General features: G+C 41.4%; 1 long non-coding RNA gene across 1 annotated transcript; it reads left to right on the top strand.

Moving 5' to 3' along the window:
• Window positions 1-12,325: 12,325 nt before the first annotated feature.
• LOC140086374 (uncharacterized) lies at window positions 12,326-58,198 on the top strand. Its single transcript, XR_011849962.1, has 4 exons — window positions 12,326-12,389; window positions 36,081-36,161; window positions 36,689-36,755; window positions 57,793-58,198. It is a non-coding gene; the product is annotated as an uncharacterized lncRNA (long non-coding RNA).
• The last annotated feature ends 13,891 nt before the right edge of the window (window positions 58,199-72,089 follow it).

The raw sequence follows: 72,089 nt of genomic DNA, 5'->3' as shown, positions 1-72,089 counted from the left end.
AAGCAAATAAAGTCAGTGAAGTAAGTATGTACATCATCAGAGACACTTGCCAAGTTATTAAAATGAGAGCACTGGGTAGGGCAAACTTATTATATTTGCTTTCATATCTTGGCAGTGAATCCTAATTTGCCTTCCTCGAGATTGTCTTCTAAAAGATGCATTCTGAGCAGTTTTCTTATGTAAACTACCGTCAGGAAAGTGTTTGGCTACAGGCAAAAGACATCATTTCTAATTTTTGCATTAGTAAACAACATGTAAACTAACACATCCACAAGACATTTAAACTTTTTACACTTTCATCCTGTCTCATTTGAGTTTTTTGAATATTTATTATGAACTGGGAGCAAAATGAAATTAAACTCACTTTAAAGAGAAGATTTTTTTCTTGTTAAATCTTAATAAGTAGCTGTGATCTGCGCTAATGGCCTGTTGCATTCAGAATGTCTAACTTCATATTTTGTGTGTTCTTACTTCTCACATCAGAATAGTGTTGTCATATACCTTCAAAGCCTCAGAGGTGACTGTGTTCTGGGATGTTGGCTCATGAGTTTAATTTTCATATGAAATGTAAGTTAAATGCTGAAATAAATTAACTACATGTTCAATATCTTAGTTGACATTCAGTCACAAACTAAATCTATGCTTTACATAGACCATACAGTGACAATTTACACACAGGTTTGTAGAAGCCCAACATAAATGGTATGAGTACATTTTACAACCTGATACATTTTCTAAATGTTCATATTGATTGAATATTTTTAGGGTTAGTGTTGGCATATTTCTGTCCTGCCCTAAGTATTAACTGTGCAGGCTTGATTGAATTTAATATGGCCAAAAGTTTGGATAAACCCCCTCGAAAAAGAATGGAAGAAATAAGCAAATAAATTGTAGGACGTTGCTATTCAATAGGTGTAAGAAAGCATGTGTTTTTTCTCTTGATGGTAATGGCTTTGAAGAATGAACAGTTAAATGTCCATAAACAGGATAAGAGAAGTGATATTTTGCAGTCTCCATATGCCAGTTAATAGAAGTAGTAATATGCAGCAGGGGTGTAGCTAAAAGATTATTGGCCCTGGGGTCAACCTGATTCAGTTTGGCCACCCACTCTTTTTCCACGGATTCTCCTACTATATTGCATCCGTTAAAATCAACAGTGAAATTTCAAAAAGTAAATACTAACATGCAATTCATAGAAGGTCATTGTTGATCCTATATAGCAGTGATGGCGAACCTTTTAGCGGCCGAGTGCCCAAAAAGACACCCAAAACCACCCTTATTTATTGCGAGGTGCCAACCAAAAATTAAAGCAGTAACTTACTGCTCTCTGTTCCTCAACAATCATATTGGCCTCCTGAGGACAGCAACACACAGTATAAAGATGGAAAATTTGCATCATTTTAGCTTCTTGCAAGTGTCCATCTGTACACAGAGAATCATGGGGCCAGCAGAAGGTCCTCCAAAGATAATTTGGCCCTGTCTACTGATTTTCCCTCTTCCTACAGTCCCAAATATCGAAGTAAGTATCAAAATATGACTGAAAGCAATATCTTTTAAGTTGCTTGGAACTGCAGGAAGATTCTTCAAGTACTGTCTAATGTGCTGGGGCAATGGCCTGGGTGCCAACAGAAAGGTCTCTGAGTGCCGCCTCTGGCACCCGTGCCATGGGTTCGCCACCACTGCTATATAGTAACCACCAAGGACATCTCATTTAACAGTATGTCAACCTATATAAATCCTTTGCAAAATAATTACAATGGTAATATGCATATGTGGGTACCACTGATTAGTATCCACAGACTATGATCCAAACTACGTAATTGTGGGGTCAGAGCCATGCATCGCGATGGAAGTATGTTTTCACAGCTCCTCACAGATCATATAGCCCATGAACACTGCCAGAGACAATGAAAAATGGTCACGTACAGTGGGAGCAGATCCCAACAGGGTCAATCACTCTGGAAAAGCCAAACTGACCTGCTTAAAAAATAAGCTGTGCACATTGCCTGGAGATGGATACAAGATGGTGAAGGCCTGATGCAAAAAATAGCTCCAGTGTACAGGAACTTTATTTAATTCAATGACATTCTTAGTTCCCAGGTGGCGTAACTTATCTTCCCAATCTAGGTACCAGAAGAGACAAAAATGAAAAACAGCTTTCATGCAAATCTTAACTTACCTGTTCTTACAGAGGAGGAGCAGGCTGCACTATAGCAGCTGTTCATACCCTAAGAATTGGAAACAGTGCTTAAGACTTTCCCTACAGGTACATGTCCAGGCCTGGATGGAACTACTATTATACATTACAAGAAGCTCAAAAAGCTACTTCTCCCCCACTTCACTGATGTTTGCAACTCCCATATCAATGGATCCCTTGAGGTGCATATTTCAATCATTCATAATGAGAGGAAAGATCCTACTCTTTGTGGAAGTTACAGGATATGGACATGAAGTGCTGGACAAAAGCTATGGCTAAAAGATTAAGTAGATGTTATCTAAACTGATATGTTTAGAATAGGTATAGAAGGGGGTATTACCTTTTCCTCTACTACCAAGCACTCAAAAGATGGATTGAACTATCCTACACCATCCATAGTAATTTGTATTTAATGATAGAGAGATGACTACTATTGATGAGTGGACCTGAACTGCATTTAGCGAAAATTCAGATAAACCCATTGAACCCATATTTTCAACCAACCCCCTCATCTGTAATCAGTACTGATGGTTATTAACAAACTTCTATTGTTAGGTATCAATAGCATATACTCAAACAAAGGTCCCCAAACCATTCTTCTGTTAGTCCACTCTCTCTTCATGAACAAAGTGTTGCTTTCGACCAGGGCCGCCATCATGAGCTCGCCCATTTCCTATTAAAAGGGCTCACAGTTCCCACTAAACCCCTCATGCCCGGGCCCTATACGAGGAAAAAAAAATTTACTCACCTTCCAGCTTCTTCTCTACGGCCACGCGGCTCCGTCTTCTGCTCTTCCGGCCTGGGCACATCAGTATGACATGATGGCGTATTGTATGGGCCACTATGACGTCTGCTGCCGCGACACTGTCGCATCTTAGTGATGGGCCCGAGCCGCAAGAGCAGAAGACAGAGCCGCAAGGAGAAGATGGAAGCGCAGGGAGAAGAAGCTGAAAGGCCTCTGGCAGGACAGTTCACTAAAGGGGGCGCCTGGCAGGAAATTTCAATAAAGGGGGCATCTGGCTGGACATTTCACTAAAGGGGCATCTGGCAGGACATTTCATTAAAGGGGTGCATCTGGGGTTGACATTTCATTAAAGGGGGCATATGGGGTGGACATTTAATTCAAGGGGAGCATCTGCTGTGAACTGGGGGGGCTGATTGTGGACTGGTAGGGCTATCTATATACTGGGGGGATGTGCAGGGGCTATCTATATACTGAGTGGGGACGTGCAGGGGCTATCTATATACTGAGTGGACACATACAAGGGCTATCTGTATAATGAGTGGGCACGTGCAGGGACTATCTATATACTGAGTGGGCACATGCAGGGGCTATCCATATACTGAGTGGGCACATGCAGGGGCTATCTATATACTGAGTGGGCACATACAAGGGCTATCTGTATAATGAGTGGGCACGTGCAGGGACTATCTATATACTGAGTGGGCATATCCAGTAGAGTAGGGTCCTGTCTAGCTTGTCATGACTCAAAAATTCCTAATGGTAAAAAAAATGTTGTATAATGTTGTGTATCAATGTGGGAAAGGACATCGGTGGGGGGGGGGGGCACAAAAATCTTCCAGTCAAGGACCCCAAAATTCCTAGTGGCAGCCCTGCTTTTGATCCCTACACATTGAAGCCTGAAAACACCAGTAAGCCTTTAATAGAAAAAATAATTAAAAAAAAAGTTGAAAACAAACTATTTTATTGCAACCCCAATTATGCTGTAATAAATGGGGGTACTGAGAGTAGCCCTTGCCCAAATCAGCTAGGACAAGTACTTAAAATAATAACATAACATAAAAAAATAAATAAACAAAGAAATAATAATAATAATTAAAAAATAGAATGCTAGTAATGTCAATGCACTAGAAGACGATATGGGTAATGATGAGTAGGCCCAATCAGCACTGTTCATGGGAGAGAGAGCAATTAGAATAACATTGAAGGGCGGTTGGAATTTTTTAATAATTGCCCTTTTCAGGGAAGTGTCTATTCAAAGCAGTGTGAAGTCCCAGAATGGAGAGGCCATACAAGATTAAGGCACTGGTCAATTATACTTGAAAGAGTGCCTCAAGTTCCATCAGATTGTTTTAAACTCACTCCAACTCTTTTGTGTAAAGATGTCTCAACCACAGGTCATGAAGCAGTCACTAAGGCTCTATGATAAATTTCCTAGCTATGATTCAACGGGCCATCCACCTGCCTCTGCTACAGTTGCAGGCGATGTCCAAGGCTCAACATGGCTCAAAAGCAATGATAGTTTGGAGGAAGAAGTGGGGGTCACAAAGCCTCAGATAGCCATAAAAAGATGTGAAAGGGTGCAAATGCACATCAGGAGGCCTGGTATTTTTTCAAGCAATTTTCAGAGGACAAAACCATCTGACCAGGCGCCTGGCAAACAAAACATGAGCTGTGGTGGATAAAACACCAAAAAAAAAACACCTGGGGATCCCTCTTCTGCTTTGGTTATCTAAGCCTTTACAACCACTTCCTGAGTGACAAGGCCACCAGTGTCGCACAAATGAAGCATTTGACACCACCATTACAGCCATCACCAAGCCTGTATACACCATCCCAGGGAAGAGTTCAGCTTTCAATCACCCAAAAAATGGAAGATAAGTTGAAGTTTGTACCATCTCATGAGTCCTGATCCTGACTGGGACAGCAGGCCTTTGAAAAGCTAACACTCTGGAATTTTTAAAGATCTTATGGCTGCAAAAGTTACACAATATGTAATTTCTCACCACCACTACGTTTTTGGGGTAGACCATCAGCCCCTGCACAGCTTGTGAAGAAAATAGGGTGTGCACTTTGTGATGCCTTTAGTTGCCAGGTGCACATCACAATTTATACATGGACATATAAGCAAGAGCAGTGATTTGTCATCTCTATAACTGCCCATGGTTGCCTCCTTTGTATCCAATTCTCTTGCTTTCTCACCCACTCAGTGTTTGGCTGGCACCACCAGTTGCAGCACAGCCTTGCTGAAACTCTTTTGTCTGGACAAAAGAGCATACACCTCCCAAAGTTAGGGATAATTTCCTCCTGACCCCTAGGGTAACTACCTGGATAAATTGAAACTATTTACAAAAGCATAAACTTTAAAAAAAACTAATGAAACTATTTACACAACATAACTATTTACGAAAAGTTTGTTTTCATGCAACTGGCATGTGAACATCCCAAGTCAGGTGGCACACATCATTTGCCTTGTCCATGCGCTGAACTTATTGGTCAAAGGTTCATGGCCCATTACTCAGACCTGCTGGAGCCGCTACAGTGAGTGTGTGGCATGTGTGCGCATTTCCGGTTTACAATATGCCACCAACATGGTCAGCACTGATAACGCCAGCGCTACCATCCCATCTTTTGCCTGCTAGAAAAGGCTTTTTAGGCCATGACAGAGGATGTAATGATGGCACAGGAGAAAGAAGAGGAGGAACATATGTCAGGCCCTCAAACACATGGCTTGGAGGTTGGATTGCTGGTCCGACAGCATCTAGGTACTCTAATTTCCATCAAGAAAACAGTTTTGGAGGAGAAAGAGGAGTTTTCCTCAAAGCAGGATAAAACCTAGTGAAGCTCACAGGTGTAACTGAAGCTTGGCTGGAGGGATGAGAAGGGAGAAGAGGCACCACCCAACAAGGATAGCTCAAACTTGCAAATTGGCAGTTAGAGGAAGATTTTCCCACCAGTGTCAATTACTGGGTGGCCACCCCACTCTATATAGATTATATAATTTACTTGATTACACCACTGAAGCTTATGATACTAAAATAGAGAGATAATGCATGAGTCCAAGGAGCAGGAAGTCACAAATACATCAGGCACACCAGCGGAACCTTGAAGAACAATCAGACATAGGAACCAAGACTGCAGTTTTAATTGACTTTGAAGTTAAAATGTCAAATCATCTTTTGTCAATTGAAAAAAATATATAATTTAGTTTCTCAAAGAAGTCCTTTGTATTAACACTATTCCCTTATTAACCCCTGGGGAAAATCTCTCCAAGAGATGAAGGCGCTCTGGTACAACTGTAAAGAAAAGCTGATTGAGAGACTTGACCCTCGTCTACACTGTAAGGGTGTCTTCTATCTCCTGAAATACATAGACCAAAGAGCACTATTAGTACAGCTATGAAGGATGTTGTAGGGAAGTGTATAAATTATTTTTTAACCAGTATGGATTAAAATGAATGGCGGAATCTTCTTTTAACCCCTTAACTTCCATTTTTCACTCATCACCTTCAAAAATCTATAACATTTTTATTTTTCCACATAAAGAGCTCTGTGATGGCTTATTTTCTGCGTAGCAAATTTCACTTCATATTGACGGTATTTAATATTCCATGCAATGTACTGGGAAGCAGAAAACAATTCCAAATGCAGTGAAAATGATGAAAAAACGCATTTGCGACGTTTTCTTGTGGGCTTGGATTTTACAGCTTTCACTGTTCGCCACAAATGACATGTCGACTTTATTCTTTGGGTCGGTATGATTACATGGATACCAAATTTTTATAGGTTTTATAATGTTTTCATACATTTACAAAAATTAAAATCTCCTGTACAAAAATATTTTTTTTGATTTTGCCATCTTCTGGCACCAATAACTTTTTCATACTTTGGTGTATGGAACTAAGGGTGGTGTCATTTTTTGCGACTTTTGATGGCGTTTTCATTGCTGTCATTTTTAGGACTATGCAACCTTTTAATCAGTTTTTATTGATTTTTTTATATTTTTCAAAATGGCAAAAAAATGGCATTTACGGCTTTGGGCGCTATTTTCCGTTACAGGGGTTAAACGCAGTGAAAAAACTTTATTATATTTTGATAGATCAGGCATTTTCAGACCTAATGTGTTTATGATTTTTACTGTTTATTAATATTTATATCAGTTCTAGGGAAAGGGGGGTGATTTGCATTTTTAATTTTTTTTATTATAGTTTTTCACTTTTTTTTATTTTTACTTACTATTTTTCAGACTACCTAGGGTACTTTAATCCTAGGTTGTCTGATCGATCCTATCATATACTTCCATACTACAGTATGGCAGTATATGGGGATTTCCCTCCTCATTCATTACAATTCGTTGATAGCTGATTGAAGATTGGAAATAAGATAAGACATGGATAGTTTACACCAAGAAGGAAGTTTATTTACAAAAACTTGTTCAGAAGTGGTTTAATGGTTCAATGACACAGGATTTATCAAGGTTTGTTCTGGCCTGGAAACCTTGATAGAATTGCAAATCTTGGAGCACGGCCAGGAAATGTGACTATACGTATTCTGGGCCAGAGCCTCTTACTATATCTGTGGACCAGGGGTAACATCAAGGTCTGGCACATGATGGGAGGCATTTATTTTCGATTTGCGACAGATTTTTTTTGCGGCCACATATTTATTATATATTGGCACCACAATTTAGCTTCTTTTTTGACACTCACCACTTTTTTTGCCAATTGTCAAATTGGGCACAGCTCCCAACACTTTTCCTGTACTTCTGGTTTCCCAAAGCTTTTTGCTGCAAAAAGCTTGTTTAGTGCAAAATTAGATAATCAAAAAGCAAGTCTACCAACTTGTAACCTTCTTCATGAATGTGGTTTGACATTTGTGATGCTCATTTATTCTCCTTACAGTGCACCAAATACATTAAGGTTGGGCCACAATATAATATCACAGTGCAAAACACTGCTAAAATTGGGTGTCAAAACACAACACCTAGCGCCAAAAACAATCAGTGCACCAAAGATATCTGTGGTGGAAGGGGACCAAGCATGAGAAAAACTGACTTTCCCAAGCATTAATATTGGCAGGGGAAAGATTCATGATTTGTGGTGCCCATTCTTCATGAATCTGGCACCCCCTGCATTGCTCCGACAGAGTTCACCAACTTTTCTTTGGTGCATCTTTAACAAGGGGCATGTGACACACTTCTGTCAGACTCTGCATGTTAAATGTGGCACAAGCCCCCTTCAGTGACAAAATTTCTGTCAAGTGTATCTTCTACTTCTTTCTTGGCATATATCTACATTTGTTGAACAAATTTATACCTCATAAGGTATATGCAATTTTCACTTTTATATTTATAATATTGTTACATTGTTACAGCCAAAAGTAAATTATTAATTTGTGCACGCCATGTGACTATCGTAGCACTTTTTAGTACTGCATTTACTGTAGAGAACTATGGATATCTCTCCTAAAAGGAGACTGGTCTCCTAGCAACCAAGGCAAGGAACAAAATAAAAGAAATATGGCAACTACTTCCACAATGGATTCCCAGAGGAAACTGAATGTTTATACATCAGCATATCTGTACAAAGAATGACAGCTCTTGTCAGTCAAATTAAAAAAAGGTGAATGTCAGTCCTAACCTTTGCATTTTTAAATCAGCAACTTATTTTTCCATCTCAGGATGAACAGCACATGGAAGAGATGCTTATTTACACTTACAGATTGCATGTATTGTTAGAAGAGCACAATGCACTGTAGGTAGGATTCTAGCTGAACACTCGCCTGCATCCCGGATTTATGCTTAAAAGTGTCTCCAAGCCATGCTTCTGTATATTTATAAATACAAACTGAAATATTCTGGACTGACAGGATCCTTAAGAAACAACAGTATTCTATTATCTTCCAATGGGAAAGTTATGTCCCCATGAAAAACTGGAAAAAGTTCTGTACTTTACGATAAATTAACTACTAATCAGGGGCTAGGATGGTAAAAGATCCCGGGCCCCAATGCATATGTATCGACTTCCAGTAATGCCCACTCCTGTACATAACCCCACTTACATTTGGTTGTGCCAATAACTTTATTGACGGTAAATACAGCTACAGAAACGCAGAAATCCCTACTTGTTACATCCAGGCATCACCATGCCTCCTCTTCAGCCACATGTCCTTCCTTCATTGTACCTACATCTTGGTTCTCTTTAGGGTGCGTTCACACGTTGCAGTTTTAGGTGAACTTTTGTTCAGTCCCCAGCAATGTATCCTCAGAGCCCCCAAAAATGTTTCCAAACAGCCCCCAGCAATTTTTCCGCACAGCCCCACAGTAGTGTCCCTCACACATCACCCCAGTAATGTCCCCCACACAGCCCCCCAGTAATGTTCTCACACACCACCCCAGTAATGTCCTCACACAGATCCCCCCAGGAATTTCCACCACACAGCCCCCCCAGTAATGGTCCCACACATCCCCCAGTGATGTTCCTCACACAGCCCCCCAGTAATGTTCCTCACACAGCCACCCAGTAATGTTCTCACACATCCCCCCAGTAATGTTCTTACACAACTCCCCAGTAATGTTCTCACACAGCCCCCACTAAAGTGCCCCCACACCACCACAGTAATGTCCTCACACAGATCCCCTTAGTAATTTCCCCCACACAGCCCCCCAGTAATGTTCCCACACAACCCCCATTAATGTCCCACACACATCCCTCCAGTAATGTCTCTCACACAGCCCCCCAGTAATGTTCTTACACAGCCCCTTAATAATGTGCCCCCACACAACCTAAGTAATATCCTCACACAAATCGCAGTGTTGTCCCCCACACATCCCCCTAGTAATTTCTCACAAACAGCCCCCCAGTAATGTTCCCACTCAACCCCAAAGTAATGTCTCACACAGTCCCCCAATAATGTGCCCCAAACATCCCCCCAGTAATGTCTCCCACACAGCCCCCAGTAATGTTCTCACACAAACTCCCAGTAATGTTCTCACACAGATCCCCCTAGTGATTTCTCACACACAGCCCCCAGTAATGTTCCATCACCCCCCAGTAATGTCCCCCACACAGTCCTTCAGTAATGTGCGCCCACACCATCCCAGTATTGTCCTCACACAGATCCTATTGTTCCCACACAACCACCCAGTAATGCCCCCCAAACAGCCCCTTAGTAATGTTCTCACACAGCCCCCTGTAATGTCCATGAAAGATCCCCCCAGCATTGTTCTAACACAAGCCCCCCAGTAATGTTCCCCACACAGCCTCCCAGTAATGTTCTCACACAACCCCGCAGTAATGTTCCCCATACAACCCCCCACTATCTCCCAGTAATGTCTCCCACACATTCCCATAGCATTGTTCTCCCACAACCCCCCAGTAATGTCCACCACACAGCCCCCCAGTAATATCCCCCACACAGATCCTCAGTAATGACCCACACACAGCCCCCAGTAATGTGCTCACACAGCCCCCCAGTAATGTCCCCACACAGCCCTGCAGTAAGGTACCCACTGTCCCTGCAGGGGAAAGCTGTGTGTTTAACGCATACTTTCTCATCACGACAACACAGATCGTGATGAGAGAGGGGAGGAATGCCCGGGCAGCGGGACATTTGTCCCGCTGACCTGGGGAGATCCGGGGCTCTGGCCAAAAGATCTGTGGCATGGGCCCTGGATCTTTTGACCTAGTGAAGCCCCTGCTCCCAACTTTTCCTTCATGATAGTCTCAGTGAACAAATTAAGGAAAACTTCACATCCTAAATGAGCCAGAACACAGTGCAGCTGCAAATAGCTGAATACAGTCCTTCCATGTTATACCTGTAGTCAGGTCGACAGGAATTATTGCAATTGTATCTAGGCAGAAGTGGCTGCTAGTTAGAGTAGAACTAAGAATCGTTTAAAATTCAAATGTCAGTTTATCAATTTTTCTCATGGAGCCATGATTTCTTTTTTTAATATGTTGAAATAAAGTGTGTTTTTAATTTCTATGGATTTGGCTATGTGCTGGTGTTTCTTTGGACCGTTTGCTGGAATTTTCCCACTTTTTCTATGCTAATTAAAGGGGGCCCATCAGCAAAAATTGACCAAATAAAGCACTACCAGTATGTTATCAAGAAGCTAAACACCTTCTGGATCATGTTTCTTTCATGACCCAGTGTACAGGCATCATCCAGAAAATCTACTTTGAAGCGAGATGCAAGTTGATCAAGATCATAAAGTCAAGGAGGCAGAGATTTTATCACTCAAAGCAAGCTCTCTCTTGCTCAGAAAGCCTCCATCACTGCAATTGTTGGTCTGCATTCAGAGACATCCCTAACCAGATCTCTTGAAGGGCTGTGAATGGAGCAGCGGAACCCCCGGTATGCGAACCCCCCGGTCAAATGCCCCTTGCATGCTGCAGTCTTCGCGACCGTGTAAGGGGTTAACACCCGCGATCGGAGAAATCTCCGATCGCGGGTGTTAGAGGCGGGTGTCGGCTATAATCTATAGCCGACACCCGCAGCTTGTGGCGCCGGCTCCTGAACGGAAGAAGAAGTTTGATGTAATAGTACTGCAAATTGCGGGAACCCACCTCCCGCGATGCAGTACTATTACGTCAAATGTCGGTAAGGGGTTAAAAAAAAAAATATTCAAATAGTTATATTTGGTGCCAGGAGCCACTCGGGCTCATTTGCATAGTTTTTATTCTTAGAAACAGGGGATGAGAAACTTAAGGAAGAGCAGTTCCTGCCAGAGGGGGCACACAACAGTATGTCAGTGTGCTTGGTTTATAATCCTTTATTCTGGTGGGAGATGTCCTTTAAATTAAAAAATGTCTGGTACTTTTTCCTTTTTCAGTATGTTCTAAGTTTACTGCCTATTTGTCACTGGAGGCAGTATTTAAAGGGAATTATGTGACAGCTTTTAATATTTTGTAGTTTGTAAAATGTGTATCTCACTTACTTTACAACTATAAATCATAACACTAGCTCTAGTAATATAAAGATGAGCTCCACACTCCCCTTGGAAGTCGTTGCACATAGAAGGTCAGAAACAGTCAATCAACAATGTAATGAAGTCTACAGTACAGCAATCAATGCAACATATTTTATTAAAGAGAACCTGTGATCACAGATTGCTCTAATAAACCACTACCAGTATGTTGTCAAGCAGCTGAACACCTTCTAGATCAGGGGTGCAAAACCTGCCGCCCTCATGAAATTGTAGCCAGCACCCTGCTGCACCCAGATCCCTTTGCGGCAGATAGTAAGTATGAATAACTGTCTGGTTGCAGGACACAGGACTGAGGTCTATTATAGCCCTAGCCATGTATTCACAATTATTACCTGCCTCACAGGTTCCTCTGGGAAGCTGCTCGGCTGCAGTGAGAGGGACTACCACCCCCTCCCCCTTGTGAAATGCTTGCAGAGACTCGAAAAGCAGGAGAGAGCAGCCAGGCCTCTGTCCCCCAAGGTATGTCTCCATATGACCCTGGCTGCTTTATTGTTTTCTGTGCTGATCTCCCTTCCTCTATCCACCTTTATTATGGTTTCCCATGTTAAAGAAAGCCATGGGAAGGGGTCTCTTGTATAGTCAGCTCTGGGGACGGAATATCCGGTGTAGTCAGACTCAGCTCTGAGGTTGTCTCCTATAAAGTCAGCTTTGGGGGAGTCTCCTGTATAGTCTGCTCCGTGGGGGTGCCTCCTGTATTATACATCTGCTCCGGAGTTCTCCAGCATTATAATCTGCTCTGGGGGTCTCCAGTATTATTTGCCTTCTCTGGGGTCTCTATTATTATAGCTTGCTTTGGGGGTCTCCTTTATTATAGTTCTGCTCTAGCAATTTCCAGTATTATTTGCATGCTCTGTGGGTCTCCATTATTATTTGCTTCAGACGATTTCCATTATCATTATAATTCCCAGGTTTGTGCACTGTATTTGTAGTCTGCTCTGGGCTCTATCAGTTATTGCACAAATTCAGTTTTTGGTTTCTAGGGTCTCAATTTGTGCTGTAATTTGGTTTTTGGTGCATTTACTAGTGCGGCCACCTGAAGTTGAGGGGTATGAAAAAATATAATTGGGGCCCTCGGACTCGTAAAGGTTGTGCATCCTTTCTCTATATCATGTTTCAGTGATCATGTTTAGATCATGGCCCAGTGTGAGGCTCCATTCACAGGTCTCCATACACAAGCCGGATGGAGGGGGGAGGGGTGAGTGCTCCTCACCACTCTTTGCACCATGTCCATGTATAATGCACATCCATAGTGGCCATAAACTAGCTGCCTTTTTTGCCTCTAGATTACAGCTGCTATATTCGGACGTATGCATGCTGCCTGATACCTTGGGGTCTCCTGTAAAGTCAGCTCTAGGGGATGATCCTTAACAGTCAGCTCTGGGGGAAATCATGTATAGTTTGCTCTGAGGGGAAGTCTCCTATATTAAAATCTTCTCTGGGGGGGGGGTGTCCTGTATTATACATCTATCTGCTTTGGCGGTCTCCAGTGTATTATAGCCTGCTCTCTGTGATCTCCAGTATTATAGCCTGCTCTCAGGGTCTCCAGTATAGGTGCTGATGTCATATGATGGGATGACATGACCACGACACTCGCCAGGAAGCTGCCGATATCCAGCCTAGCTACATGCGTCTGATAGTCAGCAATTGATTTATTTATAACAGATGGGTGGAAACATGCCCTATTTGCTGCCATTCCTTTTTAAACTTGTTTCCTGCCTGGATGACGCCACCTCCAGACGTCAGTCATCTGGGTTGACGCTGGCTTCCCTATAAAAAGGTATAATGTTCCACATGCTGCTTCTAATATTATCACAACAAGATTCCCATTCCAAAAGAAAAGTGACCCTATTTATTGTGTGGCACATGGTAGATGGGGGATCTAATAAAACATATAGAGAACCAGTAGGTAAGTAAATGGCTAAAAAATAACCTTTTTTGTGTTTACATTAAACCAATTTAATGAGATTTTTAAGAACACAAACAGACAGTTACTGGAGATGTTGATTCATAAATCTGGTAAGTGTTATACAATCCGACAATTCTTCAACTGTTCAGGGATAGTCTATGTAGCCAGCAAGCCAGAAATAGGGAGGACACACCAATTTCTTTCCATGTCAGGCAGGAAAATGGTGGCAGCCTGGAGTGCATAAAATTTTGGGGCCTGCAACAGGTGAAATTGGGTCTACGTAAAGGGAATTTATACAAAAAACAATTGAGAAGCTAAATGGATCTACTAGTTGGAAAGTCTCAATCCAGGGGGACTCAATGAAGGTTTCTCGTTCTCACAATTCCTGTAAACTTGAATGATTAATATTTGATGGACAATCCATGGTGTGCTATGAATGACATACTATATGTTATAAACTGTCCTGCCTCATAATAAATAATACATACCTTGTATTTGTGCACTACACATGTTGTTATATGAAGTAGATGTTAGCGCTCCAAGGATATGCAGTAAAAAATTCTAATAGTTTATTTCCAAATAAAGTAAAATTCACAAAAGGCAAGTAAACATACGTGTGGTGGCCCAGGTGTAGTGACCGACGCGTTTCGCCCTATCTCAGGGCTTAGTCATGGTCTCAGTAGCTCTAAAAATCTACAAATACTGACAATTTAAAGATCCCGCTCCGGTAATGGCGGGTGACGTCACGGTCACGTGACAGTGGTCACATGATCGGGCTGAGACCCGCCCACCTCTATACAGCGGGATGATGTGTCATAAGAACTACAAAAGGTTTAAAAACAAACACATTAGAGGGTAAGGTAAGTATTGAAGAGACACTGATTGTCTGGCTCAATATGGTACAATACAAAGAGGATAATAAGATTACACAAATGTACGAGAACCCAAAATACGAATATCACACCTGGAAGTTCTAGTCACATTACCATAAGACAAACATGGATGTGATATAATAGTGAACGCTAAAGACCCAGGTACAATCGAGTGCATTGATGATAAAGACTAAAAGACGACTCTCTTTGCATACATAAGCCTGGGCATAGCTTATAAAATATCTATTCACAACATGGGGGAAAAAAATGAATGCCTAAAGATTATATGCATAAATTGGCACAGCCAGAGTAATATATAGCGAAGTGAACAAGGAGAAGCCGGGGTAAAGAACGGTGAGGCAGAAAAGGCGGAGAAAAAGGGGGGAGGGGAAAAGGGGGGAAGAAGAAGAAAAAAGGTAAAGAAAAAGAAAAAAGGAAAAAGGGGAGGAAGAAAGAAGGAGACCCATATAGAAAGGAGAAAATGTACATATAAAAAAAAAAAAAAACACCAGCCTAACAAATATGTCAGCAGCGTCAAAACATTTTCGGGATGTTCATAATGGGAACAGTGTTAGTTTTAGATGGCAGGGTATAGAAAAGGTTAAGAGACCAAAAAGGGGAGGAGACCACAAGAAAAAACTCATGAACAGGGAGACATATTGGATGTTTGTATTGAAAACCACCCAGCCTCAAGGTATGAATCTCAGACAGGACTTGATACTATGTTACCACTAGGTATTGCCTTGGTCATTCATCATGATTCACCCCCTTTTTTTTTTTTTTTTTTTTTTTTTTATATGTACATTTTCTCCTTTCTATATGGGTTTCCTTCTTTCTTCCTCCCCTTTTTCCTTTTTTCTTTTTCTTTACCTTTTTTCTTCTTCTTCCCCCCTTTTCCCCTCCCCCCTTTTTCTCCGCCTTTTCTGCCTCACCGTTCTTTACCCCGGCTTCTCCTTGTTCACTTCGCTATATATTACTCTGGCTGTGCCAATTTATGCATATAATCTTTAGGCATTCATTTTTTTCCCCCATGTTGTGAATAGATATTTTATAAGCTATGCCCAGGCTTATGTATGCAAAGAGAGTCGTCTTTTAGTCTTTATCATCAATGCACTCGATTGTACCTGGGTCTTTAGCGTTCACTATTATATCACATCCATGTTTGTCTTATGGTAATGTGACTAGAACTTCCAGGTGTGATATTCGTATTTTGGGTTCTCGTACATTTGTGTAATCTTATTATCCTCTTTGTATTGTACCATATTGAGCCAGACAATCAGTGTCTCTTCAATACTTACCTTACCCTCTAATGTGTTTGTTTTTAAACCTTTTGTAGTTCTTATGACACATCATCCCGCTGTATAGAGGTGGGCGGGTCTCAGCCCGATCATGTGACCACTGTCACGTGACCGTGACGTCACCCGCCATTACCGGAGCGGAATCTTTAAATTGTCAGTATTTGTAGATTTTTAGAGCTACTGAGACCATGACTAAGCCCTGAGATAGGGCGAAACGCGTCGGTCACTACACCTGGGCCACCACACGTATGTTTACTTGCCTTTTGTGAATTTTACTTTATTTGGAAATAAACTATTTGAATTTTTTACTGCATATCCTTGGAGCGCTAACATCTACTCCCTCTTCTTGGAATACGTGCCTTTGGTCCGTGGGGCTTTTTTGGATGTACCTTGCGCTGGTCAGCAGTCAAGTTGGAAGGTGAGCAGGAACTGTTGTTTCTACTTGTACATGTTGTTATATGCATAAAGATAAATTATAAGAACTATGAGCACTAACTATTTAGCCATACCTCTATGAATAGTACTGTCACCTTCCTTTTTTTCGAATATAGATTTAATATAGACTTAATAGAACACTTCCTTCATCTATGCATACTGGATATGTTTACTATATCGGTTTTGCCTTTTACAACACTATAATATGTTATGTAGTCAATATGTGTGCAATACTTTTATGCAGCCCCTCGTAAATATCTCCCATTAATGTTTAAGAATTTATTTAGATACCAAATTGATTATTAATCCTTATTCAATCTCCATGGATGGTTAATTTCACCCTTTCCACAAAGGAGACACTTTGAGATACTCACCTCAACACATGTGCTCTCCTTTCTATGTGGTATCCAATTAAGGATAGATCTCGTACAGCGCATACACAGCTAGACCTACAATGCGCATGCACCAACTCTTATCCAACCTTTACCCTCGATTCATTAGATAAAATTTATATAATTTTTAGTCTGAAGTCTGGCTTTTTTCGTGTAGGATGTGGGTCTCCAGTATTACAGCCTGCTCTCAGGGTCTCCAGTATTATAAAAAAAAAAAAAAAAATACAAGTTGCAATTACAGCTCACCAACCCATGATCTCCAAGCACATCTCCAGGTTGTCAGTGTCAGAAATGGCATCCTAGCGGGGGGAGCAGACCAGCCAGTAGTAGGGTGGATGGTAGTGCAGATAAGCCAAGACAGCTAATGATTGTAGGGGACTCTATAATCAGGAAGATGGATAAAATAATTTGTCGCCAAGACCGCCTCAACCGAATGGTTTGCTGCCAGAGTTCGGCATGTGGTGGAAAGGGTGGATAAAGTACTGGGAGGGGCTGGGGATGACCCAGCTGTTGTGGTCCATGTTGGAATCCAAATAGATGGTAGGTGGAGGATCCTGAATTGTTTTAAAGAAATAGGTTCAAAGCTTAAGGGAAGGACCTCCAAGGTAGTATTTTCCATTATATTGTGTTGTGGGATCTACAGTATTATAGCCTCCCCTAGGGGGGTTTCCATTATTATAATCTGCTACAGATGATTTTCATTATCATTATTATTGTCTAGTTTGCACACTGTATTTGTATTCTGCTCCCCTGTAATCTGCAGCCCCCTAAAGTTGAGGGGTATTCCTCGTAATTTACATTGCCAGTCCACCCCTTTTTGTTATGCAGGTAAAATTATACTGTAAGTGAAAGTCACACTCTAGAGAAGTTTTGATGCAGTTCTGTATCCATAGAAGCACAATCATAATCTTTATAGGGAACCTGTCACTAGCTTTAGCCAAAGACATGGGTAATTCAAGAAAATGTTGTGAATTGGATTTTAATCTGCAACTTTGCAAACTCTGTATTTAATGCCCATATCTCCAGTTCTGCAACTCACAGAAAATCTTCAAGTTTGGTCTTTAAATGAAAGTGATACCAAAACTACGGTTCTAGGTATGACAGAGCCCAATATATGGTCATCTGAAGGGACACTTTCCCTTGAGGATCTATAAGTGATTCAATAAATGACTCATCTTGGGCAAAAAGTCTCTCTGTTCATTTGCAAATTACTTTGAAGTAGATTTTTTTATGGATAATAGGGCAAGTTTTAACCATAAAAGAGAAATCTAGTGCTGGCAATAGTTTAGTGTCTGGCAACCATAATTAATTTTCCCGATTTTCACAATATTTAGCTAGGAAATGGCTTAAAAACTGTGTCTTTAAGTTTTCCAGTACATTTTGTTTTTTTTCTGCCTGTTCAAATACTGATAGCTGTCATACAAAAGACACAAGAATAACAAAAACTCCACATGCCGTTTAAGCTGTTGACTCTTCAAAAACAGTTTTGTTGTTCCCCTTTCTTTCAGTTGCATGATATCAGTGAGTTATTGCCTCAGATGATAAGCAGTATCTCACTGTGTTAACAGCAGTTTGTATTCACAACAGAATACAGTGACAGCATTTTTTTTCTAATTTATACCCTTTGACTTGTTTTTGATATTAGATGATTCCACTAAAGAGATTATGGCAGGTTCATGATCCATTAGATTTGTAATTAAATTGTATTACTTCTTGAGTAATAAACCTATTTTCCCTTTTACTGCTTTGAAAAGAAATAACAACTTAGAACTGAATTAAGGTACATCCACATGGACAGAAACAATCATTATTATGACATCACTGCAAGTTCAGTGGATTTGTGTACAGATCACCATGTATTAACTGTTGGTTTATATTTTAAGAATGAAATCCACAGTGAGAATCAACAGAAAGAATAAAAAAGCAAAGGATACAAAATCTGCACATTTCAATTTATATGCAGATATCTTTAAACAGTATGGGGAGAAGATGTGTTATGTGGGATGATGTAAATCCTGCTCTAGATGAGAAACTGTTGACCTATAAATAACAGCACTCCATACATATGGAGCACTCCAACATATCCCTCTATTTTATACTGATATCAGATGGGTAGGCAGAAATCACCTGACAGAAAGTTCAGCTTCCTTAGGTAAAATATGCATTGTATAGTGTTCTTTACAAGCTTCCAGATGCACGTTTTACTTTTTCCCAACTAGTCTCTATGTAGATAGTAACTGGTGAAATCTTTTCTCTGTGCCTGCAGTACGACCTGCGATATAATGAACTGCGTCTGGCAGGTTTGAAAGCTACGTGCAGGAATTCCAAAAATATGAGAGTAATCATGCTTCACCCTCCCCCAATCAGGAAATGGATTTGTCAAGCTGTTTTACAGTGGTTTATTGAAGTAAAAATAATGCGTTTCAGTCTTGTACCAAGAAAAACCAGAGCGGTATCGAATACTCAATTAAGGGAGGGTGCCAAGTCATATGGTTACATGTCCAAACCATTGGTAACTAAGTCCACAAAAGAGGCAGATATTTTTGGAGTGACACCGTTTCTGTGCACTTTTTTTTTTTAAAAAGTAGATATTCTATTTACACTTAAAATGGTGCCAAAACAGCTGTAGTACCACCAACGGCTCTAGTACAAGAGTCAATTAATAATTAAAAAAGCAGCATAATAAAAATTTTGGAAATTTGGAAAGTATTCAGATCCCTTTAACTGACCTGGCCCTTTTTTGTTTTTTTATTTCCATTTTTTACTCCCCACCTTCAAAAATCTATCACTTTTTTATTTTTATACGTAAAGAGCATGTGATGGCTTGTTTTCTGTGTAACAAATTGCAGTTCATAGTGATGGTATTGAATATTCCATGGCGTGTACTGGAAAAAAATTCCAAATGCAGTGAAAATGGGGAAAAAACGCATTTGCGCTGTTTTCTTGTGGGCTTGGATTTTACGGCTTTCACTGTGCGCCCCAAATGACATATGTACTTTATTCTTTGGGTCGGTATGATCACGGGGATACTAAATTTGCATAGGTTTTATAAAGCTTTCATACATTTACAAAAATTAAAACCTCATGCACAAAAAAAAAATTTGATTTTGCCATCTTCTGGTGCCAATAACTTTTCAAATCTGTACAACCTTTTGATCACTTTTTATGTAATTTTTTAGATTTTTCAAAATGGCAAAAAAGTGGAATCTTAGACTTTGGGCACAATTTTCCGTTACGGTGTTAAATGCTGTGAAAAACCATTATTATATTTTGATAGATTGGGCATTTTCAGACGTGGAAATACCTAATGTGTTTCTGATTTTTACTTTTATTCATATTTATATCAGTTATAGGGAAAGGCGGGTGATTTGAATGTTTATTTTTTTATTATAATTTTTTTAAACTTTTTTTTTATTTAAATTTTTTCTATTTTTCAGAATCCATAGGGTACTTTAACCCTAGGTTGTCTGATCAATCCTATCATATACTACAGTATGGCAGTATATGGGGATTTTCCACCTCATTCATTAAAATGTGCAATCCCACATTGTAATGAATGGGTTAATCCAAGACAGCCTCAGGTCTTCGGAAGACCAGAGGCTGTCATGGTGACCGATTGCCATTCCCCGATGACGTCACAGGGAGCGGCGATCTTCACCAAGATGGCAGACGCCCATGCGTAGCTTTGCTGGCGGCGGCAATATGCAGCAAAGACTTATTGGCTAAGAAGAGGGCTCACGGGCTCCATGTACCCGCCCCCGACATATGCCTTACTATTTCATTGCAGCCAACAGGTGCATGAACATCTGAGAATGCCTTTCTTTTCCTAGATACACAAGACTTGAAATGGATGAGGTCAGCACTCACTGTTGTAACTGCTGTTATACCATAGCTCAATAAAGAAATCCCGTCTATTCAAGAAACAGTGAGTGCTGACCTCATCCATTTGGAGTCTAGCCAATTGGTAAGATCATAAAAGTAAATTTTGCTAATTAAAGGGAACCTGTTATTTTCACTAAATATACATTTTCACTAAACCAAATTTTTTAATATAATTGTGTGTTATAACTTACCTGGCAACCTGACAAAATTCTCTGTGTAGTCCCAGGGCTTGGGCTTTGGTTTAGATGCATTTCAAAAACAACACGTGACTTGTCTCGTAATCTTTCCGCAACATGCGACCTTAAGTGGAACCTTTGGTTTGTGTTTTAAAACGCAACCAAAATTCCACGTGTGAATGTGGCCCCAGGGGCTCTACAAACACGTCATGGCACCTGAAAACTATTCTGCTCTACAAAAGCATAATGGCTCCTTCAGTGCTTTGCCATGTACCCTGACAGCGGGTTACATCCACATGTGGGGTGTCCTCTTACTCTGAAAAAACTGCCCAATATATTCCTAAATGCATTTTCTACTTTCATTCAGTTAATGTGGGTAAATTTTGCAACTAAATGAATGTATTAATGATAAATATTAGTGATTTCCAACTATTAACAGGACTTCCAAAATTCTTATAGAAATGAAATGGTCCCTAAAATAATTGATTCTAAAATTTTCTTAAAAATTTTAGAGAATGCTGGTCGTTTTGTTATCTTTCTAGCATCATAATAATAAAACAAAAGGACACTTATAAAATGATGCCAAAACAAACTGAAAAACAATTTGGCAAGTTGAAGCTTTCTAAAGTTATAACCAGATAAAGTGACACATGCTGGTTTTGCAAAATAGGCCTTAGCCATCAAGCCGCAAATGAGCCTGGTCACTAAGGGGTTAAATAAAAAGTGATCAAAAAGCTGTAAAGTCCTATAAATGGTAGCATTGAAAATGCCATCAAAAGTTGCAAAACATTACACCACGTACACCGAAGTATGAAAAAGTTATTGGCGCCAGAACATGGCAAAATTAAGGGGTTTTTTTGTACAGGTGGTTTTAATTTTTATAAATGTATGAAAACATTATAAAATGTAAATAAATTTGGGGTCCCCGTGATCATACCGACCCAAGAATAAAGTAGACATGTCATTTGGGGAGCACATTGAAAGCTATACAATCCAAGCCCACAAGAAAACAGTGCAAATGCATTTTTTCACCAATTTCACTACATTTGGAATATTTTTCCTGCTTCCCAGTACATGGCATGGAATATTAAATACTGTCTTCATGAATTACAATTTGTTACAAAGCCCTCATATAGTTCCTTACATGGAAAAATAAAAAAGTTATATAAAAGTTGAAGGTTGGGAGTGAAAAATGAAAATGCAAAAACCAAAAAGGGTCTGGTTGCCAAGGGGCTAATTTAACCTCTAACTTCATGTACTGATAATGGTGGCTAATATTTTGTTTCACCATCTGATTATAAAAGTTTTTTATAAAGGTTTTTTTTTTATTGTCTAAAAAAATTATCATATGGCATTATAAAAGCCCAGAGCAAAGCCAAAAGTAATATATTATTACATATGGTTCATTATCCTTTTTTTAATTGGCCTTTCTAAGATGTTTAACCCAGTGGGGGTGATTTTGATCACCTTAAATAATTCAGAGTCTTGAGGAAATATTATTTAAGTTGCGGGAACCAATTTAGTAAAAAATTTCCAGTATTGTATTATGTCTTCTAGTTTTAAATGTATGATATTTATCATATGACATATATGTAAAGTAATTGAAATGTAATCCGTTAACAATGAACATTTGTTTTCATTTTTAGATTGTATGTCAAGAAATTCAATGAATAATATATGTATAATATATCATTTGTGTTTTGTAGCAAGAGCAGGAAATGTAAAATACTAGAATAAATATTTCCATTTTCAATAGACCCTAAGTACTGCTATGTCTTCCAAGGAAATATAGCAATTTTATGATTACTATAATTTATTTAAAAGACAATTAAAATTTACAGCAACAGAGCAACCTTAAACAAAAAGTGGAAGGAAAAAAAGGCTTACGCTGGAGATATATTTATAAACTGATTTATTAAAGGGACTCTATGACCAAATATTTATTTTTTTTATAACAAATGATTTCAATAATGCATATTGACACGGGAACTGTGCATGTGTCTGTGCCTGTTCACGATACAGACAGAGTTGTTGTTCAGCCCCACAGTGCATAAAGGACTAGGGGTAGGACTTGACCCTATTTATTATAATAGGAACGCGGACACTTTCAACCACGCCTGCACACAAGACTAAGGATGGGGGAATTGTTTTAGGTGGAGGAAAGTCCAGAACTAACACCCCCCCCCCCTCTATCATTACCGCGGTATCCACTGCCACTAGGGGTGCTGGAAAGAGCTAGATACAATCCAGTACTTAACCATCTATAGCTGGTCAAGTATGGGGCAGCTGTGGGCTGGAACATCTAGAACTACCTACCCCTTACCATTACCCCAGTACCCACCACCACAATCCAATACCACACCATCTATAGGCAGTCAAGTACTGGGAAGGCTGCAGGCTTGTATAATTGGGCAGGAAATTTTCCATAACTAGCCTGAAATTACTTGAAGTTTGTGACCGTTCACAGCCCAACAATACCAACCTGTGGATTGCACATCCTAGAACTCCTATTCATGTTTTTTACCGAACACTAAGCCTCTGGCCCTAGCCAGGTGCGTTGGTTAGAGGGGGCACTGTACTCAACTGGAGTACCGGAGAGAGGTAAGTATAGGTGTAATATCTTTGCCGGGCATCATCCTCTGCCCGCTAAAATGTGGTTTAGAAGGTGTTCATATTGGTGTTTCCCATGTGTTAACTGTGGTTTAACTTTTTGTTTATTCAGCTACACCTGGCTCCCTCTAGCTTAGCCCTGTCCAACAAAGGGTTACTGGTGTGATGGACATCTTATCCACTTACTGGTTGTAGACTTATATCTCAGCTCTGTATCTTGCCTATGCTAACTTTTGATATTCTATTGCTTATTCTGGTTAATTGAGCTTCTGAGTCATTGAACCTTGGACTCCTATTATGTACTGTACCCACTATCTTGTTGTGATCCAGACCACTTGTGATTCTTGTGTGTTGTTTGTTTGTCTTGTTTTGTGTCTGCACTGTGGCTAAGGGAGGGACCGTCTCCGCAGTTGTCCTGTTTCATTTCCAAGAGGCAAGTAGGTAGGTGACAGCTTTGGGGGCTCAGCTTAGAGCTCTCTGTCTTGGCTGTCCTTCCTGTGCCTCTTACCACCCTCCTTACATTATAAAATAACCAAATATGGATAAACTGGAATAAAACATCTATATCCTATATCCATCTATTGCAAGGTACCCGCTCCGCTAAGGGGAATTGTCTGGAATTCCGCAAGCACTTTGTGGTGGTAAATTGGCGTGAACCCTCTCTTAAAGACCACTTTAGGAGGTCTTTCCAAGTCTGTTAAAGGAGTTTGTCCATGAAAAAAAGAACATGATGACACTCTCAGCTCTGCTATCTCACCTATTACACACATAGCGTCAGTTCTGCTATATTCCTCCTCACCGATGAAGACCTTATTTTGCCTGTAGCTAGTAGATTAAGTTTCTGCACTCTGCTGCTTGCTGGCAGGAAGTGCCTGTGTCTGGGCTGCTTTTCTAATGCATGGGGGAGGGGTAGGAGCCAGAGAGCACTGCAGCCATGCAGACAAGAGAACCTATTCATGAGAAAAATCTAACTATAGTCAGAAGATTTACGGTGAAATCCAGGGGCAACAAAAATTGTAAACACCAGGATGGATAGAGACAGATTGGAATTATATATTTTAAATGCTGTGATTTTGTTAATCACAGTGAATTAGAGAATGTGTTATTTTGTTACCCTGAGTACATTTAACAATCTTGTCCTCATGGGAATACCCCTTTAAGGATGCCTTGGTTGGTCACCCGGATCCTGGCTCTTTGGAGCAAGCTATGGTTTTGGCAGTTCAGATTAACCGCAGCTTAAAGGATGGATAAAAGTTGACACAAGTTAATTGTCTATCTCACCTTCTCTGTCTTCTAAAAAAAACTCTCCTGCTGTCATGTCTGAACAAGATCTTATGCAGCTGGGTACCTTAAAAGTCAAAACCCGGAGAGAGCATCACCAGAAGTATTCCCTGTGTTTCTATTGTGGTGGATCTGGACATTTTCTATGAGACTGCCCTAGGAGGTCTAGGTCACCGCTGGAAAACTTCAGTGCCTAAGTGGTAATCAGGAGAGCCACTCAAGGTGCCCAGGTATCTTCCAAGTCTAGTATCCTTGTCTGAGAAAGATAAGTCTATCTCCAGGCAAGCTATAGTGGATTCAGGATCTGTTGCTAATTTAGTTGATTTTGTTTTAGCTCTAGGGATTGTTTAGTTAAACCTCCTGTCCTGGTTGTGGGAGCAGATTTTACCACTTTATGAGGGGTAAAGTTTGATTCAGGACTCTAGTTGGTTCTATCCACATGGAACTTGCAGTGTTTTTTGTTTTAATAAAATCTGTCTGCTGATGCTATTTTGAGTTTACCGTAAATAATCCTGTTTTTGACTATGGTACTGGGGAATTAATTAGATGGGGTCCATCATGTTCTTCCCATTGTATTGCTTTGTTCATGTCTGAATGTCTGTCAGGGGAGGAATATCTACCTGAATTCTTTGCTGACTTTGCTGATGTGTTTTATAAAAAAAAACTTGCCACCGCAAAGAATGTGGGATTGATCTCCTCCCAGGGTCTAAGTAAGTATTGGTAGGAAAGTTGGTTGATTTAGGACTTGTATTGATTATCATGAGCTCAATAACATCGTATTCAAAAGTCAGTGGGGCAGATTTATCAAGTGTCTGAAAGTCAGAATATTTCTAGTTGCTCATGGCAACCAATCATAGCTCCCCTTTAAAATATTCATGAGCACTGGTAAAATGAAAGCTGAGCGGTGATTGGTTGCCATGGGCAACTAGGAATATTCAGACTTTCAGACACTTGATAAATCTTCCCCAGTATCCTCTTCCTTTGATTCCTGATTTGTTTAATCATTCCTAATTGTTTTTTACTGCACCTCTGCTATTGATAAGTCAGATTTATGGTTGAATAGGTATCAAAAGAGTTGTATACGGGTTCTTATATGGGCAAACAAAAGTACTGCGTGGCATTAGGCTGATGGTTGACTGTTATACTGTCACCAAGTAAATGTGTTACTACTTATATTGCACACCCCTATCTATTGCAGGGGTTGCGGCAACTACTGTCTTTAATGGATTTTGTGAATAAAGAATAGGTTAAACAAAAAATGAAATTAAAACAAAAAAACAGAGAGAAAATCGACTGGACTAGATAAAATGTGGAAACCCTCTCTATCTAAAAGTAGACAAAACAACAAAGAAGACGCTCAGTCCTCAGCATCTAACATAGAGGTACCCGGGAGAAGGTTCAAATATTAGCACCAGCCCAAGAAACAAAAGAGTTGTTTGCAGAACTTAAAAAAGATAAAGATACTACTTTTATACGGGATGATCTCAACTTATTGAGGGAGAAATTTAATGCAATCGAGAAAAATATAATAAAAACGGCAGAAGAGGAAAAAAGTATGCAGGATGAAGTAAAAAGACTAAGGGAATAAAATGTTAGCATAAAAGAAAAATTAATTGACCTTGAGAATCGCTCCAGGAGAGCTAATTTGAGAATAGTGGGATATCCGGAAGAGAGTGGGTAAAGTGTGTCTGCAGATACCATCCAGAAATGGTTATGGGACATCTACAGGCCGGAAGACCTCTCCTCCAATTCTATGGTGGAAAGAGCCCATAGAGTCCCCTCTAATTTGTGTTGTATGGAGGCTAGTGCAGCTAGTGCAAACACTTCTTAAATACCTGTGCAAGCAGTTTACACCCAAAAGAACATGCACAGTCCAACAGAAAACAGGCACAAAGTCTTGGTGAAATGTCTAAATTCACAGGGCAGGGATTATATAATTAGGAACTCTAGAGCAAAGGAATCTTAGTTAATAATAAATGGTAAAAGAGTTTAAATTTTTCCTGACTATGCAAAAAGCTAGAGCCAGTTTTGTGGCGGGTAAAAAAGACTCTTTGAGGCGAAAATTCTATTCTCCCTTTTATTTCCCTATAAAACTGAGGGTTATATATAACAACAAAATGGGGGTCATTTACTAAGGGCCTGAATCGCGCTTTTAGGGCGAGTTACCCGAATTTTTCAGTTTTCTTGCGATTTTCCCTGAATTACCCCAGGTTTTTGGCACACGCGATCGGATTGTGGGACATCGGCCCCGGCGTGCATGCGACGGAAATCTGGGGCATGGCCGAACGAAAATCCAACGGGTTCGGAAAAACCGCCGCATTTAAAAAGAAAAAGTGTCGCTGGAAATGCGCTTACCTGCACCCAGCAACGGATCATGAACTCCGGCGAACCTCGGCGGACTTCAGCACAGCAGCGACACGTCGGAGGAACTGCCTTAGTGAATCGCTGGAAGACCCGAATCCACTGCAGAGAACGCGCTGCTGGATCGCGAATGGACCGGGTAATTAAATCTGCCCCAAAGTAAATATGCCCCAAGGAGCTACAGAGTGGCTGGAAAGCAAAGGAATTTGAAATGGGCAACAAATAATTAACTAAGGTGCTTAAGCCAGGGTAATATCATTCTTTGTTTATGATTTCGAGCTAACAGCAAAGGGATGGCGGGAGAGCGATAGTTGATAGAAGGGATATGCCTTATGAAAAAAGAGTGGATCAAGTTGGGGGTGGGAGGGACTCTGGCAGAAGGGCTTTTTTTTTTTTAAGGTTAAAGGATGAAAAAAGAAACCAGGATTCTATGCTGGAACATCAAAGGTCTTAGTGAAAGACGGAAATGTTGTACGATAATTGAAATAGTCAATAAACATCTACTGGCTATTATAGTTTTGTTAGAGACACATTTGACCCAAGAATTTGGTTACCGACTCAAGAAACAGTGGGCGTCATGGGAGTATCACTCTTATGGGGATATATACTCCAGAGGAGTGTCAGTATTGATACACTCCCATATAGATTATAGACCAGTGGGGGAGAGTATTGACAAATGTGGCAGATTTGTTTTTCTGCATATTTTTTTAGGAGATATGTAATATATCTTGGCATTTCTGTATGTTCGTCTTCCCTCCTCTCTTTGGGTGCTATATGAGTTAGTTAGATTTGCTGAGAGTAAGTATTGCTGAAAAAAAATTTTGGTTATGGGAGATTTAAATATGGTTTTTGATGCAAAACTGGATCGTTTGAACCTCTCAATTGAAAAAAAATTAGTGGGTAAAGAGTTTTAAATTTTATATTTTTTGTAATGATGTCGGGCTATATGATATCTGGAGGGCCAAGTATGGCACAAGAAAGGCATACTCTTCTCATAGTAAAACACATGATTAGAGATGGGCTAACACACTCGTCTGAGCTTGATGCTCGTCGAGCATTAGCGTACTCGAAACTGCTCGTTGCTCGGACGAATATTTCACCAGCTCGAGAAAATGGCATCTCCCGCCGTTTTGATTTCTGGTGGCCAGAAACGGAACCAATCACAAGCGAGGAGACTCTGGACCCTGAAATAGACTAGCCCCTGCCCGCGCTGCTCGCATCATTCTCTTTCTGGATGCCTTTAGGGAGAGAGTTGCTGCTGCTGCAGGGATAGCATTACGGTGTTATATTAGCCTACTGTTAGGCAGAAGTGAGTCTACAAGAACCCAACAGCCCTTGTTAGGGCTAGAATATTTTTTTTTCTTTGCTTGAGGCTGGGCTTCCTGGCACTAGTAGTGCAGCTAGTACCATATTGTGACGAATTTGCAGGGAGACTTGCGAACGTTCTATTTAGCTCTTAGTGACACACATATCCATCTCAAACACCTAAGTGGGACAATTTATTAGGGATTTGATTGAATTAGGCACAGTCTGCCGATTTTTTTTCAAAACTTAAAGTCACAGGCACAGCACAAAATCAAGATGTGTGCTGTCAGTGTAGGTTAGAAACTAACCATACAAGAACCCAACAGGCCTTCTTAGGGCTACAATAGCGTTCTATATTTTATTTTTTTTATTTGCTTGTAGCTGGCCTTGCTGGCACTAGTAGTGCAGCTAGTACCATATTGTGACGAATTTGCAGGGAGACTTGCGAATGTTCTATTTAGCTCTTAGTGACACACATATCTATCTCAAACACCTAAGTGGGACAATTTATTAGGGGTTTGATTGAATTAGGCACAGTCTGATGATTTTTTTTTTTTCAAAACTGAAAGTCATCACAGGCACAGCGCAAAATACTGTTGTGTGCTGTCAGTGTAGGTTAGAAACTAGCCATAGCAATCATCATCATCTTCTATGGTTGCTGTGTGATTTCTTCTGATCGTTTTGTTAAAAAAAAAAAAACCCACAAAAAACACCAACAATAAAAAAACACAAAAAAACTAAAAAAAACAGTTTACACTTTAATTTTGAAAATGTTGAACCCGAGGGCTAGGGGTAGGGGTAGAGGACGAGGGCGTCCAACTACTGCAGGGGTCAGAGGCCGTGGTCCTGGGCGGGGTGAGACACCACCTGCTAATGAGGGAGCAGGGGAACGCCGCAGAGCTACACTCCCTAGGTTCATGTCTCAAGTTACTGGGACTCGTGGTAGAGCACTGTTGAGACCAGAACAGTGCAAACAGGTGATGTCGTGGATTGCAGACAATGCTTATAGCCATTTGTCCACCAGTCAGTCTTCCACGCTGTCCACCCATGTCACCGAAATCAGCACTCCTCCAGCTCCTCCACCTCAGCCTCCTTTCCCCCAGTCTGCCCCCTCCCAGGAAAATTTGGCATTTGAACTGGCATACTCTGAGGAACTGTTTTCTGGACCCTTCCCAGAGTCACAAACCACTTGTCCGGTTGCTGCTGAGCTCTTTCCCGATGCCCAGGTTTTCCACTGGTCGCAGTCTGTGGGTGATGATGACATTGTTGACATAGTGGAAGAACGTGTCGGACGATGAGGAGACACGGTTGTCAGACAGTGGTGAAGTTGTTGTCAGGGCAGGAAGTCCGAGGGGGGAGCAGACTGAGGGATCGGAGGATGATGAGGTGACAGACCCAAGCTGGGTTGATAGGCCGGGTGAACACAGTGCTTCTGAGACGGAGGCGAGTCCTCGTCGAGAACAGGTTGGAAGAGGCAGTGGTGGGGCCAGACGGAGAGGCAGGGCCAGAGCTGGTGCATCAGCGCCAAGTGTTTCACGTAGTGAAGCTCCAGTGGCTAGGGCTAGATTTTCAGAAGTCTGGAGGTTCTTTAAAGAAACACCAGATGACCGACGGACTGTGGTGTGCAACCTTTGCCACACCAGGATCAGCAGGGGTTCCACCACTACCAGCTTAACCACCACCAGTAGGCGCAGGCATATGAATGCTAAACACCCCACTCAATGGAACCAAGGCCGTTCACCTCCGGCGGGGCACACCACTGCTCTTTCCCCTGTGTCATCTGCTGCCTCTGCTAGTCAGCCCCCTGCCCAGGACCCCGGTCCAAACACCTCCCGTGCAAAAACCACACCTTCGCCTCCACGATCCTCCACAGCATCCACCAATGTCTCCATGCACAGCGTTCAGCTGTCTATACCCCAGACGCTGGAGAGCAAGAGGAAATACAGTGCAACCTACCCACACGCACAAGCCCTCAACGTCCACATCGCCAAATTACTCATCCTGGAGATGCTGCCCTATAGGCTGGTAGAGACCGAAGCCTTTTGCAACCTCATGGCGGCGGCCACCCCTCGGTATTCGGTCCCCAGCCGCCACTACTTTTCCCGATGTGCCATCCCAGCCCTGCACCAGCACGTGTCAGACAACATCATCCGTGCCCTGACCAACGCCGTTTCTGACAAGGTCCACATGACCACAGACACGTGGACGAGTGCTGCCTGGCAGGACCACTATATATCGATGACGGCACATTGGGTTAACTTGGTGGAGGCTGGGACCGAGTCTGACCCTGGGGCTGGTCATATACTGCCGACGCCGAGGATTGCAGGGCCTACCTCGGTCCAGGTCTCTCAGGCCTACTATGCCTCCTCCTCCCACCCCTCCTCCACCTCCTCCTCCAAATTAGCATTCGTGGGCATGGCGCCATCAGTCGGTAGCTCTAGGCACAGCAGCAGTGCCGTCACCAAGTGACAGCAGGCGGTGCTCAAACTGCTGAGCCTAGGCGATAAAAGGCACACCGCCCAAGAGCTATTACAGGGCATCACGGCGCAGACTGATCTGTGGCTGGCACCGCTGAACCTGAAGCCAGGCATGGTTGTGTGTGACAACGGCCGTAATCTGGTGGCGGCTCTGCAACTCGGCAGACTGACACATGTGCCATGCCTGGCCCATGTGTGAAATCTCATAGTTTAGCGGTTCCTCAAGACATACCCCAATCTGTCTGATTTGCTCAAGAAGGTGGGCCGCATCTGTGCGCATTTCAGGAAGTCCAGCACAGACGCTGCCACTCTCAGGACAGCGCAGCACCGCCTCCAGCTGCCCGCTCACCGACTGTTGTGCGACGTGCCCACGAGGTGGAATTCAACATTAACCATGTTATCCAGAGTTTACAAGCAGCGCAGACCGATTGTAGACTGCCAGATGTCAACTTCCACCAGAACTGGTAGTCAGGTCAGTCAGCTTCCTCAAGTCTACAATGAGGAGGAGACGTGGATGTCTGATATCTGTCAGGTGCTGAGGAACTTTGAGGAGTCAACGGCGATGGTCAGTGGCGATGCCGCCATCATCAGCCTCACCATCCCGCTGCTTGGCCTGTTGAAAAACTCTCTGGTCAGCATGAAGTCGGGAGCTTTGCGCTCGTCACAAGAGACGGGGGAAGAAGATTTCCTTGTTGATAGCCAAGCACCCTCAGGTCTGTTTCTCAGCGCATATCGGAGTAGGTGGAGGAGGATGAGGAGGAAGAGGAGGAGAATGTTGGTGAGGCAGAAGAGGGGAGCATTGTTCAGTCTTCTACTGTTCAGCGTGTATGGGCAGAAGAAGAGGAGTTGGAGAAGGAGGAAATGGACAGTCAGGTCAGTGAGGGGAGTGAATTCTTGCGTGTTGGGACTCTGGCGCATATGGCAGATTTCATGCAAAGCTGCCTATTCCGTGACCCTCACGTTCAAAGAATTTATTCCAGCACCGATTACTGGGTATTCACTCTCTTGGACCCACGTACAAGCAAAATCTTTCCACTCTCATCCCTGGAGAGGAAAGGAGTGTGAGAATGCATGAATACCAGCAGGCCCTGGTGCACAAGCTGAAACAGTATTTCCCTTCTGACAGCGCTAGCGGCAGAGGGCGTACTTCTGCGGGACAAGTAGCGAGGGAGAGTAGGCGAGCAGGCAGCTTGTCCAGCACTGGCAGGGGTATGCTTTACAAGGCCTTTGACAGTTTTATGTCACCCCAGCAAGACACTGTCACCTGTCCCCAGTCTCGGCAGAGTAGGGCTGATCTTTACAGAAAGATGGTGAGGGAGTACGTAGCTGACCATACCATCGTCCTAAATGATCACACAGCTCCCTACAACTACTGGGTTTCAAGGCTGGACATGTGGCACGAACTGGCACTGTACGCCTTGGAGGTTCTTGCCTGCCCTGCCGCTAGCGTGTTGTCTGAGCGGGTTTTCAGTGCAGCTGGTGGCATCATCACCGATAAGCGTACACGCCTGTCGACTGACAGGAGAAAGCTCGCCTGGCAGTGGACCGCCAGCTCCATCCCAAGATCCAACTAACATAGTTTTAACTGCAGCACCTTTAATCTACTACTACTTTACTGCATCCATACATCGTCCCCTTATCAAACGAGCTGTGTCAGGCAGAATTTTCGGGTGTTTCACCAGATACATAATGGAACTCGGCGCATCTGTCCCCGCCATGCTGGAGACCTGAAGTTTCAATCATAGCAGCGCAATATGGATGCCGCATACTGTCGCTCTTAATCATGGAAGTCGTCTCCATGGCTGCCTCCACATGTCGTCCCCTTATCAAACGAGCTGTGTCAGGCTAATTTTTCAGGTGTTTCACCAGATACGTTATGGAACTTGGTCACTATGTCGCCACCATGCTGTGTTATCGACTAAATATACTGTCAACCTTTTGTTCACATAGGAAATAATTTCAGCGCTTCTTGCTCACCTCCTTTGGTTCCTCTCTGCCGCCTTAAGGCAAAATACTGATACATACAGTGCTACACGTTATCCTTGCCAAAAGGAATTTTTTAAATTGGTTTGAAGCCTGAATCCATTTGGGGTATGTCGCCATGTCACTGTCTAGCCTGACGCTGCTGCCGCTGCCTCTGCATGCCGTCTTCTATAGTGTCAAGGTGAATTGTTGGATGTTTTAGATGCTATCTAGCCTCATTCGGTCACTCTGTCATCGCCATGCTGCTGCCCATAATTTTGGCATAATAGTGCGATTAAGCAGCCTCAGAGGCATCCATGCATGCTGCCCCTGCTGTTTCCTGTCCATTTCCGTGGTGTTTCCATCATTTTCTGAGGTTTCCAGGTGTTTGGCCAAGCTTCCCTGTGCAGACCCTTGGTCCCCTTGAAAAATGCTCGAGTCTCCCATTGACTTCAATGGGGTTCGTTATTCGAGACGAGCACTCGAGCATCTGGAAAAGTTTGTCTCGAATAACGAGCACCCGAGCATTTTAGTGCTCGCTCATCTCTACACATGATACATTGTCTCTAATCACCATCTGGCTAGTCAAGAGTGCCCAAACTTCAACCAAAACCCACTTATATATTGCAGAGTGCCAACATGAGCTTCAACACTTATCTATCACTATCCACACCTTCCTGTTCTTCCTGTAGCCCTGGCAGCCAAGGATGTTGCTTTAAAATGGCACTGAGCATGGCACCTCCTGGGCTGTATTGGACCGCAGCAGGAAGCCTTGAGTCCAGTATAGCATACTTTGTGTTGGGTGATGGCCTGGGTGCCCACCTGTGCCATAGGTTCGCCACCACTGTGTTAGGGGATGTTACAATGATGCGGTATAAACCAATTGTTATCTCAGACAATGCCCCAGTATTAGTTACCCACTATAGTGCCCCAGGGGGGAGGAGGTTTTAAAAACTTAATACACATAGGTTGACCATAATAATAGAGTCCAAATTGGCTATGGAGCAGAAAATTTACGAATACTGGGAAAGAAATGTGCACTCTACAAGTAATTTGGTTGTGTGGGACTCCCTCAAATTATTTATCAGAAAGGCAATCCAATTTTACAGAAAAAGGGAAACCAGGGAAACTGGTGCCTAAAATTATATATATATATATATATATATATATATATATATATATATATATATATATATATTATTGTGTATATACAGGCGGTCCCTTACTTAAGAACACCTGACTTACATATGACCCCTAGTTACAAACCGACCTCTGGATTTTGGTAATTTGCTGTACTTTAGTCCTATGCTACAATAAACAGCTGTAACAGTTATCAAAGGTGTCTGCAATTAAGATTTATTATTAATCCTGGTTCTTATGACAATCCCACATTTTTAAAATCCAGTTGTCACAGAGACCAAAAAATTTTTGACTGGGGTTACAATAATAAAGTATATGGTTCCGACTTACATACAAACTCAACTTAAGAACAAACCTAAAGAACCTATCTTGTATGTAACCCGGGGACTGCCTATATATATATATATATATATATATATATATATATATATATATATATATATATTTTGTACATATACAAGTCATTGTCAGGTCCTCAAAGGTGTCTAAAAGCTCATTTGAAGGAGAGCATTAGATCTTCATTTAGTTATTCATTATTGTTAGACAATGATATCAGAAAATTTTCAAGCATATAATTTTAACTATCAGCATGGATGAATAACACGCCGAATGTTTCATTTGCCCTCAAAATAATTTTTAAGAGACCGAGATAATCAAGGTTAAAGCACCTGAGTATTGAAGTGACGCCAAAGAAATCCGCAACCTGTGGGGCTCCATAATTGCATGTAAATTAGGGAGGAAAATTAAGAAAAGCTTTGCAATTAGCATTGCTTATTTAGTTGGGCTGCAATTTAGAGCAGATGTTAAATCACAAACCTCTAGCCCAAAAATACTTTTTCAGATGGCTACTGTCATGTTCTCGATTCATAGGTCCTTAAATTATTGCTACAGCTGGAATACAGTTAAAAGGGTCTTTAAGATATGATGTCGGAAATCAGGATGGTAAAACGCTATGTGATTTATCTTTTTGTTCTTGCTGGTTGGTAGTTCACATACAGTATAATAGACATCACAGATGTAGGATAAGATTATGAAGGCATGAGAACAAATAAAGGAACTCGGAAAGAAAACTACAGTAAAAATGTAAGTTGGATTTCACATATGGACAGTATAGAGGATAGTAGTAAATATCAGGACAAACCTCCCGAAAAGTATGCTCATTTCATGACACCTAATATTCTCCAACTGTGACATGTATCAGGATATTTATCAAAAGTATTTGAGTGCAAAACTGTTCCATGATGATTCATTTTCCCACAACATTTTAAAATACTAAAACGGAGCTCTGATTGATTGTCTCAGACAGTTTTGGTAAATGATACCCTAATGCTCACTATGTTAAATGGGGTTCTTCTCCTTTATTATATTGATGACCAATCAAAATAGAAGATCATGTGAATAGGAACTCAGCTGCAGAGCTGACTTTTCGACTTCCTTCTCTTTGTTGATTATGGTACTGAAGCTGAGTGTTGGGATCTATATATGTGTAACATCATGAAACTATAAAGCTCCTATATACTTTGGCTCTTATTTTTTGCCCTTTGTCCCTCCTAATCTGCTTTGACACATCTTCTGAATTCTGTCTTGCTAGCATGGTGGACAGGATATTACTGTGTCAGGTGTTACTGTGTTACATAGAAGTTCTATGGAGGAAGAGGGTCATTATACTCACTCGCAGATCCTGCAAACACTAGAGAAGCTGTAAAATTAATATTATATATATATATATGGTAAAAAACAGTGTAATTTTTTGTGTATACAAAACCAGGCTCATTATTGCTGCTAAGTTTGTTGACAGGTTAGATACTCTTTAAATACATATCTAAGATATCAAAAAATGGAATAAAAAAAAGACTGTAGATTAAAAGACTATTTATATCTTATGCGTCATAAAATTATTATTTTAATAATATCATTAGCTGAGCTCAGTAAATTATGTGAATGAAGAGAATTAAGTTACCAAAACTGTAAATGGGCTGTGCTTATGGAAATATTAATGTTCAGGGATCATTTGTGATGCCACAGTACAAACCTGACTACTTCTATTTTAAAGGGACTGTGTGGGATCACGTGGATTCATGCCTGCGACAGAAGTGGAAGTCACATAATGGAATAGAAGAAAGAAGAGGGCAAGGTTTTACTTCAATTCTTATTCTACCGCCTCCCCAGTAGCATGAATTGTTTTATACTGGGAAGCCCTTAAAGAATTGTTGACATACTCCATCATTCAGATCTTAATATAGATATTGTATGGAATATGCCTGCACATTCTATTGAAGGAAAACTAGTTTAAATGAAACATCTATACTGAACAGCTTAGATAAGTTTTCCAGATGTGGTGACCCACTAGGCCTTCACACCATTATCACAATGGATGAACAGACAATGTTGAAGTAGCTGAAGTACAATATCTATAAGTAAATGATTAGTATGTCATGTCACATTATTACATTATATAAAGTAATACATGTTTTTATATTGTGATCCTTGCAATGAGATTTTTATTTGCTTTCTATACCGGATCTCCACTTACAAGCTCCCAAGATCATTTCACTGATCCAGAATTGTTTTGACACATGTTGTACAGTAAAGGCGAGCGACTGAGCTTTCCCTAATTCATGCAGCATAACTTTTTCCCTGTCTTTTCTATTCTTATTTTAGATCTTCTCATACTGAACTGTGCCTTTGCAATCACAGTAGACATAACATCATCATGACCCTGTACAGGGTGAGTGGCTAATCACACATCTGCAGTTTGAAGTTCTATTTGTGTTCTCCACTCAGAATCGGAGCAGCACAACTCCAGACTGCCACCTAGTGTTTCATCACATTATTCTGACATATCCTTTTTATGTAATAAATCAAATCACAATTTACAAATATAATAATGTGCAGAAGGATGAACTTTAAAAAACTTTCCTTTGATCTGTGCAATCATATACCAGATGTACCACTTTCATTCATTTAGATCCATTAGCAGCTATATTATTTCCATCCATTAAAAGCTTTTAAACTGCAAAAAAGAAATTGTGGGAAATAATGTAGGAAAAAAATAAGAACTGTGCTGTAAAAATATTCTAGAATTTGCTTTTAAGAATATATTTTATGAATGAAAAATCATTTAATTGGCAGCATAATAGGGAAGTGATATGTCAGTGTCTATTAGGTATGCACTGTACCTTTATTGACACATTGACACACGGCTTTCAAAAAAGAATACAATTCCTAATGGAACTATTGATGGATTCTTTATGTGAACTTAATCTATATATACATATATATATCATATACACATAGCGTGCCTATGGCAAGTTGCAAATGAGCAAGCGACTTTGTTCCCACAGACTAGCTCTGTGTGTCTGCCAGATTTACCAGTCAAAAACAGAACAGCTGAACTGAACTGACATGCTGAGTTTGGTTCAGCTGCTCAGTGATCTGACCACTAAATCTGATTGTATGCAACCCATGTGTCAACAAAACCATGTGATTTAATGGAAATTATCTTTTTGAAACACAAGTAAAAATTGAATTGAAATCATAAGATCAGCCGTAAAAGGGAGCCTGTCATCATAAATTGACCGGATTAACCCAGCAGCTGAACACCTTCCAGATCATGTTTCTTTCATGACCCGGTATGGTGGCATCATCCAGAGAATCAACTTTGAAGTGAGATGTAAATTGGTTGTATAAAGCCAAGGAGGAGATTTTAGCACTAAGGTCAAGGTTTCCCTGCCTCAAAAGCCCCTTTAACTGTAATTGATGGTCCTGCGTGAAGAGACCTCATTAACCAGATGTCCTGATGTCCGATGCACAGGTCAATCAAAGAGGAGGAGGCATTAATGAGCCAATTTACATCTCACTTCAAATTTTCTGGATGATGCCACCACACTGGGTCATCTGTTGTGATAGGGCAGCATAGCGTCATATTGCGCGCCTGCCGGCAGATCGCGTGGACGCGTATCTGCCGGCTGATACATCACAGAGAAGAGAGAAGACCGAAGACCAGCTCCGGGGAAGACAGAAGAGGATCCGCCAAACATCGAGAGTTACACAGACCATCGGGCCTCCGGAGGGTGAGTATGGAAGTTTTTTTGGTTTTTATTGACTCGTGTATAAGCCGAGGGGAGGTTTTTCAGCACATTTTTTGTGCTGAAAAACTCGGCTCATACACGAGTATATACGGTAAGTACCTGCTTTTCAGCTAGAAATTTTAAAACAGTCACAACCTGCAAAATATAGCAATAAAACAGATTAAAAACTAAAGTCACCCATAAACCCTATATATTTTTGAAAGCAGACAACCAGGCAAAGCATTTGCCTTAATTAACAGTTGACAGCACGGACCACCCTCATGTAACACAAACACAAATTATTAAACAAAAAGTGCATTGAAAATGCCTTGATAATGTACGTTTTACATAAAACTCACATCGAACTGGAGGTTTACACACAAATGGGGATTTAAAAATAATAACACAAAGTGAGCAGATTCGTGAATAGCACAATACACAACATCAAGAATTTACACTCCCAAAATGCTAAACAAAAATCATGTTGTATTTAGTTGGTAAGAAGCTCCTATTCTGTCAAAATCAAACAATCAATCACCATGTAAACAAGAAGGGGTCCGACACCTGGCACCCCTACTTTCTAGCTTTTTGAAAGACTGCAGTCTTTAAACTATTAAGACTACTTCTTCACTAGTAACAAAGAACAGTGTTGCACATTGTATAGTAGCTGTGTTAGAAAATATACTTTCCTAAACCAGCAAGATGTGAAGAGATCATACATACCCCAAATGTGTATATTCACCAAAATATGCATCAAAGGTAATGTTAAATCCACAGGGAGCACCAACAACAATTTTATGCAGAAAATTGCACTGAGCATCATACAGATCTATGAATGTATGCTCCCTTACACAATGGTAACCCAAATAAATAACTATATATTTATAAACCAAGCTAATAATATAATGAAAGTCACTTTGAGATGTGCGTCTTTGTATTAGCCACATAATAACAGAACCCACCGCGGTTCATGAGAATTTGAGTGAGAACATCATAACATAGGTATAAATAATGGAGGATGGGATGGTGTGAAATAAGACTTTATTCAGGAACGTGTGCGTGTTTTTGGTGTTACGTATAACTTTATGGACACGTTCTGGGTCGCGGTGTTAATTTGTAGCCACATTAGGCAAGAGGATCGAACGTTCATTGCACTGCTCAATTTTCGCTAACAAAAAAAAATTATCACAAAATAAAAGGCAATAAGAGAGCAAGTGTGCTCTTAGATAGTTCTGAATATGAGAGGGTTAAAACATGAACATTAGTTGATGTTATCCCTGATCAAAATGTAATAAACTTATAAAGTGAATATTTTTATTATCTGTGAGGTGCAGCAGCTCCTGTGTCCAACATTCTCAGAATTCTCCCTGTAGCCTGATGGCTTAGAATCTGGAGGGGGTCGCCCTTTAGAGGGCTGTATCTTTGGCTCTGTGACACATATAATCTCCTCTTTCAGGGGGCCCTGGGCCTTTGGTAAATGCCCACTTTGCCTACCCATAATTCCGATCCTGCAAACAGCACAGAATACGTAATGTGGGCTGTATTTCATCATGGGTGAACAGAAACAAATTCTGGACCATAGCTAGGCTGCAGGAAAGAGACAGGTTTGGTGTTAATATGTCCAAACAGTAAGGCAACTAAACCAGTGTTCACAAATAGTAATACATGAGATACAGCTTATCATCAACCACATACCAAGGACAGAGGATGACACCAAGAGATGTTACACAGTGATCTGTAGTTTATTGTTAATTAAAAGAATCAGTAATCTGTACTGCATATAAGGACAGTATTTCAGGGTCAGAATTTGCCAGCCACAATGGGATTACACTCAAGTCTTCATGAAGATGAGAAGCACAGCTATTAAAATATTACAAAAAGCCCAATCCAGAAATGGCAGTAGTGGTTCTATGAACCAGTAAGGCTGTGCTACAGATAAAATGCAATCCCCTGGCACCTTTCATTTCCTCTACTAGCACTGCAAAAAGTGGAAGCTGTGTCATTAAGTGTTATAGGCAACAAAGGTGTTTGAAGCTGTCTTTTATGAATCTCCAGCCTAATATTGCAGGTTTTTTTTATACATTATACATTTAAGTCTAGAACTTCTAGAACCAACATCACAGGAAAATTCCATCAGGGTAGATTCATAACTATAAACACTTATGGAAAATGTTCTCAGAGCCATTCCCTAGTCATAAGGAATTCACGTTACTAAACATAATAGGATACTTTCCACGGGGTTACAATATTGAATCTTCATGTTGATTCAGTGCATGAGGATCCACATTGTGTTCTCAGGTAGTAGAACACAAAAAAAAGCTTTATCACTGTAAGTCATATGCAATGTCAATATGTAACGAAACTAAAAACAGTAAATGCAATATGATTTCATTCTTTATCGGCAATTGAGCCACATGTCCTTATGTGCACAGTCCTTTGAAAGATATATGGGAGCCATCGGCCCTGGCCGAGACCCAGGACGGCAGATTGGTTCAGATGCTCCTACAGTGCTAGCTAAGATATTAGAGGAAGTAGGCTGGTACAACTTTTGGACGAGAGAGTATCCGGAGGTCAGGCAGTATTCCTGTTACCCTAGCTCTCACAGAACACTGTCCTGGATAGACATGGCAATAGTATCTCTATATATGCATACCTACCTTCAGGAAATGAGGTATATGCCCCACAGTATTTCAGATCACTCTCCTGTCCTGTTTGCACTATCTATTCCAACATTACTTATCAAACCAGTCTGATCAGTGAGCACTTTCTGGGACTCTATGAAAATGTATATAAGAGGACTGTTAAGGCGTGTATTAGTACACATACATCGCTTATTATACAGTTAAAGCAGAGGGTGCTAGGAAAAGTACAGGACTTTTTCAATTCCCCATCACCTGATAGGGAAGCTAATTGGAAGGAAGCCCAGAAGTTGTTGAAAGAGCATATACTTTAAGGAGGAGAGGATAAAGTACTAGTTTTGAAACGGAAGTTCAGGAAAAGGCTGTAGGTCATCTTTTGGCCAATGTAATCAAATCACAGGGCAGTTTGTATCATGTAATGAAGATATATGCCTCAACTGCTCCATTGTAAACTCTGATAGGGATATTCTGTAAGTTTTCTATGATTTCTACTATAATTTTTATTTCAGTAAGCTTACTAGGGGTACAGAGGGTATATCAAGTTACATACGTCAGAGGGTGTAAACTCCCACTATCTCCAATTCGGAAGGGAAACTTCATCTAAACTTTCTCTGGTGTGTACAGCATGATAGTGCTTGGATACAATACTATAATGTACCCTGTATTGACCATATGACTGATTGTACACGTTTACTCTCTCTGGTAGTCCCTTACTTGTTTAAATTTGTTGGGGAAGAAAAGGGAGACAAATTTCAATTAAAAATATCTGATTTAAAAAAAATTGTAAAAGAGATCTTTAAATACAATTTAATTACTTATTTATATTATTTTCTTCCAGAGAAAAAAGTTTTTCGTGCTTATTTTGCTTCTTTTTTTTAGCTAAAATGTCAATTCACCTGCACAATGACAGTTTAATGATAGTGCTACGTCATTAGTTTTTATGTAAAATTATGAGATTGTCTTGAAGGATAAGGCAAAACCTGTTACATTGTCAATACCTGTGTGTCCCACAAAAAGTGCATTAGTTAGATTAACTGAGTTTATGAACAAACACGAAAGTAAATGTTTAGAATTTTCGACTTTGCATCTTTATTGCATTACTCAAATGTCCTCATGAGAATTTTCCTCCACTACAATGTGACCATCAAATCGTTATTTTCACATTACTGTTTTCTTTTTTTCAGGATTAATTTGGCAGAAATTTCACTAGACAAGACCAATATTTTCAAGACTCAATTTCCCATTTATGTATTTGTGAATGTTTAACTTATATTTACTGAGTCAAACAAACACATTTGGGTCTTCAAATTGTATTTGTTGGATTTCCAGCTGCAATTTATCTTTTGAAGCACCTTATCATCTAATTACAGCTGCAAATGCTAATGGTTTGTAATCACCTCATTACCAAATTGTCTTTATATTACACAGCTAATATGTCTGACATAATGAGGGTGGTGTGGAGAATTTCCTCATTATCAGAGGAATGCTTCAGACCTGAATGACTAAAAATGAATTATGAATAGAGATGAGCGAACACTAAAATGCTCGGGTACTCGTTATTCGAGACGAACTTTTCCCGATGCTCGAGTGCTCGTCTCGAATAACGAACCCCATTGAAGTCAATGGGAGACTCGAGCATTTTTCAAGGGGACCAAGGCTCTGCACAGGGAAGCTTGGCCAAACACCTGGGAACCTCAGAAAAGGATGGAAACACCACGGAAATGGACAGGAAACAGCAGGGGCAGCATGCATGGATGCCTCTGAGGCTGCATAATCGCACCATTATGCCAAAATTATGGGCAACAGCATGGCCATGACAGAGTGACAGAATGAAGCTAGATAGCATCTAAAACATCCAATAATTGACCCTGACACTATAGGGGACGGCATGCAGAGGCAGCGGCAGCAGGCTAGAGAGTGTCATGGCGACATACCCTAAATGGACTCAGGCTTCAAACCAATGGGTGGCAGAGAGGAACCAAAGGAGGTGAGCAAGAAGCGCTCAAATAATATCGGTACATGATAAAAGTTTGCCAGTATATTTTGTGGATTACACAGCAGGGTGGCGACAAAGTTAACATGGAAGCCATGAAAACAACCCAAAATTCTGCCTGACACAGCTCGTTTGATAAGGGGACCATGTATGGAGGCAGTGAACTAGTAGTAGATTAAAGGTGCTGCAGTTAAAACTATGTTAGTTGGATCTTGGCATGGAGCTGGCGCTCCGCTGCCAGGCGAGCTTTCGCCAATCCAAGCCCCTGTCTCTAGGCTACTCCCCAAACAGCACTTCTAAGAACCTTTTGTATAAGATCAAGTGTAGTAGCGTTCTTATAAGTTTAGGATATGCCGGGTGAGGGGAATGTAAACAGATGCGCAAGAAGCGCTGAAATAATATCCCTAAATGGTAAAAGTTTGCAAGTATATTTTGGGGATTACACAGCAGGGTGGCGACAAAGTTAACAACTTTGATGTGGAATGCCCTGTAATAGCTCTTGGGCGGTGTGCCTTTTATCGCCTAGGCTCAGCAGTTTCAGCACCGCCTGCTGTCGCTTAGCGACGGCACTGCTGCTGTGCCTAGAGCTACCGACTGATGGCGCCATGCCCACGGATGGTAATTCGGAGGAGGAGGAGGTGGAGGAGGGGTGGGAGGAGGTATAGTAGGCCTTTGAGACCTGGACCGAGGTAGGCCCCGCAATTCTCTGCGTCGGCAGTATATGACCAGCCCCAGGGTCAGACTCGGTCCCAGCCTGCACCAAGTTAAGTGTAGTAGCGTTCTTATAAGTTTGGGATATGGCGGGTGAGGGGAATGTAAACAGATGCGCAAGAAGCGCATGATGCGCATGGAGCTGGCGTTCCGCTGCCAGGCGAGCTTTCGCCAATCCAAGCCCCTGTCTCTAGGCTACTCCCCAAACAGCACTTCTAAGAACCTTTTGTATAAGATCAAGTGTAGTAGCGTTCTTATAAGTTTAGGATATGCCGGGTGAGGGGAATGTAAACAGATGCGCAAGAAGCGCTGAAATAATATCCCTAAATGGTAAAAGTTTGCAAGTATATTTTGGGGATTACACAGCAGGGTGGCGACAAAGTTAACAACTTTGATGTGGAATGCCCTGTAATAGCTCTTGGGCGGTGTGCCTTTTATCGCCTAGGCTCAGCAGTTTCAGCACCGCCTGCTGTCGCTTAGCGACGGCACTGCTGCTGTGCCTAGAGCTACCGACTGATGGCGCCATGCCCACGGATGGTAATTCGGAGGAGGAGGAGGTGGAGGAGGGGTGGGAGGAGGTATAGTAGGCCTTTGAGACCTGGACCGAGGTAGGCCCCGCAATTCTCTGCGTCGGCAGTATATGACCAGCCCCAGGGTCAGACTCGGTCCCAGCCTGCACCAAGTTAAGTGTAGTAGCGTTCTCATAAGTTTGGGATATGGCGGGTGAGGGGAATGTAAACAGATGCGCAAGAAGCGCATGATGCGCATGGAGCTGGCGTTCCGCTGCCAGGCGAGCTTTCGCCAATCCAAGCCCCTGTCTCTAGGCTACTCCCCAAACAGCACTTCTAAGAACCTTTTGTATAAGATCAAGTGTAGTAGCGTTCTTATAAGTTTAGGATATGCCGGGTGAGGGGAATGTAAACAGATGCGCAAGAAGCGCTGAAATAATATCCCTAAATGGTAAAAGTTTGCCAGTATATTTTGTGGATAACACAGCAGGGTGGCGACAAAGTTAACAACTTTGATGTGGAATCCATGAAAACAACCCAAATTTCTGCCTGACACACCTCGTTTGATAAAGGGACGATGTATGGAGGCAGCTATATGGACGACTTTTGGAGGTAGCAATGGAGACAACGTGTGGAGGCTGCTATGGAGACAATTTAATTTGGATAGTGCCTGTATGTGGCAGTCCCAAACATTTTTCAAACCAGAGGAGCAGGTAGGTGGCCCTCCAGTAAAATGGGATAGATTGAGTGCCTGTATGTGGCAGTCCCAAAAATGTTTCAAACCAGAGGAGCAGGTAGGTGGCCCTCCAGTAAAATGGAATAGATTGAGTGCCTGTATGTGGCAGTCCCAAAAATTGTTCAAACCAGAGGAGCAGGTAGGTGGCCCTGCAGTAAAATGGAATAGATTGAGTGCCTGTATGTGGCAGTCCCAAAAATTGTTCAAACCAGAGGAGCAGGTAGGTGGCCCTGCAGTAAAATGGAATAGATTGAGTGCCTGTATGTGGCAGTCCCAAAAATGTTTCAAACCAGAGGAGCAGGTAGGTGGCCCTCCAGTAAAATGGAATAGATTGAGTGCCTGTATGTGGCAGTCCCAAAAATTGTTCAAACCAGAGGAGCAGGTAGGTGGCCCTCCAGTAAAATGGAATAGATTGAGTGCCTGTATGTGGCAGTCCCAAAAATTGTTCAAACCAGAGGAGCAGGTAGGTGGCCCTGCAGTAAAATGGAATAGATTGAGTGCCTGTATGTGGCAGTCCCAAAAATTGTTCAAACCAGAGGAGCAGGTAGGTGGCCCTGCAGTAAAATGGAATAGATTGAGTGCCTGTATGTGGCAGTCCCAAAAATTGTTCAAACCAGAGGAGCAGGTAGGTGGCCCTGCAGTAAAATGGAATAGATTGAGTGCCTGTATGTGGCAGTCCCAAAAATGTTTCAAACCAGAGGAGCAGGTAGGTGGCCCTCCAGTAAAATGGAATAGATTGAGTGCCTGTATGTGGCAGTCCCAAAAATTGTTCAAACCAGAGGAGCAGGTAGGTGGCCCTGCAGTAAAATGGAATAGATTGAGTGCCTGTATGTGGCAGTCCCAAAAATGTTTCAAACCAGAGGAGCAGGTAGGTGGCCCTCCAGTAAAATGGAATAGATTGAGTGCCTGTATGTGGCAGTCCCAAAAATTGTTCAAACCAGAGGAGCAGGTAGGTGGCCCTCCAGTAAAATGGAATAGATTGAGTGCCTGTATGTGGCAGTCCCAAAAATTGTTCAAACCAGAGGAGCAGGTAGGTGGCCCTGCAGTAAAATGGAATAGATTGAGTGCCTGTATGTGGCAGTCCCAAAAATTGTTCAAACCAGAGGAGCAGGTAGGTGGCCCTGCAGTAAAATGGAATAGATTGAGTGCCTGTATGTGGCAGTCCCAAAAATTGTTCAAACCAGAGGAGCAGGTAGGTGGCCCTGCAGTAAAATGGAATAGATTGAGTGCCTGTATGTGGCAGTCCCAAAAATGTTTCAAACCAGAGGAGCAGGTAGGTGGCCCTCCAGTAAAATGGAATAGATTGAGTGCCTGTATGTGGCAGTCCCAAAAATTGTTCAAACCAGAGGAGCAGGTAGGTGGCCCTCCAGTAAAATGGAATAGATTGAGTGCCTGTATGTGGCAGTCCCAAAAATTGTTCAAACCAGAGGAGCAGGTAGGTGGCCCTGCAGTAAAATGGAATAGATTGAGTGCCTGTATGTGGCAGTCCCAAAAATTGTTCAAACCAGAGGAGCAGGTAGGTGGCCCTGCAGTAAAATGGAATAGATTGAGTGCCTGTATGTGGCAGTCCCAAAAATTGTTCAAACCAGAGGAGCAGGTAGGTGGCCCTGCAGTAAAATGGAATAGATTGAGTGCCTGTATGTGGCAGTCCCAAAAATGTTTCAAACCAGAGGAGCAGGTAGGTGGCCCTCCAGTAAAATGGAATAGATTGAGTGCCTGTATGTGGCAGTCCCAAAAATTGTTCAAACCAGAGGAGCAGGTAGGTGGCCCTCCAGTAAAATGGAATAGATTGAGTGCCTGTATGTGGCAGTCCCAAAAATTGTTCAAACCAGAGGAGCAGGTAGGTGGCCCTGCAGTAAAATGGAATAGATTGAGTGCCTGTATGTGGCAGTCCCAAAAATGTTTCAAACCAGAGGAGCAGGTAGGTGGCCCTCCAGTAAAATGGAATAGATTGAGTGCCTGTATGTGGCAGTCCCAAAAATTGTTCAAACCAGAGGAGCAGGTAGGTGGCCCTGCAGTAAAATGGAATAGATTGAGTGCCTGTATGTGGCACTCACAAAAATTGTTTCAAACAGAGGACCGGGTAGGTGGCCCTCCAGAAAAATTAAATGCATGAAGTACTATAGCAAGAGCCAGTGGGCCCTGTCAAAAAATAGCCAGTTTCCTCTGCTTTACTGTACAAAGAGGAGGAGAAGGAGGAAAATGAGGAGGAGGAGGAGGAGTGGATCAATTATTCAGGTTGAGCTTCCTTCACCTGGTGGAGATTGGAAATTCTGAGAAATCCAGCCTTTATTCATTTTAATAAGCGTCAGCCTGTCAGCGCTGTCAGTCGACAGGCGTGTACGCTTATCGGTGATGATGCCACCAGCTGCACTGAAAACCCGCTCGGACAAGACGCTAGCGGCAGGGCAGGCAAGAACCTCCAAGGCGTACAGCGCCAGTTCGTGCCACATGTCCAGCTTTGAAACCCAGTAGTTGTAGGGAGCTGTGTGATCATTTAGGACGATGGTATGGTCAGCTACGTACTCCCTCACCATCTTTCTGTAAAGATCAGCCCTACTCTGCCGAGACTGGGGACAGGTGACAGTGTCTTGCTGGGGTGACATAAAGCTGGCAAAAGCCTTGTAAAGCGTACCCTTGCCAGTGCTGGACAAGCTGCCTGCTCGCCTACTCTCCCTCGCTACTTGTCCCGCAGAACTACGCACTCTGCCGCTAGCGCTGTCAGAAGGGAAATACTGTTTCAGCTTGTGCACCAGGGCCTGCTGGTATTCATGCATTCTCACACTCCTTTCCTCTCCAGGGATGAGAGTGGGAAGATTTTGCTTGTACCGTGGGTCCAGGAGAGTGAACACCCAGTAATCGGTGCTGGAATAAATTCTTTGAACGCGAGGGTCACGGGATAGGCAGCCTAGCATGAAATCTGCCATATGCGCCAGAGTACCAACGCGTAAGAATTCACTCCCCTCACTGGCCTGACTGTCCATTTCCTCCTCCTCCAACTCCTCCAACTCCTCTTCTACTGCCCATACACGCTGAACAGTGAAGGACTCAACAATGGTCCCCTCTTGTGTCTCGCCAACATTCTCCTCCTCTTCCTCCTCATCCTCCTCCACCTCCACCTCCTCCGATATGCGCTGAGAAACAGACCTCAGGGTGCTTTGGCTATCAACAAGGGAATATTCTTCCCCCGTCTCTTGTGACGAGCGCAAAGCTTCCGACTTCATGCTGACCAGAGAGTTTTTCAACAGGCCAAGCAGCGGGATGGTGAGGCTGATGATGGCGGCATCGCCACTGACCATCTGTGTTGACTCCTCAAAGTTACTCAGCACCTGACAGATATCAGACATCCACGTCCACTCCTCATTGTAGACTTGAGGAAGCTGACTGACCTGACTACCAGTTCTGGTGGAAGTTGACATCTGGCAGTCTACAATCGCTCTGCGCTGCTGGTAAACTCTGGATAACATGGTCAGTGTTGAATTCCACCTCGTGGGCACGTCGCACAACAGTCGGTGAGCGGGCAGTTGGAGGCGGCGCTGCGCTGCCCTGAGAGTGGCAGCATCTGGGCTGGACTTCCTGAAATGCGCACAGATGCGGCGCACCTTCGTGAGCAAATCAGACAGATTGGGGTATGTCTTGAGGAAACGCTGCACTATCAGATTTAACACATGGGCCAGGCATGGCACATGTGTCAGTCTGCCGAGTTGCAGAGCCGCCACCAGGTTACGGCCGTTGTCACACACAACCATTCCCGGCTTGAGGTTCAGCGGTGCCAGCCACAGATCAGTCTGCGCCGTGATGCCCTGTAATAGCTCTTGGGCGGTGTGCCTTTTGTCGCCTAGGCTCAGCAGTTTGAGCACCGCCTGCTGTCGCTTAGCGACGGCACTGCTGCTGTGCCTAGAGCTACCGACTGATGGCGCCGTGCCCACGGATGGTAGTTCGGAGGAGGAGGTGGAGGAGGGGTGGGAGGAGGAGGAGGCATAGTAGGCCTGAAACACCTGGACCGAGGTAGGCCCCGCAATCCTCGGCGTCGGCAGTATATGAGCAGCCCCAGGGTCAGACTCGGTCCCAGCCTCCACCAAGTTAACCCAATGTGCCGTCAGCGATATATAGTGGCCCTGCCCGGCAGCACTCGTCCACGTGTCCGTGGTCAGGTGGACCTTGTCAGAAACGGCGTTGGTCAGGGCACGGATGATGTTGTCTGACACGTGCTGGTGCAGGGCTGGGACGGCACATCGGGAAAAGTAGTGGCGGCTGGGGACCGAATACCGAGGGGCGGCCGCCGCCATGAGGTTGCGAAAGGCCTCGGTCTCTACTAGCCTATAGGGCAGCATCTCCAGGCTAAGCAATCTGGAGATGTGCACATTAAGGGCTTGGGCGTGCGGGTGGGTTGCACTATATTTGCGTTTCCGCTCCAGCGTCTGGGGTATGGAGAGCTGAACGCTGGTGGATGCTGTGGAGGATCGTGGAGGCGACGATGGGGTTTTTGTGGCAGGGTCCTGGGCAGGGGGCTGACTAGCAGCTGACACAGGGGAAGGAGCAGTGGTGTGCACGGCCGGAGGTGAACGGGCTTGTTGCCACTGAGTGGGGTGCTTAGCATTCATATGCCTGCGCATACTGGTGGTAGTTAAGCTAGTAGTGGTGGAACCCCTGCTGAGCCTGGTTTGGCAAATGTTGCACACCACAGTCCGTCGGTCATCCGGTGTTTCCTTAAAGAACCTCCACACTTCTGAAGATCTAGCCCTCGCCGCAAGAGCCCTCACCACGGGAGCTTCACTAGTTGACAGTGGCGCTGATGCACCAGCTCTGGCCCTGCCTCTCCGTCTGGCCCCACCACTGCCTCTTCCAACCTGTTCAGGTCGAGGACTCTCCTCCGTCTCAGAAGCACTGTGTTCACCCGGCCTCTCAACCCAGCTTGGGTCTGTCACCTCATCATCCTCCGATCCCTCAGTCTGCTCCCCCCTCGGACTTCCTGCCCTGACAACAACTTCCCCACTGTCTGACAACCGTGTCTCCTCATCGTCGGACACCTCTTTACACACTTCCACTACGTCAAGAAGGTCATCATCACCCACAGACTGTGACTGGTGGAAAACCTGGGCATCGGAAAATTGCTCAGCAGCAACCGGACAAGTGGTTTGTGACTGTGGGAAGGGTCCAGAAAACAGTTCCTCAGAGTATGCCGGTTCAAATGCCAAATTTTCCTGGGAGGGGGCAGACTGGGGGGGAGGAGGCTGAGGTGCAGGAGCTGGAGGAGTGGCGATTTCGGTGACATGGGTGGACTGCGTGGAAGACTGACTGGTGGTGGACAAATTGCTCGAAGCATTGTCAGCAATCCACGACATCACCTGTTCGCACTGTTCTGGCCTCAACAGTGCTCTACCACGAGTCCCAGTAACTTCAGACATGAACCTAGGGAGTGTAGCTCTGCGGCGTTCCCCTGCTCCCTCATCAGCAGGTGGTGTCTCACCCCGCCCAGGACCACGGCCTCTGACCCCTGCAGTAGTTGGACGCCCACGTCCCCGCCCTCGTCCTCTACCCCTCGGGTTAAACATTTTTAAAATGAGAGTTATAACTTTATTTTTTTTTTTACTTTTTTTTGTTTTTTTTTGTGTTTTTTTTTTTTTTTTTGTGTTTTTTGTTTTTTTTTGAGTTTTTAAAACCAAACAATGCTATCCTATTGCTATGGCTATTTTCTAGCCAAGTATCAAAGGAAGCACAGTACTATGCCAGATGAGATGACACTGAGTTATTGCCTAATAGAAATCCAACCCCTACTGAATTTTGCCACTTCGGCCTTTGCTATGGATATGTGCGCCACTAAGCGCAGAACACAGCGGTCGCAAGTCCCACTACAAATTGCTCAGAATTGGCAAGTACATGCACTGCAGAAACTACAGCCACCAGCAGATCAACCAGAAATCAAATATATAGAACGCTACTGTAGGCTTCAAGATCAAGAAGCTGTTTGTATTCTCCTATGGCTATTTTCTAGCCAAGTATCAAAGGAAGCACAGTACTATGCCGGATGAGATGACACTGAGTTATTGCCTAATAGAAATCCAACCCCTACTGAATTTTGCCACTTCGGCCTTTGCTATGGATATGTGCGCCACTAAGCGCAGAACACAGCGGTCGCAAGTCCCACTACAAATTGCTCAGAATTGGCAAGTACATGCACTGCAGAAACTACAGCCACCAGCAGATCAACCAGAAATCAAATATATAGAACGCTACTGTAGGCTTCAAGATCAAGAAGCTGTTTGTATTCTCCTATGGCTATTTTCTAGCCAAGTATCAAAGGAAGCACAGTACTATGCCGGATGAGATGACACTGAGTTATTGCCTAATAGAAATCCAACCCCTACTGAATTTTGCCACTTCGGCCTTTGCTATGGATATGTGCGCCACTAAGCGCAGAACACAGCGGTCGCAAGTCCCACTACAAATTGCTCAGAATTGGCAAGTACATGCACTGCAGAAACTACAGCCACCAGCAGATCAACCAGAAATCAAATATATAGAACGCTACTGTAGGCTTCAAGAAGCTGTTTGTATTCTCCTATGGCTATTTTCTAGCCAAGTATCAAAGGAAGCACAGTACTATGCCAGATGAGATGACACTGAGTTATTGCCTAATAGAAATCCAACCCCTACTGAATTTTGCCACTTCGGCCTTTGCTATGGATATGTGCGCCACTAAGCGCAGAACACAGCGGTCGCAAGTCTCACTACAAATTGCTCAGAATTGGCAAGTACATGCACTGCAGAAACTACAGCCACCAGCAGATCAACCAGAAATCAAATATATAGAACGCTACTGTAGGCTTCAAGAAGCTGTTTGTATTCTCCTATGGCTATTTTCTAGCCAAGTATCAAAGGAAGCACAGTACTATGCCAGATGAGATGACACTGAGTTATTGCCTAATAGAAATCCAACCCCTACTGAATTTTGCCACTTCAGCCTTTGCTATGGATATGTGCGCCACTAAGCGCAGAACACAGCGGTCGCAAGTCTCACTACAAATTGCTCAGAATTGGCAAGTACATGCACTGCAGAAACTACAGCCACCAGCAGATCAACCAGAAATCAAATATATAGAACGCTACTGTAGGCTTCAAGAAGCTGTTTGTATTCTCCTATGGCTATTTTCTAGCCAAGTATCAAAGGAAGCACAGTACTATGCCAGATGAGATGACACTGAGTTATTGCCTAATAGAAATCCAACCCCTACTTAATTTTGCCACTTCAGCCTTTGCTATGGATATGTGCGCCACTAAGCGCAGAACACAGCGGTCGCAAGTCTCACTACAAATTGCTCAGAATTGGCAAGTACATGCACTGCAGAAACTACAGCCACCAGCAGATCAACCAGAAATCAAATATATAGAACGCTACTGTAGGCTTCAAGAAGCTGTTTGTATTCTCCTATGGCTATTTTCTAGCCAAGTATCAAAGGAAGCACAGTACTATGCCAGATGAGATGACACTGAGTTATTGCCTAATAGAAATCCAACCCCTACTGAATTTTGCCACTTCAGCCTTTGCTATGGATATGTGCGCCACTAAGCGCAGAACACAGCGGTCGCAAGTCTCACTACAAATTGCTCAGAATTGGCAAGTACATGCACTGCAGAAACTACAGCCACCAGCAGATCAACCAGAAATCAAATATATAGAACGCTACTGTAGGCTTCAAGAAGCTGTTTGTATTCTCCTATGGCTATTTTCTAGCCAAGTATCAAAGGAAGCACACTACTATGCCAGATGAGATGACACTGAGTTATTGCCTAATAGAAATCCAACCCCTACTGAATTTTCCCACTTCGGTCTTTGCTATGGATATGTGTGCCACTAAGAGCTAAACACAACGGTAGCAAGTCCCCCTGCTAATTCCTCACAAAATGGTAAAAGATGCAAATTAAAATAAAAAAAGTAGAACGTTATTGTAGCCCTAAGAAGGGCTGTTGGGTTCTTTGAGAATCACTCCTGCCTAACAGTAAGCTAATAGAACACCCTAACGCTTTCCCTGAGCAGCAGCAGCTCTCTCCCTAGCGGCATCCAGAGACAGAATGATCCGAGCAGCGCGGCCAGCGGCTAGTCTATCCCAGGGTCACCTGATCTGGCCAGCCAACCACTGCTATCGACGTGTAAGGGTACCACGTCATGCTGGGTGGAGTGCAGAGTCTCCTGGCTTGTGATTGGCTCTGTTTCTGGCCGCCAAAAAGCAAAACGGCGGGAGCTGCCATTTTCTCGAGCGGGCGAAGTATTCGTCCGAGTAACGAGCAGTTTCGAGTACCCTAATGCTCGACCGAGCATCAAGCTCGGACGAGCATGTTCGCTCATCTCTAATTATGAAGTCTGATGAACTGCAGACACACCAGGCCCTCTATGGGTGATGGCAGGGGAGTCTACAGCAATTAACACCAAACACTCAATAGCTGCAACTTTCTTATGATAAAACATCTCAAACATATTTTTAAGTCATAAAATTATATATATTTATAGATATTATAAATCTATATTTATATAAACTTATTGATATGAAGATACAGTACCAACTAAAACCAATGGTTTATAAGTCAATTCATAAAACAAAAATAATAGAAATGATCATAGATATAAAGCTACTGCTGTAAGGCTCTGTACACATTACTATCAATGCTTTAGTTCTTAAGGGCTGTTGCAAATAATATCTTTTTTCATATAAATACTTTGTAACATTGTCTCACATTGCTCCTGGGATACCTCTCAACATTTCAGACAATTTGGAAAGATTTGAATTTCAGACAGCAACTTCAGTGGCGGGGCCGGGCGTAGCACACATTCTGCTGGAGAGGCGGAGGGATGCTCCCCCCTTCCCTGTCCATATGAATAAGTGCCGCACAGCCGTACTCACAGCCGAAGATAGAGCATGCTTTATCTCTTTTACGGTGACAGCAAGGTACAGTGAGAACTTGTGTGTGCTGTGTACTGTGCAGTGCTAAAGGCATTCCTATGGTGGCCGTAAGCTAGCCGCGATATGTACTTCTATCATACGGCTGCCATATACAGTTGTGTGAAAGTGGCCTTAGTATGGTGAGCCACAACATTTTACTACCTGAAAATAGAGAAGTTTGACACAAAGTACCAAAGCAATGTAATAAAAAGTGGAAAGAACACTCATAAACTATATTTCTTTATAGTAGAACATTGTGCCTAGGTTTCATACGAAATGAACTCCAAGTGTTAACCACTGCAGAGTGACAATTTAAAGATTTCGCTGTGGGAAACTACCCTACCTAGTATGTGTATAGTGCTCTAACCTATGTTTCCACAGGCCCTTAATGTTTTGCAATACGATGTGACCTGAGTCTAAATATGTAGTACAGACAACAAAGAAATGCAGCTGATAATTCAGCGGAGCAGGTGTTTGTGATTAAGGAAGCAAATTGCTATATGTACCACACGATAATAAAAATCTTTATTCTTGTGTTTATTCACAGCTTAGCAATACAAAGATTAGTAACAGTCCAGGGTTTTGCATCACCAGGGTTTGTGCAGACACATGCAGCACCTCACAAGATTATAGAATACTTAGTGACGTTTCGGAGGCTCCCAAAGAAGCAGGTGGAGCCTCTGAAGCGTCGCTAAGTATGCTATAGTTTTGTGAGGTGCCACTTACGTCTGCAAATGGTGGAAGCAAACCATGGACTGTTACTGGTCAGTTAAGACTTTTTAATCTTTGTACAGGCGGTCTCCTACTTAAGAACACCTGACTTATAAATGACCCCTAGTTACAAACAGACCTCTGGATGTTGGTAATTTACTGTACTTTAGCCCTAGGCTACAATAAATAGCTATAACAGTTAAAGCTTTATTGTTAATCCTGGTTCTTTTGACAATACAACATTTTTAAGTCACCCAGGGACTGCCTGTATTGCTAAGCTGTGAATAAAGAGAAGATTTTTATTATCGTATCAGTAATACGTTGATATAGCCAACGGAGTCTAAATACGCCCTTCCAGACTTTATGGTTGAGCAGTCCACAGGACTAAATTGACTAAAGCAGTTTTCTTCTGCTTTAGTCAATGGTCAGACCACCCCTGGTCATGAGAATGTGACCACATTTAGATGTGTCTGTATTACAACTATGAATCCCAAACCAACCACAAGTTAAAATATAAAACAAATTTAAATTTAGAGTTTTTTTAAAACATTTTTGTATTTTTTGGTTACTTTTTAGTCCCCCTTGTCAAAGCTCTGTAGCCATTATTGTTGATTGTTGCTGTTACTAGTAGATGTCAGCAGTACCATACAACTATCATTGCCGAATATGATGATGTCTCAACGACTGTCATTTTCCCCTCACCGAACAACATATCTTTATACTGAGTGTTAAAAGTATTAGAATGACATTATAGTAAACATCATTCTACAAGCTACCATTTTTTTTTTTACTAAATTGATAATATTGAGCGGATAATCCAATATATTGAACAATATTGAAAATACTGTACTATGAAATATATTTTAACCTGTAGCTATTCTCTGTTAGAGAGGCATAGCCTAGCCTTAGTAAGTGGCAGTAACATAAATTTCTAAAGCTTAAGCTATTGCACGATCAGAGCCCTAAACATTATAATGCAGTTGTGTATGTAGAAGATGTCAAAACCTGTAAAGTTAAAACATCTGCCAAGAATAACTCATGCAGCAACCATAGTGTATTATAGGAGTCATGAATATGCAATCAGAAAACAATTTCAGGGGCTGATCACCATCCCTGTCAATTATAGTTGACACTTGCAGTGATGCCGTCTTGACATTCTGAAAGTGATTATATCCTGCTGTGATGTGGTGCTGATATTACGCCTCAGTTGTTTACAAATAGAACAATATCTACTGCATTTACAATATGAGGGGCATTTTAGGCGATGAAAATATTCCTATGATTCATTACCCCATTCTATGCAGCCAGGCATGCTGAAAACTGCATAAACCAGAGATGACGGTCAATTTAACAACACACATATAATATGTACTTCCCATTATGGTTTGAAGGTACACCAATTACAAAACTATAAAATACATTGTTCATGCCTTAGTGTCATCTCCATATTTAGAAATTGGGAGTGTTGGCAATTACTTTAAAAATATGCAACATCCTAGAATACACATAATGATGTTCATGCTCTCTCATCTCAGAACAGGAGAGGGGTAAGGGGGAGGCAGGCAAAGTAACTCCTTATAGTTTCAAAGAAAAGGTTGGCTTTAAATAGCAACAAATTTGCAGTTGTAGAGATTTAAGTTCACATAAATTATTGTAGCCCTAAATATAGACCTCTCAGGATTTCCTATTTTGAAGTTTAGGCATAGCATCTTCACTGCTTATATTCTTATGAATATTTATATCATATATATATATATAGCTTTTTAAACATCACACTTCAAGGATACCCACAGTTGACTTTTTAACCAGGCACTGTATACAGTAGTAGCCTGAGATAAGAAAAAAGTACATCTGCCACAATGCAACAGCAATAGATTGCTTTGACCACATTAGCAGGTAAGCTTATTATTCCAGTTGATTAATCCAAAGTTATTGGTCTATTAATGACTGTGGAACATTTATCATAGCCAGCACTTCATGTACATGGCATATGATAGTGGCAAGCAGAAATGTCCTGTGCAAGCCCACTCCAGTGGCTGCACCCCTCCATGCCCTATCCAAGCACACATGACATGGAGGTTGTGTAGTCTCAAGAATAATCAAACTTTCTTACAGTATGCGTAGAAGCAATGATAAATCTCGTCCTATATGTGTATGTTAAAAATAGCTGAATTCATCTTCTGTATCCATCTCTGTTTTTGTGTGTTTGACCTGTCAGCTAGGTCTGGAAGGCTAAGGGTGAGATAGTTTGTGTGTTTGCATTGATCCCATGGCAAGTGATTGGCTGCTCAAGATCTGAATGTATGATACTTGTCTTACCCTCCAAACTACTGGTCTGCCTATTGTACATTGCAATAATATTTTTGTAGAAGGTTCTCAGATACCTGTCTACAGCAGATAAACCGTCCTGATAAGGGTGAACCCACTATCAGGAACCTGGTAACAGACCCTGAGAGACCCTGCAAGTTGAGAGGGAAAATTTACTTTGTCTGGCAGCTGCTGGATGGTGGAACGGATGGGTAAGATGAAGTTAGAGGCAGACCAGTGGTCACAAAGGAAACAGAAGGACAACCAACAGATATAGACAAACAAGCAGAGTTAGACAGAAAAAAAGATGGGTCAAGGAAGATGGAAGTGAAGCAAAGAATCAAATTACAAGAGAGGGGTAGAGTAAATGTAGCAGAAGTCAGATATACAGAATATATATATATAGTAGTGCCAGCAAGGTGTAATGGAACTAGACAGGTATATAAAGGAGTACATCGACGCCACCTGGATTAGCCATCCATCATTCTAGTAACCCTTGCTGGACAGGGCTGGGCTGTAGAGGAGCTAGATGTAGTTCCATCTGTCCCAAAACAGCAACCTAGCCACAGTTCACACAAAAAAAACTCTAAGGAGAATAAATATCTCCCAAGCCACCTTCTATTGACAGAAGAAAATTCTGGCATGAGTGTTACAAAGTAAGGTTGAAAGAAATATAATCTTTTAGACTTTATGCTATGTACTAAGTATAGAATATTAGAAAAGAATCATGCATTGAATCCAGTTAAAGAAGGCATGGTGCATTTACATGGCACTGATAATGAATGGTGTAACTATAAGAGAACTTTTGCAATTTGTTTGAATTCGGACATCAGATATGTCACTGTGTTCTTCTTTTTTTTCCAACAATTTCCATTATAACCTATCATTTATCATGCTTTTTGAACCTTTGCTGTATTGCTCCCCTTCATATACTCTGCATGGGAAAGCCACATATAATTTAATTGATTTCTGTTATGTTATTGATGATAAAAAGAACATTTTTCCAATAAAAATCTATATGAAAATAAAATATGATAACTTGAAAAATGTAACTCAATTTATGTTTCTAGAAATGTACTGTATAAACCTGAATGACACTGTGAAAATGATTATCAGTTTTTCTCAAATCTTATTTCATTTTATCTTTCAGATCCTTCAAGGTGTTGGTGGCCAATCCATTTATATGCTTGAATAAACCTATTCCACGTGATTTATTAGAGTAGTATTCCCATGTTATAGCACTTGAATATGTCATATCAACCTCTAACTTCCAGAGCAGAGAAGATTAAGTCACTTTTCTCCCTGTATAGCAGAACTTTCTCATATCACTGTGTGGTTCCATCCAAGTCTTGCAGCTTTATCCTTTTTCAGTTAAATTAAATGGGTTGTCCACTTTACCTCATGTTTTTTATCATAGTATATAAGACCGGAAAAGACACAGGTCCATCAAGTCCAAACTCTAAGAATTAAATGAATGTTTTATCCCCATAACCCGTGATATTTTTTCTCTCCAGAAAGGCATCCAGGCCTCTCTTGAACATGTACATAGAGTCCGCCATAACAACCTCCTGCGGCAGAGAGTTCCATAGTCTCACTGCTCTTACAGTAAAGAACCTTTGTCAATGTTGATGGTAGAACCGTCTCTCCTCTAGGCGTAGAGGATGCCCTCTTGTCCTGGTCACAGGCCTAAGTATAAAAAGATCTTTGGCGAGATCCTCGTACTGTCCTTTCAGGTATTTGTACATTGTAATGAGGTCTCCTTTTAGTTGTCTTTTTTGTAAACTGAATGATCCCAAATTTTGTAATCTGTCATTGTATTCTAGTCCCCCCATTCCCCTAATAATCTTGGTTGCTCTGAGAATCAATTCCTCTCTTGATGCATTCCATGATTTGATTTGCTTTAGCAGCAGCTGCCTGGCAGCCGCCTGGCTCTGGTCGCTAAAATTAAGTTTACAATCCACCAATACCACCAAGTCCTTTTCAGCTCCAGTTTTACCAAGTAATTGACAGTTTAGAACCTAATTATACTTTTTGTTTCCATGGCCCAAGTTCAGAACTTTACATTTATCTACATTAAACTTCATCAACCATTTCTCTGCCCACTCCTCAAGCTTACACAAATCACTCTGTAATGCTAAACTATCGACCTCAGTATTTATTACTTTACACAGCTTACAGTATCATCTGTGAATATTGAAACTTGACTGTGTAAACCCACTACAAGGTCATTAATAAAAATATTAAAAAGAAGTGGCCCCAATATTGACCGCTGTGGCACTCCCCTGGTAACTATTACACCAAAAAACAGATATTCCACTACACTTTGGTCATATGGAGGTTAAAAAATAAATTTTATTGTAAATGCATCATAAAATATACCATTTTACAATTAGACATCTGCTAGGGGACAATATCCCTGGCTAGAAACGGCATGGGTTAAAGTAAAAATGAGTGCCATATATCTTTCAAGTGAAAAGACATTCATAAGATACTGTATAGACATGAGAGGATCCAGACAAATGTACATCAAGTTACACTTTTATGGGTACTGAAATCAATGCCCACAAATACCTGGGATATGCTACAAATTGTTAATTAGTATACGTGTCCTTAACCATGGACAGAACCACACGCCGACCCCGACGTACGTTTCAGCCATCAAGGCAGATGAAGGCTTGACAGCTGAAACGTACGTCGGGGTCGGCGTGTGGTTCTGTCCATGGGTAAGGACACGTATACTAAGTCTTCTTAACATACATGCATAGTAAAAGAGGTGGACATAGATGTAAAAAAAAAAAAGTCCTGTAGATCGCCTACGCGTTTTGGATAAACACTATATCCTTACTCATGGCTAAACAAAGCGCAATGAATTACAGCTTATATCTCACTCATTGGTGGTCACTCCCACGGAGCCAACCAATCAGCTCCAGTGTGTACAATGACCAATAAGACATGGAACAAAATATATTGCATTGCAAACAACTTTAAAAGAAAAACTGAAAACTAGTAATAGCATACAAACAGTAAGTGTACTATATCACCTGATCGAGAAGCAGACAAATTATAATTGGCAGATAACATCAAGTCTCTTTTTTAACCCCTTCGGGACCCATGTCTCCAAACAAAAGATCCAATAAGTTTCCCGATTGTACATCTTCTTCTTGCGATCACCTCCACGGGGAGGGTTAAATAATCTCTCTATACCCATGCAAGAAAAAGATTTACAATCACCCCCATGTACAGAACAAAATTGTCTTGAGGACATAGATAAATTCACAGAATTCATATTCTTTGCATCTGACAGGTGTCTTCTGATGCGTGTTTTTTTTTGCACCACTAGTACAACCGACATATTGAACATTACAGCTGGTACATGTAATTAAATACACCACATATGTAGTATTGCAATTAATGTATCCTCGAATGCTAAATTGTTGCTTTGTGCATGAGAACTGAAAATAATACGACGGTATCGCATGATTGCAACACATACATTTTTTGTGACCACATTTAAAAAATCCTTTTGTGGACAACCACGTCGGTTCCTTAATGTTACATGATGACAAAAATAACCTAGAGTTACCTAGAGTTGGTGCTTTTCTGGAAACAAATCGAATATTGCTACCAAGAAACTTTGAAATGGAGTCATCTGTATACAACAATGGTAAGCATTTTTTAATGATATGTACAATATCACGATATTGGTTGCTGTAAGACGTGGAGAAGGTGACAGGGGCATCTAAATCGCATCTTTTATTACTTTTGGTTTTTCTACTATCAGCCTGTAGCAAATCAGTTCTAGGGATATTGTCAACTATATTGGAAGCTCTATGAAGCATTCAAGGGGGATAATTTCTTTGTCGTAAATCCTTGTATACTATATGTACAATCTTCTGAAACTCAGGGGGATTAGTACAGTTACGTTTTAATCTGATAAGCTCACCAAGTGGAATAACAAATGTTTAACAAACGGTTTAATTTGAACCAGATCCCCCCCCCCCCCTGACAAATACCTGACAAAATTGTCGGCTTCAACCTTAGTCCCCTCCCATATCAAGAGCAGGTCATCAATATAAGGACCATACCACTTGAGAGAGGAACGGGTTGTGGGGAGAGAACAAAAACTTCTCCTCCCAAACAGCCATGTAAATATTGGCCATGGAGGGCGAACATTTACCCCCAATGTCCGAACCACACTGAAAAAAATTACCATCAAAAGAAAAATAATTTAACCTTATATATGTCAAATGCCTTTGAAAAGTCCAGATATACAACTTCCACAGCATCCCCCAGGTCCAGTCTGGAACTTACTTCCTCGTAGAAGCCAATCAGATTAGTCTGATAGGACCGATCTCTCATAAACCCATGCTGCTACAGTGAGATACTCCAGGATAGCATCTCTAACAAACACCTAAAATATTTTCCCCACCACAGAAGTTATACTCACAGGTCTGTAGTTTTCAAGATCACTTTTTGATCCTTTTTTGTATACTGGTACCACATTTGCTATGCGCTAGTCCTGTGGAACATATCCAGTCTTCAAATCTTCAAATATTAAAAATAATGGTCTGTCTATCATGGTACATAGTTCATGTAGAACTCGGGGATGTATGCCATCTGGCCCTGGTGATTTATCTATCTTAGTGGTTGTGAGGCGGCACCGTACCTCTTCCTGTGTTAAACTGTTGACAATCCAAAGAGAATTTACATTATTCCTCATAGTGTCTTCCACCAGGGGATTTTACTGGGTAAAGACAGTCGGGAAGGTGACATTCAGTAGATTGGCCCTTTCCTCATCTCCTTCCACCATGACCCCCATGTTATTTCTAAGGGGACCCACACTCTTCGTTTTTCGTTTCTTATCATTTATATACTTGAAAAATAATTTGGGATTATTTTTGCTCTCCCTGGCAATATTTCTCTCAGTCTCTATTTTTGCTGCCTTTATCTGCTTTTTACAGGATTTATTTTTCTCTCTATAATCCTCTATAATGTGTGTGTAAGTATGGGGGACAGGTTGTTAGGTAACTTATCAACAAACATCTATTATAAGGTTTGCACTGTTCTCTTGAAATGTAAAGGAAACCGAGCTGGCTGGGCAATATTAAATACAGATCACATGACCCTCATTTTATGCAAGAAAGGCAGCTGATGAGTTAAGACACATTTCTGAACCACAAGGCTTTACTTCAGGTGCATTTAATAGATGTATATTGGTAAGTACACATACATTACAAAACCTGAGGTAAAGTAGCCAGCCCATTTCAATCTTCTTTTAGAAATCCTACATATTGAGACCAACTTCAACCCCCAATGTTAAGGAAATATTAACATATATTTTGAGGAAACTCTTGTTTGGTGTAAAATTGTATACACACAAACAACAAAAAACATTGACACAAAGCCCTAAGAAGGAGATACAGACAGCTTCTAAGAAGTGAGGATGTATTTCCAAAGCTTTCTCCTAATGAAGTCCAAATTAAATATTTTTTGCTCTTATCTGAAAGCCTGATGAAGCAAAAGCTGGACAATTTGTTGAATGATCATCACTTTTGGCTACAGGACTTCTGTTATGTGAATAGTACTGTAAACAATTTGGCTATAATAAAAAAGTCATAATTAAATAGTCAATAAATAAATATATTAATATACTACAATTCAGACATATCAGACATGCTAACATGAATGCTATAATTTGAAACTGTGTTGAGTTAATAAAACTCAACACTGTGGGGCGCATTTACTAAAAACAGGGCAAACTGCATTGTAGCCACAACAAATAAAACCTATTGAGGAACAGTGGACAATAAAGAGATTTCTTTGATAATACTATACCATTAGCTACTGTATATGATAATAAATAGAAACACCACGTATGATAGAGTTGTATAATATCAATCTAAGTCTTAGGCAGGGCACATGATCAACAGGAACTATTAAAATTGAGGTCTCATTGGGTGTCATTTACCTTAGAATTTTCTCTTTTTCCCTTATTTTTGTGATTTTTTTGACACATTTGATGTATTTGCACCTAAATTTGCAACTTTTCCACTCACTTGGCAAAGTGAGCCATGTAACAATTTTGCAGTGTTGCCCCTGATATATCTTTAAAATCCAAATGTGAATGTATGGAAAAGTCGCAAATATTTTATGCAAACCATGGTCAAAAAGTCTCAAATAAATTCCAGTCCTGACCAGATGAAAAATGTAAATGTTGAAAAAATGTAGATGCAAAAAATAGGGAATTTTCAAAAAAGTTTGAGACTTTTGTCTAAAAAAAACAGACGCAAAAACACCATAGACTCAGCTGCATCATATATAACATCATAACCTATAATATAAATCTAACAAGTCCAAAATCCAGAAAAAAATTAGAAAAGACATGCACAAATGTCACAACTAAAAATAAATGACCCCCCATTGACTCAGATATCTATAGGATACCTTCACAAAATATAGTCTGAGAAATCATCAGATTTAAAGGAAAATTTCTCGATTTTTCGAAATTCAATATTTTCTATTTTTCTATTTTTATGATGACATGTTTTTTTATGCGTACTCTTATTTTGTGAAAGTTTAGGTTTAAAATTTTTATAAAAAACGCTAAATCATGTTTTTAAGTGACCTGTTCAGCTTTTAGAGTACTAAATAATAGTAAAAGCCCATAAATTAATCCATATTAGAAACTATACCAATTCATGCATGAAAAAACACTTTTAATTCTTCAATTTTTTCACGGGGGCTAAAACAAAATCAGGTACATTTTTGAAATTTCAAATTTGGAAAAATGTATTTTTCCAAAAATATACACATTCTCAAAAAAAAAAATTTGATATCCAATATGCCAATACCTCATATGTGGTGGATAAAAATAATATGTTATTTAAATTCTATGGATCACTACGATATCTCATTTATATAGTTTTTAATATATTTTTACAATTTTACAGAAGAAAATACTAATATAGAGAAAATATCATTTGTTTTAGTATTACCATCTTTTCAGAGGCATACGTTTATTTTTCGGGTTGACAGAGCTGGTCAAATGCTTATTTTTTGTGTAAAGAGTTGGTACTATTTTCACACACATAACATTTTTTGATCATTTTTAGGTAAAGGGATTTGATGAAAAATGTACATTTTTGGCAGGTTTTTCAGGTTTCTGATTTATTGTACAGATTGTTACAGATTGTATCATTTTATGTTTATTTATTTATGTACGTTATAAAATGTGTATGGTGGTGATTAGGGGAGTTTAAGTTTATTTCATTATGGTGTGTATGGTGTATGATTGTATGAATGTGTATGGTGGTGATTAGGGGAGTTTAACTTTATTTCATTATTTATTTTTATAAATAAGAACTTTAATGTTTTAAAACTTTTCTTTGTACAATCCTCTGATCTCTTGTTCAAGCTCTTATTCTGGTAACACTTGCTCAGTAGGTTACGGCCGGGGCGTGCCTGGTGGGCTGGGCAGGAAGAGACTTTGGACCCGTGGCTGCCATTGGAGGATGGGACCCCCCCCCCCCCCGTTAATCAGCACGGGGTGGTCCAATCAACATTGTAAGCTCCTTACCCGCTGCATGCTTGACTATAACGTGTAAGGGGGTAACACCCTTATCAAAAGTAGTGCAAACTGCACTTTTACCTGTGGAGTGTGCAGAGTGTGTCAGATTAATCAAAATTGACGCACAGTCTTCATTTATATAGTAAAATCTGCACTGTTTGGGAAGTGTTTAATGTAGAGTGTGCGACACAATTCTGTCGAGTTGCAATAATAAATGTGGCACACAGTCCGCATCAGCAATGGAACCCCTTTTAGGTGCAGAATTTTGTGACACGCCGGACATAGTGCAGCCACGACACAATATTGGCGCAAACGCCTTAATAAATGTGGCCCTTTGATTTTGTTTACTTGGGCTGTAGCTGGAAATTTCTATTTCTACTGCTTTATTCCCAGGCCTCAGGGTTTATCCATGAACCAAGCGAAGAATCGGATGGTGAAGCGCTGAGGTAGTGTGATCTTTATTATTCCGTAATATTTTTAGCAAAGAAAACCAGTAACCTAAAAAACTGAATAGTAAAAAAATTTGGCGACCTACATAATAGTGAAATACTTTAAGTGTGCCATTATTAGGTTGTTTTCAAGCACAGAATTGTATTTGGGGAATATAAATTAATAATTCAACAAATTAGAACAGTTTTTATGCTTTTGCACTCTTGCAATATAATTGCTGCAGTCATGTTCCACTACTTTGAAATTGTTTTCACTCTGCAAATGAATTGGAAGTTACTTCACTTGTTTTTATAGTATTTACATTTCACTGTCTTAATTTTACATAGTGAAAATATGCAGAATAACATAAATAATTCAGAAGTAATTAGAATTAGGTGGCCAGTTACTGAAGGAGTTTCTGAGCTATTTTTATTCTTAAAAGGGCAGCTAATTCTACCATTGGCAAATTTAGCATTCCCATGCTAGAAGCGCATAACTGTGCAATTAACTTTTGACAATGCATAGGAATTTAGCTTGTTAAGTAAAGATTATATGCTGTATCTCTAAAGTAAAAGAAAGTAGGCCTGCTGTACATTAATTAATTCAACCAAAAAGTAATTTATTTGATAGAAGGTTGAAGATAAGGTAGAAGTTACTTCTACAAAGATTATGTGACATATCATGAACAGCTTCCCAGCTGCAGTCAGTTCAATTAAATGGAATTGTCACATCATATTTACTGGCCACATGCAGAAGAGTCTAACAATATATATTTTATTCCTTTGGTGTAGGCCTTTTAGACATTATGTACATTGATTTTGTATTGGCTGTGTCAGAGGCATAGCTAGGGGTTCAGCACGGGATTGGGGGGGGGGGCTCAAAACCCATCTGAGTGGGCCCCAACTGAGGTATACCTACATTACTACCGTACAGTGATAAATAAATCTCCCAAATCTTATTATGTATTTATTATGTATAAAATATAAAGTACTGTACTTAAAAATACTAAAATGAATAATGCCCCTGTGTGCTGCCCCCATAAACATAGTGCTTCTTTCTCTTGCCTATAAATAAATTATTGTCTCCTAATGCCCCTAATGTAAATAACTAGCCCTTATATCATTGATGGTGAACCTTTTAGAGGTTTTGGTGCCCAAACTACAAACAAATTCCACTTACCATATTTATTAAAAAAGTGCCAACACAACAATTTTAGCAACGACACAGCTTTCAATCGTATCAGCATCCTTAGGACACAAATACAGTAGAAAGTAGGAAAAGAAATTCTGATTATTGTAGATTCCATCCAGAATCCTCAGGAAGAATCTTGGGGCATGGAGTCTGAACTCCAGCCATAATCCAGCCCTATCAAGATCTACTAGGTCCTCCAGCAATCCCAAACAGTCTAGTATGTGTCGCATAGCTTTGACTTGGTGCGTAATGAGCTGTCTGGGACTGCAGGAAGAGGCCTTCTGATGAAATGTGTCCTTGGGTGATGGCATGGATGCCCATAGAGAGGGCTCTGAGTGCCACCTCTGGCACCCGTGCCATAGTATCGCACCCGCTACCTTATATAGTGACCTCATATATATATATTATAATATTATGTTGCCCACTTGTATAAAGCCACATATTGTACTGTACTGCATATACTGTACACCGTGTTATATTATAAAAATACTGCCCATATACAATAATCAATATAAAATGTAGGGGCACCTTAGCTACACTTCGGATCTATTCTCTCCTGTTATAGAGGCAAAAAACATTTTTTTTTATGAAATTTTTTTTATTACAAAATAATGTACAAAGTCACCCTTTTGATGTAGATTTGTTGGTTTGTTTTCAGTCTAGATAAGAAACCCCATTGTCCTCTTTTCTCCTTTTTGTGTTTTCTTTGTACTTTTGATACTAAATGGAATTCCTTCTGTTTCGATCAGCTCCCTGATGCTACGTTCACATGCAGCGTTTGAATGGCGTTTTGAAACGCAATTCAAAAGCTGTGGGTCTTGCCCTAATGCATTCCACTGATAAACACAGTAGGGCACATTTACTTATGAAGTCACTAGAGTGCACTGAAAGTGCATTGTCCGTCTATTATGAAGCACGGGGCGATTCACTAAGATTGTGCACCAGAAATCATGAATGTGTCGCTTCTCCGCAATGCTCTGACAGAGTTCACTATCATTTTTAACAAAGGGCGTGCAACACAATTCGAAAGTTAAATACAGTGTTCAGTCCGAATCAGTCGGACTGTCCAACAGCACGCCCCCTAATTTGTGCTGTATGGAAGCCAACGCAGCTGTGCCAGAAAAGGGTCACATGCGCCACAATCGCAGCGCACACACTTCTTAAATACCTGTGCAAGTTGTTTTAGCCATGAAGAGCATGAACAGTCCGACTAAAGTGCGGAGCAAAGCCCTTAGTAAATGTGCCCCAATGTATATTAATAGAAGGGCAATTTGCACAAATGGTGCACTCATTTTGACGGGCATGCACCACAATTATGTCGGACTTCCGTATGGTACACACTGTTCACCGGAACACCCCTTCTGTCGGCACATGTTGTTTCGTGACTGAAGTAGTACAGCCACAACACAAAACTCTTGCAGGAATAGAAATGGAATAGGGTTGCACTTTCTATTTAGTTTTCTTTATTTAGTGCTTGTTGTGGCAGTTTTCTAAATCTTTATAAATCTAGGCCTGTGTATTTTGCATGGCCCATCTGCAATTGGGTAAAGCCTCATAGCCTCTGAGGCTTGCATTTCAAAATGAAATTTAGACCTGAGGGCAGTGACATACGTGGCATTCTCATTTCATATACACTGCACCTGGAAACTCAATGCAGAGGCTGCAGATGCAATCAGGAGGTCAATCAACACTGTTTGCATCACGTTTACTAACCGCAATGTGAACATAGTGTTAACTGATAATGGTGATAATAGTGCATGGGTTAGTAATGCATGGGTTAAATCCAGACAGCCTGTCATGGCAACCACCCTCCAAGTGCCGATAGTCAACAAGATCTTTTTGAAGCCACCGGAGGCTTTGCTGGCGGCGATGTGCAGGTTAACACCAGCAATCGGTGCTAGCGATATTCAGCAAAGACTTACCGGCTATGGAGAGGGCTCAGCCGTGAGCCCTCTCCATGCACCCGCACCTGTGATGTGCCATTACATTACGGGTCGTGAAAGGGTTAAAGGACATCTATCACCAGATCAAAGGTTGTAAACCAAACATACAAGGATGAAGGATCTTCTTAGGATTCAAAGATCACTGTTTTTTCACCCATATAGGTCCCCAATGAGAACCGGCGCATGGCGTGTATAATAAAATGTTTTTATTTACAACATCTATATAAAAACAATAAAATGGTGGGTGATGAGACGTGTTTTGAATCCGGACTGGATTCTTCCTCAGTCGTGGATACACAAGCCTAAGAAGATCCTTGCCTTTTCACTCAGCAATTTGTCTGAGACAACCTCCTATAGGCAGCGGAGCATGCCCACCATATGTGACCTGATATGAGGTGTGCCATTTGCACAACTCAATGAGGTGAGCGTAACCATACTTTTATTTTCTCTCAACCAATCAACCCGAGATAACCTGCACATCGAGCGCCCCTGGCTCTCTTCCTTCTCTAAACCAAACATACAGACATACTTGTGTGTGACTCATCTGGCAGGATCTGCTGTTCTTTTAGCTTCTTATGCCCTTGTATTTAAGAAAAAGAGTCTTTAAACATTATGCAAATTAGATGAGTCTGAGGGGCTCCAGGCACCATTAAATCCTGTCTGAGGGGGGTACACACCAGCACTTCATTGTGCTTGGTTTACAATTCTTGATCTGGTGATAGATATCCTTTCGATCACTGTTCTTATTAATTATTTTTCTAAATAAATTTGAGTTTTTATATCCCTGACACGCTGACTTGAATGCACGCTGCTCTGATTAGCCTCCGCAGCAAGCCTGATTGCCAGGAATTTGGAGACGTGGTTGCACGTATGTTTTTATATTTTCCAACAAAAAACTAACAAAAAACTGTAATGAAGTAACCAAACTGTAGCCCAAAACGTAAAAGAAAAATTAATCCATATGTACAGTGGGTACGGAAAGAATTCAGACCCCTTTAAATTTTTGCAGCCAATTTGTAAGATCAAAAAAGTTCTTCTTTTGCTCATTAATGTACACTCTACACCCCATTTTGACAGAAAATGTAGATATTTTTTCTAATTGATTAGAGAAAAACTGAAATATCACATTAAACCTTAAAGAAGTGTCCATATAAATAAAAGTTGGCAGTGAAGGAGACCCAAAGTTGAACTGATGTACTTGTTTTATTACTGTTGCTACACAGCAGTTGCCTTTCTTAGGAAACATTCTGTCATCGATAAATACGTTGAACATTATGAGTGGCATGTTTTCGAATGCACTTCTTCCTTTTTTCTGTTGCACCCAGACTATTACATTACAACCATTACATATAAATTTCTTATGTCACCTGCATTGCTACTCATGTAAAACCCTTTTAGCTCAACCTTTTTAAACATTTCCAGGCAGAGAGGAAAGTCAGACAGTGAACACAAAAATAAGTGCTAGAAATGGAGACTTTCACAGCTTCTCGTCTTCAAAGCTCATACTGACAAAGAATGATGAGGTTCCATGTTGAACATATGAAAGAAGAGCAAATTGCCAAGTAAAAAGAAAAAAAAGAGTGTACACTAAAGTGAACTTGTATCTTGTCTGACAGCTTGACGCTGAGATGTAGCCCAATGAGCAGAAGGAGTGCATATTACCAAGCTCAAAGAGACATCATCCAGGCAAAAAAACAACAACAAAGGAGGAGAAAAAGAAGCAATTTCGCTACAAGCTTCATAATGACCACATATTTTCAGCCACAGCAGGTTTCTGCTTGTTCCCTGCAGGAACATGACAAATGAGGGCTGTTTAATATTTTGCTTGAACAGTTTTTCCTTTCAGAAAACTATTTGCAATGCGATAATGAGAGGAGCAGATCAGCAAAGAGCAGCATTTTGTAAGGCTGACTACCTTTCTAGGACATATCATCTGATACATATTTTGTTTATCCAAAGTGAATTCAGCGGTTAAAATGATTAATTGAGCTTATTTTATGTTAGCCGTACCAGCTTTGCTAAAGAGGCAACAGATTTTTTTCCCTTATTGTATATCATCTGTACAATTTATATAGAATATCCCAGCCATTTCAGATGACCCAGCTAATTTTAGTAAGCTATTCAACTGAAATGATGCTAGACTTGCAAAGTATTAGGAATAAAGATTGGAAAAAAAAGAAAAAAACTGATATAATTTATAATTCTAGTATATATTGCAATATCTTTTCATAACCACATGTGAACTAAAAAAAGATGTATCACATGCAAGTCTTGCTTTTTGTATGCTCCACTGTGTGTAATCTTTTGTTTTAGAGAAACAGAGTTATATACTGTCATACTGTGTTTACAAAATATTTTGGCGCACGCGATCGGATTGTGGCACATCGGCGCTGGCATGCACGCGATGGAAATAGGGGGGGTGTGGCCGAACGAAAACCCGACGGATTTGGGAAAACCGACGCATTTTTTAAAAAAAAGTCACGGAGCTTGCACTTACCTCCACTAGGAATAGGCCGGTGAACTTGAGTGCGTTCCGATGCTCTTCAGCGCAGCAGCGCCACCTGGTGGACGTCGGAGGAACTGCCTTAATGAATCCCGTCCGGACCCGAATCCACCGCAGAGAACGCGCCACTGGATCACGAATGGACAGGGTAAGTAAATCTGCCCCAATGTATTCTGGTTTCTTCTTCTTTATGGTGTATTCACATTGGCGTGTTTTTTCACTGAACCCATTTTGGCCTATGGACACTTATAGATTGGTTTTCGCTTCTTGGCTTCAGTGATTTTTCACTGATGCCTTACTGACCCATTTTTTTCAGTGGGCATTTTCATAGTTTTTTACACTGATCAATGGCCAATTTGGAACATGTTCTTTTTCTGTTCACTAACAACATTGGTTCCACATCAGTGGAATAATAATAATAATAATAATCTTTATTTATATAGCGCCATCAAATTCCATAGCGCTTTACAAATCATAGGGGACATATACAACTATATTACATTACAAAGAACAAACAGTCATATGGAACAATAGGAGTGAGGGCCCTGCTCACAAGAGCTTACAGTCTATGAGGATGAGGGGGGGACACAAGAGGTTGTATAATGGTCAGCCATTCTTTATAAGGGAACAATATAAAATAATTTAATAAATAATTTACTAAACAACGATGTTGCTGCTTGAACCAGCTATCAGCCGCCATCTTATTTACAGGGTCCTAGGTGAAAAAAACTGCAGAGAAGCCTGGAGCTTGGTATATATCAGCTGTTTGCCAGATAACAGATGGGAGATAGGACATAGGATGGATTAGTAAAGGGAGAGTTGACATTTCATGCAGATAGCGAGTGTGATAGGCTTGCCTAAAGAGATGGGTTTTAAGAGCACGTTTGAAGCTTTGGAGGGTGGGTATTAGTCTCAGAGTCTGGGGAAGGGCATTCCAGAGAATTGGTGCAACTCGGGAGAAGTCCTGGATACGTACATGGGAGGTTCGAATTAAGGTAGAGATTAATCTAATGTCACTGGCAGATCAAAGAGCACGGGAAGGGCGATAGACTGAGATGAGAGAAGAGAGATGGGGAGGTGTAGCATTATTCAGAGCTTTGTGGATGAGGGTTATTATTTTAAAGTGAATACGGAAGGAGACAGGTAGCCAGTGCAGTGATTGGCACAAACTGGAGGCATCCGTGTAGCGTTTGGCCTGAAAGACGAGCCTGGCTGCTGCATTAAGAATAGATTGAAGAGGAGAGAGTTTAGAGAGTGGAAGACCAATTAGTAGGGAGTTACAGTAGTCTAGTCGAGAGTGAATAAGTGCAACAATTAGCATTTTAAAAGTTTCAAATGTCAGAAACGGCCGGATTCTGGAGATGTTTCTGAGATGCATACGGCAAGAGCGAGCAAGAGATTGAATATATGGTAAAAAGGAGAGGTCAGAGTCCAGCACAACCGCAAGACAGCGGGCCTGCTGCCTCGGTGCTATAGTGATCCCACACCGAGATGGAGAGGTCAGGGTTGGGTTAGTTAGTAGATGGTGGAAAGACAAGAAGTTCAGTCTTAGAAACTGAACTAGGACTGATCCCTGAGGAACCCCGACACTGAGAGGAAGATGAGAAGAGAAAGATCCAGAAAAGGAGACACTGAAAGTGCGGTCAGAGAGATAGGAAGAAAACCAAGAGAGTGCAGTGTCCTTTAGGCCAATGGAGTGAAGCATCCTAAGGAGGAGCTGGTGGTCCACAGTATTGAACGCTGCCGATAGATCCAGGAGAATGAGGAGAGAATAGTCACCTTTGAATTTTGCAGTGAGGAGATCATTGGAGACT

The sequence above is a fragment of the Engystomops pustulosus genome, chromosome 1, assembly GCF_040894005.1.
Source record: "Engystomops pustulosus chromosome 1, aEngPut4.maternal, whole genome shotgun sequence".
Lineage (NCBI taxonomy): Eukaryota > Metazoa > Chordata > Amphibia > Anura > Leptodactylidae > Engystomops > Engystomops pustulosus.
The sequence above is the reverse complement of the archived record's forward strand: the minus strand, read 5'-3'. Positions and strand labels throughout refer to the sequence as shown.